The following is a 68,085-nucleotide window of genomic DNA, read 5'->3' as shown; positions in this document are numbered from 1 at the left end:
CTCAAGCTGAAATCAAAGAACAACCAGCTGTTGAGAACATTTCCATGGGAGGTGCCCAAGGTAATTTTTCCACAGTTTTCAGAATAACTCAAAATCTCTGCAGAACTGTCTGGAAAATGTTGTGTCCACGACACTCCCTTTCCGGTTTTAGCCTCCATGGGTGGAGTGATGGAAGGGGTTAACTGGGTGAGAGAAGCATGAATTCTGGAGACATTTTCAGATACCTGGGGTACCTTCGGCTCCACAGTGTTGACCTCTGACTCTCGAAGTTTATCAGCACATTCACTAATCAGGGGTGTTTAATGGAACAGCCACACGGATTCCTGGCATTCTTGAAACGTTACGACCTTGTCAGTTGTATGAAGACTAAAAGTCTCTTGCTTTTGAACTCACTAGAGTTTGCACTGTCTTAGAAGCCTTTAATAAATACTTGCTGGATTTCTTACCTTAGCTGCTCTAACCTGCCCAAAGTCATCATTCCAGAGAAAAGGTTGTATTTTGTGGGCATTCATCACTTAAATGGATCAAATCAATATTTTCTCAAATTGTGGAGTGGAAAAAAGCATTGTGTGCCATGTTTATGAAAGCCATCAGACAAAATATTTATTTTCATGTTACAGGTGAGGTTTTTTGTGTTCATTGTCAGTCTCTAAAGACCAGTACAAAATAAATGTCAATTATGTTTTTCCACAAAAAACCCTAACATTACTTAGTCTGTCACAAGTACCCAAAGGTTTTATCAACAGAGTCCACATGGGTGTTCTTCCTTCACAATCCACACTAGAGAGTTTAGGCACAGAGGTCGAGATTCAGATACAATCAAAGATCCAAGCCTGGCCGGAGGACTGTAATCCAAACCTTGTCCAGAATTTAAATGGACACAAATTCAAATGGGTTGAATTTCCCGTGAGTGAGGTGTCCAAGTCACTTTTAAAAATTAAACTAGAATTTAACAGTCATTTTGAACATGTTTAAAAATTTCCTTCAAGTTCAGGGTACAAACATAGGACATCAATGTCCCAGTAAAATAGCTTGAATTTTGAGCAGGAAATATTTTTGTTGACTTTCTTGTGAATAAGCTCTACACAGAGCAAACCTTGCTGACACCAAAAAGACTGGATAACTCATCAGTGTAAGAAAGCTTTGTAATCAGGGTACTGGCAACAGGCAAAGAAAAGAGGCTGGAAATATTAGGAGTTAACAGGTGACTTGATATGGATGGCTGTCTCTGCCACAAGTCTTTTAAAAGCAAACAGTTCACATAATTTATGAATGGTTTCATAGGAAGGCTCACATTTATCCTAAGAGGCCATGCCTTGGCATAGCAGACCTCCCAGGAGACTTTTCAGGTGACTCTTCTTTTATCAACCTCATTTTATTACTCCTAGTTCTATTCTTTTGCTGTTTCTCAAGATATCTCTTGATATTTTTAAACCCATCATCTACTGGCAGATTCTCATTAGATTACATTGTTCAGCCGAGCTACACACCCTTATTTCAAGATGGACAACAGCAAGAGCCTGACCCTTCACAGGGCAGGCGAAAAGCATTTAAAAAGAACTGAGGAGGTCAGATTCTGCACACGGTGGGAGCTGAGCTGCTGCTGCAAAGCCAAGCATTGAGTAAAAGCATCTCACTTGCAGGCTAACATAATGCTCACCTGTTGCTCCACACGCAGCATCCTCCAACTCTTGGCTTTTAACCGACGTTGTGAGGAGTTGAGGAATAGGGACACACAGTGAACAAGATGATTTCCCCTGCACTCGACCTCACCAGCACCCGAGCAGACACCAGCTCGCACCCGGTGTGGCACAGCTGCCTTGTGTTTCCTGCTGAGTCTACTTCTGTGGGCTCAAAACCTAGGAGGAATTTCATAGCAATCCTTGGGATGTCTTACTCTCCTCATTACCTCTCCCGACCTAGCAAATGGGGGGCAGGATGCGAGTGATCTTTGTATCTAGGTCAGATCTTGATCTTTTTTTCCTTTACTACAGAATCGCTCCCTTGTATTTCCTCTCAGCTCTTTTCCAGGTTTGCCTTTCAACTGCTGGTTGAGCAGTTGTCTGTCATTCTCTCCTTCTGCCCTCTTCAGCCCAGGGCAGAATCATTTGTACTGCACAGGATGGCACTTTTCTTCATTTTCTGTCCCACACTTTTCATTTTCATCACATCTATCATACCCCCGCATCTGACTGATGTAATACAACGAGATTTTTAAAATCACAGAAATTGGGCAAACCAGATTTTTTTTTTTTTTAAACACCACAATGGCAGAGCAGAAGCCAGCTGGGGAGCCACTGATGTAAAACTCACTTTACCAATGAGACCCACTTATCAGTCTCCAGCCTCATGTTCCCCAGGTCAATGAGGCCATGGAGCAGGCGCAACAACTGTATCTGCAGTCCAGCGATGGCTTCACCCAGCGCTCAAGGCCACGGAAGGGCACTGGGCACCCAGCAGTGCCCTGGGCTCAGAGGCCAAGGCGCCTGCTGACTGCCACTCCGCACAGTCCTGACGTTGGGCACATCCCTGCTGCCTGACCCCTCACCCTGCTCTGAACTGCCTTACCATGAACACGACATTCACCGTTGCTCTTTCAAGGTGCCTTGGTCCTGCGCTGGCCCACAGCCGCGCTGGGGCTTGCCCCACACCCCGTATGCAAAGCCCAGCGCAAACCTCCTCCTGGCAGCCCCCATTTTCCCTTGGGTAAGTGGCAGCCCAATGCAGAGGCTATTGCTGATAAAACCCTGGCACACACCACATAAAACTTTGCATAGAGCAAAATATAATCACCAGTTTAGCAAGTATCAAAATAAAACTCAAAAGCATTACAACGATACAGGAAATGGCAAAGCAATGTCAACCACAAGAGGAAAACAGGAGCACCGCAAAGGCCTTCAAGGGCTGCAGCGCCGGGCAGAGACACGGCTCTTCCTGACCCCTCTCTCCTTGCAGAGCGAGGAAAACTTGCCTCCTCCGCTCGGCCAGGGGCCCAACCTGCAGTTAGTCACCCATTCTGGATGACAACAAATCCATTAATTTTGTCAACTAGCTAGAAGTAAAGCTTTTGAAAGAAGTATCAAATAAATCATGGAAGCCCCATGCATAAGAGCAGGCAGGACGTGAAACCTTGGCGCAGGCCGGCTGTGACCTGCGTTAACCCACCCAGGCTCTGGCACTTGAGAAATGCCAGAGAGAAAAATTTTAGAGATGATTGCTAACTTTTACAAGAACTGCTGCTGCAATCATCCTCTTCTATCTACCCCTCATCAGGGAGGAAGGGGCTGGAAGAATCTGCTTTGCTTCTTCTTTTCTTCTTCCCTTGTGCTTGTGGACTCTGATCCACAACACACAGCCGAGCCAGGCTGCGAGCACACATCCTCTTCCAGCTGCTGGTGTTTCAGCTGAGAGGTAGCTTTCCTAGTTTGCCCTCATTTCCTCATCTCTACAGCCTCCTCCTGCCTTTTAGAGATCATTGCTATTTAAGAGCTGAGTATCTTGTGTGGTGTTCAAGAGGAGATGAGTTAGTTTAAAGCAGCAGAGCTTTGCCAAGCTGACCTGGCTCTTCTAATTCAGACTACACCATGAAGGGAGCAATCAGCTCCAGCGAAAGGAAGGACAACAACTGGATCAGAGCTGAGGAAGGCTTGAAGAGGAATCAGAATGGGGATGAATCTGCAGACTCCACAGCTAACACTGCCTGGACTGCCAGACTCAGACTCTTCAATCAACAGAGACAAGTAGGTCCCATATTTTGACCACGCACTTGTTTGCTGTTGCAGTTTCTTTCGTGTGCGCTTACAGGGATGTGCCAGTGCCTAGCAGCAGGCATGCTAGATGGTCAGCTTGGACTTCAGCCCATCACTCAAGAAATGCATGGCAGAGCAGAAAACCTGCAGGGCAGCCAGGTCCTGGCTGGCATCTACCCCCCCATCTCAGCCCTCTCTGAGTTCTGCTCTCCTGGCACAGGCTGTCTACGGGATGCTCAGTAATGCTAGGAAAGCACGAGGTTCATTATTCCTTCACATTTGCTCTTTCCTTCTCTGTTTTAAGGAAGGGGTAGAAAAGAAAACTCTAGAAAGTATCTGAAACCTGCCATCTCTTGGAGGCTGAAACATTTTCCACTCACGCGAGTGTGACTGGTTTAAGACTATAGGGCAAATTGCTCATTAATGGCAAAGCTAGCAAAGTGTTATTGTGTCTGTACTCCTGCTAAGACTGCAGGACACTTTTGCTACTGGTGAAAGTTTAATCACCAAGCTCAAGTGAACAATTTAGCTGAAGTGAACGATTGGTTTCATGCTTCACTCACTGAAATGCTCTGAGCTGCGAGGCTCCCCACTTGCTGCAGTTTGCTGTGCACTGGGTGCAGCTTGCTCTCCATGTGTGCCTCTTGTGACTGCTGCTCTGGTTCTTGTGGGCACTGTTAAATTGGAGCAGTGAGAGACCTTAAGGTAGACAAAGTGGTAGCTGGGAACTTCAGTCACTGCCTCAACAGCTGGCACTCATGGAAAGAGCCACAATCTCTGTGGGTTCCCAGCAGGGAGGAGGCTCAGCCACAGGACGGCTGGCTGGGTCCAGCTGTGCACCTGAAGGCAGAAGCCGCTTCCACAGCTCCTCTGCTTCAGCACCTGCAGAGATCTCCCTCTTTTGCTCCTTGGATGAGAAGTTATTTTTGGCTCTGTTTTGCTATATTAAATATTAGCTCTAGGCTTTCCCCTACGTACTGTGTAATCCTGTTCTGTGTAGGTTTTATATATTGTTCTTTTGACATTATCACGACTGCATATTAATAAATTAAACTTTCAATTCATGTTACTCTCTTGGGCCAATGTATATTGCTAGGGGGTGAAAAGAAGGAATTAAACTGGCTTAAGGTATTCTGCTCTTGTACCATGTTACAGCAGATGCATAAGAAGGATCAGGGAGTTTTCTTGGCTCTGAATTGCTATATTAATAGCAGAATTGTAGGGTCATAATTTTTATTACACTCTTTTAATAAGATACTGATGCAGACACATTTTACACTGATGGGGAAATATAATTATGCTGGAACTGTAACACTGGATGTTCTTAGCAGAATATCACAAGGTATTAGGAGGAGAACAAGCCTTCATGTTATGTGGAACGAAGTTTTAGCAAGCCTGGGGGGAGCAAAGGTTCAAGACAGAGGAAGAGGAACAAAACCAACCTAAATGTCTCTAAGTTTGGGCTTTGTGTTTCTAATTAACATAGCAACTGGGGAGCTGGCAGCATAGACCAAACTTCTCAGTAGAAGCATACACAATTTATGATGTGATGTTGCATATAGCCCAGAGGGCCAACTGTGTCCTGGGCTGCATCAAGAGAAGCGTGGCCAGCAGGTCGAGGGAGGTGATTCTGCCCCTCTACTCTGCTCTGGTGAGACCTCACCTGGAGTACTGCGTTCAGCTCTGGAGCCCTCAGCACAAGAAGGACATGGAACTGTTGGAGCGGGTCCAAAGGAGGGCTACAAAAATGATGCGAGGGCTGGAGCACCTCTCCTATGAGGACAGGCTGAGAGAGTTGGGCTTGTTCAGCCTGGAGAAGAGAAGGCTGCGGGGAGACCTGATTGCAGCCTTTCAGTACTTAAAGGGAGCTGATAGGAAAGATGGGGACAATCTTTTTAGTAGAGACAGCAGTGACAGGACGAGGGGTAATGGTTTTAAACTAAAACAGGGTAGGTTTAGGCTAGATATAAGGAAGAAATTCTTTATAATGAGGGTGGTGAAACACTGGAACGGGTTGCCCAGAGAGGTAGTGGAGGCCCCATCCCTGGAAACATTCAAGACCAGGTTGGACAGGGCTCTGAGCAACCTGATCTCGTTAGTGGTGTCCCTGCTCGCTGCGGGGGGGTTGGACTAGATGACCTCTAGGGGTCCCTTCCGACCCAAAACTTTTTATGATTCTATAGTCAACAAGCTCAAATAATAAGAATGCACTGGAGAAAAGCCCCCTGGTAGGGTACAGCTTATGCTGGGGCTTCAAGATGTATGTCGCATCTCTATCTTACCAAATGCGGTGTCGAGTTGTGGAAAGGTGAATCAGAAAATGAACCAATGTCAGATGCAAGTGCCCCATCAGCCAGCTCCAAAACAAGGAAACAGCCAAAGCTGACAGAAAGATTGTCTTTGAGATCAGGTTTGATGAGGTAAAAGAGATTACATACTTTATGAAACCCCTAATAAAAAGCAGAATGACAGGGTTGAAAGCCACAGACTAGGAGAGGCAGCAAGCTCTGAGGTGGGCAGCTACTCTGTGTCAACTCCTGGCACCAGAGGAGCCAGCATACATCCAGCCACTCTGCAAACGCAGCCTCTGCCCAGCCACCTCCACTTCTTCACTCCAAACAAACAAACGGAGCTGAAGCCACATACTTCCCCTAGAAACCCCAGGCCCTGCTAGTCTATAGCAGGGTGTCTTCTAGAAAAGGGGTCTTGCTTTGGACATATTTGATCGCTCTTGAAGCCATTCTTACTCCAGTTTGCTTCATGCTCAGTCAACCAACACCACAAGGCTCGGTGCCTCTGAACTGTCAAATATATTCTGTCTGTGGCTTAAAGACGGTCTCCCTAGAAGATCAGATGTTCCCGTAGCCTGATAATCGTACAGTGTCTGAAATAAGTACATTGCCAAGAGTAGACAAATATGACTTATTTTTACTACGACTATTTTTATTATTTTATATCCTGTAGCACTACAGATGTGACAGGCTTTTTACAAACATTAAAGGAAGTCAATTCCTCGCTCCGAAAATGTCACCAAAACCAGAGAACTATTGCCTTAACTCTTCTGTTTTGTGGTTTAGCACTTGCCACCACAGAACAGCTGAGATAAATGCAAAGTTTTCTGTAGAAATAGCCTGTGTGTCTCAAACAGTGACTCCTGGGTTATGATTCCTGCTCGAAGCCCTGTCAAATGTATCTGAATTTGTTAATAGTTTTGCTCCATTAGGCTGACTCTGCTAAAAGGCTATAAAAAGTAATAGTCCATTTGTGAGTTTACTGCTATTAGCTGCAAGTGTTAATTCATGTGCAAAAAACTATATAGCTACGTACATTCAGCCAGTAATGAAGCAGAGGAGATTACACAGGGCGTGAGAAAATTATTCCCATTGTAGATTTGGTGCATATTCATCTGTAAACAGTCAGACCTCCTGCCTCAAGAAAAAAAGCAATAACTTCTTGATTTTAATCACACTCTGTCAGTTCTAATTGCTTCACAAACAACATCACGGGGTGGGTAATTGGGCCCTTCAGCTTCTCCATCATAACAGTGTGACTGCTCAGGAGAGGAAAACGAAACCTCACCCATTTCCAAAAGCTAAAACAAAGCAGGTGACAGAAAGGGAGCCTGCTAACTTCTGTGCAAGTCCTGACCTACCTGTACAAGGTAATTCTTACATGTAATGCTTGATTAACCAAGTGAGAACAGGGATCTCCCCAATGAGCTAGTTGCTGGTGGGTGATGCATAGACAAAACTATTGCGTTTGGAAAAGTCCAGACTCAAGCCTGCCACCTGCTTTCACAGCCATGCAAAGGAAGATGAGTTCCTTGCCACCTTTCACCACCCTGTTTGTCAGTGCTTCTCCTTTCCCCCGAACATAAAAAGAGGAAAATATGCATGGCAGGTGCTGGGCAGTAAATTTTTCTACAGAAGTGCCCATTGCCTCCTCAAGCACCAACACAGCAGCCACCGCTCTCCCGCCCTGGCACTGCCTGCCAGAACTGGGCAGAGCCTCGACAAGGGCCACCGAAGTGCCCTTGCAGCAGATCTGCAGCAGCATCAGGTCCTTCAGCAATATCCCCAGGCAGCCTGACTACCTAGCACTACTTCTCTCAAGTAAGGCCCTAACTGAGCCCTAAATATTGCGGATAATTTTTTTTACCAGTAAGAAAAAAAGTCTGCAAATCTAAAATCCATCAAGGATACCAGCTGAGCTCAGTGTTCCCTAGTCTTGAAGAGCAAAGAACTGTAGTTTTCCAAGATGTTTCCTAATCATATGCCTTGTCAGGAGACCACAGAACAAGGAAAGCCTGACAGTTCAGCACACTCTTGCTGAAGCAACATAATTGCTCAAACACATTTCAAAACTGCATCAAGGTAAAGCCCCAATCCAGCAAACTGCGTGCTCTGTGTGCACGCAACTTCACTTGTACATATAAGCCACGCTCGTTGAGTATTTTCTGGCTTTCTGGGTACCACCACAGCAGCACTGTAACACTAAGAAATTTTTGCCTGGCTTTAAGTAAGAAAAATAAATGTGGCTGTGAAGATAAAAAGAATAGGAAAATAAAAGAACTTATAGTTAAAGCAAGACTCAAGTGAGACCACATGGAATGAGACAACAGTGAAGCTGAGCAAAGGAAAATATTAGAAAAATTCAGGTTATATTTGGTGGAACGAGATCTTGAAAATCTGACGACATTTGCAAAGCAGCACTAGTTCCTGTGGGACATCAAGTACTGAAAAACCTGCCAGAATTTGTTATCCTGAGTTCAAATTAAAAAAAAGTAGCAGCAATGTTTCCAATTATTTTATTTTTAAAAAGTGGCAGCTCCCTGTACAAATGTCTGCAGAAGAAGAAAATAAACCAGGTTGTGACCATGGGTGCCAGGAAAACACAAACAAAGCATTATGCATTCAAGAATGTGATGCTACCTCACACAGAGCAGAGAAAGCCCAAGGGAGCTTAACATTACTTTGTCCAATATATAGAAGCAGGAGACACTATATCCCATTTTAGCACATATCTGGAGAAATGTTTATAAGCCCTGGGGAAATTATTCTCACCACACCCTACAACAGAGGTGAAAACAGGACTAGTTTTGTGACACAATGGACTGCAGTGGCACAGAGATATACTTATTTTCTGTGCACTAGAGCCGATTTCCTAGTCATATGCATATAAACATTATGGTACCTTCTCCCTTGTCAAATCTGTCCTAACTGAAACTGTTCTGGGAATATTTCGTTCAATGGTTAGTCCCTGAAAAACAGCATTTGCTTGGTCCAAACTTCTTGCTCGTTCTCATTTGAATGAATTTTAAGAGAGTAACTTTTAATGACGTTTTCACTGAGTTCCACTTTGTTTGCATTACATCACACAAAAGTGCACTGCAGCAAGGTTCTTCATAGTGCCATTATGCTATTAGTGATAGTGGGAGAAATTGTGATATTTTGATATCAACAGAAATAGCTTCATTGCCTTTCAGAAGAGATGGGAAAGGAAAGAGAAAAGGGACAATCAGCTGCTATGTCAAACATCCATATACAAATGATAATTCAGAGATGGGTTATAATGGTACCAAGGCTAATGAGACACTACAGATAATAAGAGACACAAAATCGAGTTGGCTTTAAAATCTGACTGTATTATAGAGCTAATCAAGAGGAAGAACGAAAACAAATCATTGCTTGTAGAAGTGGAGAGGGGGGAAAAAAAGTCAGCAGATGACTCAGTGCTCCTGGGTCATTCCAGTTTCAACTGTTCATTGACCTGCCTGGAGAAGTCTGAAGAGCACTTTTTAAAATGTTTTAAGGGTGCACTGTACTTTCTTGACTGAAAAGGCAAAATCAGGACAAGGAAGGGGGATATGTTTCTAGATCTGCCATTTGCAGCTAGGGAAGAGACAGAGCAGGAGAGGGAGTCTTGACAGTAGTAGATTAGAGAAATAGTTGTTCCTGCTGCAGGGAAGCATGCATCCACATCAGCTAATACTGCTCTGTTCATCAGTCTTTTTTTTTTGTTAATAAAAATTTCTTTTGGATGTACTAGTCTTTTAATAACACAAGGTATTTTGTTTTAAATTTCAGGTTTACATCTCTTTCATCACCCTGCTTTCCCTATATGGGAAGGAACATTTGATGCTTTTACACTCTCTAACATGATCCTCTGCTAGCCAGACCTGTGAAAGCAGCAAGCATGCAGCAGTCAGTTGAAAGATTTGAGAAACATCCATCCAGGATTCACATGTGAATACTGGAAATGAAAATGAGCCAGACTTGGGGTGCATCAAACTGACTGTACCTCTGGGAACAGAGCCCAGTACAGTAAAAACCTGACATTTCTTATTGCCTGCCTGGGTCCTGTGCTTTCCTGAAAACTTGTTCTTAAGTGCCGAAGGTTAGAAACTCTTCTGATGCTTTGCCACCCAAATTTCACAGATGCAGAGACCATTTTGCAAGTTCTGTAACAAAGTATCTGCTACTGTCTGATTACATTGGGTATTAGCACTGGGTTTAGGTTCTTCAGAGAAAACTATTCAAAAGCTTCTGTAACTGGAACTAATTCATCCTCTATTCAGTTAAAGAGAAATTCACTAATATATTGTAGCCTTTTGTAGGCAATGCATTATATTAGCCTGTGTGTCTTGCCATAATATATTCCAAGTGATATGTGATGACGGCAAATCTGTTATCGATTAAAAAGGTGCTGAAGACTAGCTTGTCGGAAGACTGTTTTTTCCCAGTTTTACTCCTCATTAGTTTTTGAAGCCTGGAAGTTACAGAACAAAGTTCATGTTAAAGGCTACCACTAATATTATCATGCTGCTTTAATGCTGAAGTAATCAAATATGTGAAAATTATATTCCCAATTCATAGCACCACATTTTTATTCTAAACGTTAGAAGAGCACACACATCCTGGAGAGAAAAATGTTTGCAGCTGACTGGTATTTATCTGAGAAGTGTGATTTCCTCAAAAGCAGCTTGATGCAGCTTCCTGCCTGCGCGTCTCACACTGCTGGGGCTCCGATTCAACACTTGCATACTCTGCAAGTGGACACTAAGGGGTGTAAATTCATCAGCTTCTACTGAACTTCATATTCATACGCTGTTGTAAAGTGAGGTCGGAATAAGACTCCAGGCTTCACTTAGCATTACAATTCTCTTTTCATGAACTTGGAAAGGTTCTTTTGTAATAAAAATGCAGGGAGGCACAATTAGTTTTACTCTCTAAAAAAATTTTAATGGATGTTACTTTTTTTTTTGTAGGAGAAGGAATTTATTTATATTTAGCTATCAGATGTTTTCCTCTGAAGAGTCAGGTACTTTCCACCCCACACTTCACACACAAAAGTTTTGGAACTGATTTTTAGAGCTTTCTTCTTACATCAGCTAGCAAGACATCTTGAACCTATCCACTTAGTCCTTCCTCAGGGAGTTCAAGATTTATAACAAAACATTCTGCACATCATTGTTTGCAAAAAAAATCTCCATGCCAGAGCTTTCAATTCATCTTCACATGTTGCTTCTATGCCTTAACACATCTGATGAAAAGTCTACAATAGACTGTTGTAGGAGCTATTTGGAGAGATAGTTCAATGTTATATATCAAAATTTGTGGTGATGATTTAGAACTATTTTATAAATCAAATGAAGAATGACAAAGAAATGAACATGTCTCAGTATGATCTTGTTCCGAATGATGCTATTGAGAAACATCACATTGGAGCTTAGCAACATGGAAGCAGAAACTTGTGGAGTTCGGAGTTCCCTGGCAGAGCCACAGTCCCAGCCTGCACAGATGGCAGAACGGAGGTACTGTATATCTGATATGGTGAAACTCATCTGGTAGGACTGAGTGGTGTCTGCCAAGTACTTGGACAATAAGTTTCTTCATCAAGGAATACACAGAGTTTACAGGCTTTGCTTGGTGCAGGTAACATTTCCCCCAATGCGAGAGCATATGGCAGCTTTCCAGTATTAACATTCTTTTACTAAAGGTAAAACAATGAACTTTATCAAGCAGTTGGGCTTTCCTGATCCCTTAAATGATCACTTGCAAATCCCTCCATATATTTGTAAAAGCTTTTAAAGGGGTCTCTTTTAAAGAGGAAAGCAAAATGGTAGAAGACTTCACTGTGGCAGGGCTCCCAGAAAGAAAGAGTCACACTTCTGTTCCCCAGTAGTCACCTTCAGCCTTGCCCTTGCCTAGAAAGTGTTGAAGAACTTTGCTCACCTCTCTGAGTACGAGGAAGTTTTAGCATCATTTTAAAGGGTGGGAGCTGACAGCAGGCACCACCTACAGATAGGACTGTTTATGCTAATGCAGGATAAATGGATGGAGATCTCTTAATTGTAACCACTGGAGTAAACATGGAAGTGTTTTCTTGTGCAGAGAGATAGCAGTGCAGACAAGGAGCGCAATGGGAGCCACACTATAGTGGCAATTGTTTCTTTGCAAGGAAGGTTCCTGCTATTAATATCACTGCTATCATACCAGATAATACAGTAAAAGGCAGCAGCTTGCAGAAAGGCTTAGGCTAGAGTAAACTGAGGAGTCCTCTTTCAATTAGTGTGGGGTAAAGTCCGCAGGGTGTTCTCATATCTCTGCAAGCTAAACATTCACCTACACCAGGACAGTCCCGCTATTTGCTTTGCAGTAACACCTAACAGGCTGACCAGGAGCGGGGCTGACTCTTCTAGAGGTTGTGTAAAACAGCAAGAGTCAGGCCCGTGCCTGCTTCAAAGAACAGAGGCAAGAAGTCTGGGAAGTTGAACAAAACTGCTGTCCATCACAGTGTGCTGGGACAGATCCTGATCCCTCCAGGGAAGGCGGGTGTCCTGCGATCTACCACGAAAGGCAGATGAGCAACCCCTGAGAAGATAGTGATGCTGCTTGCGGCCAGTCCCCTCCATCCCCTGTCAGGACTCACTGTTGCAGAGGGATGTTGCTTCTCTCCACAAAGCTTTGAAGCCCTGGCAGAGGTTCATCACCTCGCTTCGCACACCAAAGTCTTTCCTGGTCTACTTTCAGGCCCTTCCTGCAAAGGCCCTGTGCAGCCTGCAAGTCCAGAATGGAGAATTTCCACCCCCTGCTCGAGCCCTTTGGAAATGGCTGATTTACCACAACGCAGGGAAAGAAAGAGAGAAGGCTACTGAAACACTGCCCAGCCGGGGCCCTCACAGCCAGCTCAGGTTCAGGAGGGAAGGAAAGCACAAAGAGCCCAGAGACCCCCCAGCCTGGCTTTCTGCAGGACCTCAACATATCAAATTGAAATGGGCCTCTTTTTGCCTGTGGCTCTTCCTATAGTTTAAATGCTTTAACCTTTAAAGGTAGCATTCAGGAACCATAGTACTTAAGCGTTAAAGCTAACTTGGAGGGTATTTTTGCAAGGGGGAAGGAGTTTTACAGGGGCTGTTACCTCACAGACCTGAATTTCGTTTCAGCATAGGACATGTGCGGTGCTGGCTCTGTGTATAACCTGCCCATGGTCCCTTGTCTCACCAATTTCCTCAGTCTTGTCCTGAGAGGATCAACAGATTAGGAGCAAAGAGGATTTAAGGCTTCTTTCATAGTGGTGCTGAGTGCCTGCTGCTTCTAGTAGTTTTGATAGGAAGAGCGCTCAGCATTTCTGCAGGAGGCAGCAATTCATCTCTATCAGTGCTGCTCTTTGTCCTGGTCTTTAAAGATTATTTGAAACACTGGACAAGAAATGAAGAGCAGCTTTTCCCTATCAAAAAACATCAAACCTCTCTTCAATTTTGTTGATACCAGTATCTCTAATGACAGCCTGTGTTCGTCCTCAGAGCAGGCCCTGTACATTCTTTCTTCCTTTTAAAGATTTTGCTTGTGCTGCCATTAAGTAAGCCTTACCCGTATGTCAGAAGCATCACTTTCTCTCTGCTCACGTAGTTGCTCATCCAATCCTCTAATTCCTATTTTTTATCTCCCTGTCTTTTTCTCTCATTTCATCTCCACTGTTACTTTCTGTTTCCTTTGTTTACTCCTACGTCTACAGATCTTCGAAAACACTCTCCTGACATGATCATCCTTCTGCCTCCTCCGCCTGTTGTTCGCTAAGCTTTGCTGTTCCTCCGTGTTGAGTCCTTTCTTCTTTCCTCCCACGTGGCTTCAAATGTTTCCTTTCCACAAGCACTCTCAGGGGTACCAGTGGCTCTTTAATGAGGGCCCAGCCAAAAGGGACCTCTCTCCATACACCTGAAGATCACATCCTCCTTGGACATAGGTCAGTGTTCCTTCTTTCCAGACCTCCTCAACTACTAATTTCCCATTTCTCTGTCTGATGCTCAGACTTCTGTAATTTCTCTTCTGTCCTGCCAGTATCCCGACACTCCACAAGGTTCTGTCCATCTGCCATGCTCTATTATACAATTTTCTCTGCATATTTTAACTACCAACAACTATCTCCACAGGTGACCCTCCGTTCCTCTGCCAGTGAGAAAGCAGCTTGATTTCTGGAACAATTCACCCCTTAGAGTCTCTTTGCTGACATCACCTACAACAGTATTGAGAGGATACATTTTGTTGTAAGGATACCTCTACAGTAAGAACAAGAAGCAATCAGTTCTTTTCATACTCTGGTTGCCATTCAAATAGTTAGGGTTGGGGTTTGCAAGTAATTACCTGCATTCCTTTTATAACACGAATATAGCAAAATTTCAGCAGCAATCTCCCTAGGACAGAGTAGTCACTGGACAATGGACGGCTGCCTCTCAGCCTGCCTTGCATTTCAGAGCAGGGCAGAAAGCTGAACGTCTCTATGCACCATTACAAAACCAGGCTTCCAGTACAGCATAGCAGCCAACAGCGTCTCAGTGTTTCCATGATGGTATATCACAAACTGTGTAACTGAGCAGGCATGCTATGCAACCAGTCCCACCTGCCAGGCACCCAATTTCAACAAAGCCTCCAAGCACAAACATATTTCAGGTTTCTAGCTAACTCTTCTCTAAAATTGGAAAACAACATGTGATACCTCCACTTAACCAGTTAAAACAGGTCAAAGCTACTGCCACCAACACTTTAGCAAAGCCCTCTTACTCCTGCCATACCCCCATGATTTTATTATTTTATTTATCACTTCTCTGGACAGAGGAAGCCAAAGCAAGAGATTAACTTTATTAGAAGCCAAAGCAAGAATTATTTTGGGGGTTTAGTGGCACGTAGACAAAGCTTGCAGCCAGGTCCATCAAAAACACAAGACATTCCCCCCATTAGTATGGTGGTGAAGCAGAGCCTACAGATCTACCTCTCCCTCTAACCGAGAAACACAGCCATTAGTTTCACAAGCAAAATACAGGAGGTAAGACATATGCAGATTACTTTTGAAATACAAACAAATGTGCACAAAATATCCTTATAAAAGAGTAGCCTTAGCCTCAGTTGAGTTCCAGGTTAACCAGCCCCCAGTGCTCACCAGATGCCTCCAAACAGTCTTTAAGCAGCTGGGCTGCCAGAAAAGAGCAGAGGCTGTATGAACTCCACACTGCTGAATCACTCCGGTGCTTGAGACGAAAACAAGCCCCACAGCCTTGGGCTTCCAAGAAGATGCAGCTGCTGGCCAGAAAGCAGAGCAACCTTAAAAATACTTTTACTGGCTTCAGATCTGCACTAGATCACTATTAACAAGCTTAAACAGGTTTTCAAATCAAAGGTGGTTAATTACGATTTTCCTCGGTTTTCCTTTTCCTTTTTTTTTCTTCCCTTTAAAGTAGCTTTTTACAAAATAATCTTGATCTTTCCTAAACTGTTGTTCTCCCTTTTTCTCTCTTGTTGGTTAAATCTGGGCTGAAGTTTGATTGTTGTAGGACAGAGGTATACTAGGAAATTTGATGCAAAGGACAAGAAAACAAAAATCAGAGGTATTTGGTCTGAAAAGAGGCTTTGTCCAAGGTATAATTCTTGTGTGTTTAAGTACAGAGTAATAGATTTGGAAGGATAAGTCATATATCTTAGGATTTTCTTCCCTGCCCCCTTTGATTGATTAATTCCAGTCTCTTCAGATCTTTGCCTGTTCCCACAAACCTGGAATCTCAGGATTGTTTGATTAAGTCATGGTTACCATGACAATAAAAGTGCCTCTGGCCAGTTTGACCTTTGACTGGATTCAATTCACTGAGAGGAATGGACAGAGACTATAGAAAAAGCTTCAGCTTCATGTCCACTACTGCATAAAACGGGCTCTCCCGCACTTTCAGAGAGCAAGCTCGTCGCCCTTTTTAAGATATAAATTGGGTTGGAATGCTCTGGAAAGCATTTCTAAGGTTTCGGTAACCAATTTCGTGGTGAATATCGCTTCAGATACAAAATGCACACAACCTTATGGTTGGAGACTTATTTTAAAACAGGCTGTTTAGCACAAGAAAAACAAAAGCTGAAATCAAGCTTCACATGTCTGACATATACACACAATTTAAAATCATGTCATATACATATCCATTAGATATTTACAAATATCTATTTCTAAATGTGTAGACATGCATAAAAGCAGATTTCAGACTTAAGACTCATTTCTTCCTGTCACACCCCACCCCCAAGCTGCAGGCATTGTGCTGCTGTTGCTCATGTAGACAATTATTCCTTTTCAAATACTTTCATTGTAAATCCATTTCAGAAAAAATAAGGGGGGGGGGGGAAGAGAGATTTCAAAATTAAACCTGTTATGCGATTTGTAAACGGGCCTGACAGAATGACAGCCGAGTGGCCATTGCAAGGCAATTCATGCATGCAAGATTGCCAGATCCCTGGTGGGAGAGTACGCGGTGCCCGCGCGTGTGGGGGCTCCACTTGTGCTCTTCTCCCGGCTGCTTTGCGCTGCGCAGCCTCCTTTATTTTATTGCTTTTTCTTTGCAAAATAGGGAAATATTTTCTTTAGTCTAGCTCAGAACAATAACAGAAGAGTGCTAAAAAAAAGGACTTGCTTCTGAAGTCATCAATTCCCCAAAACGTGGTGGGTCGACGTGGTGGCATGCAGAATCAATGGCACGAGCCATTGGGGAAGGGTGGGCTTTGCTGGGCACAGCACAGAGTGAGCAATGAACAGCCCTTCTTCAGCATACCCAGCCAAGGTGACTGTTAGCCAACGAAATGGCATGGAGCCAAATAAAGGGAAGAAAAATAAACCCAGGCACTGTAAAAACAGAGCAAAAAATGGTGTCTGGGCTGAGGTAATAGCTGCATTGACCTTACTTGGGTAATAGACAATGCTAGTCTAAAAGACAGACCGGTGTGGGCAAGCTGGAACTTAGAAATTAATTTTCCCAGTTTAAGTCTTTCCCTTTTTTGTTTGATTTGTTGCTTATTTACTGTCAGGAAGCTCTTCCTTCTTCTCACCTAGTTACCATGAATTCTGAAGTCATAGGAAATAACTGCTGGGAATTATTTGCGGTCTTCCACATGGCCTTTCAGACACAGAATCCTCCTGCTTTCCGTGCTGGCTGTCAGGACCATATTCTGTCAAGTGGTACAATTTCAGCAAATTCAGTAGAGAACTGTCATTGTTTTAGGATATTGGTTCCCAGAGCAAGAATTGGAAGAGATATTTGTTTGGGAGGGGATAGGGAATGGAGGGTTTTGTTTGGCACTTTTTTTTTTTCCTCCCTTCTTTGGTGAATAATAGTGGGGAAAATGTCAAGAAGTATATACAGCAGAATGATCCAGCTGAAGAAAATGTCTCCCTACTGGAAAAGCATTCTTGCCTCCAAGAGAAGTCAAAGATAAAATTTTCAAACACACTTACCTGATTTTCAAGGAAAAGTCCTCTGACTTTGTAAAAAACATATCTGAATCCTTCTACTTCCATAGTTCATAAGTGAAACTCATTGATTTGGATGATGACCATTTCACCTCTGAAGAAATATCAGTCACCCACCTCACTGGCTCATTCACCATCCCTCTCTGCAAGATGGGAGAACATTATTAATACAGAATTTGCCTGCTGCATCTCGGCTTTTCCCTCCCTTCATTCTTTTGATGCTGCGTCCTTCCAGTCGTGCCAGTCTGTAAACTCTCAACAGTATTTTGTATTTTCCTTTAGTCTCTCTCTCCCTCTCTGTAAGATTTCACCAGCCTATTAGTGTTAGAAAGTGAGTGTTTATTAAATCCAGATATCTATTTATCTATTGGTCTATCTTTACGCAATTCATATACATGCATGTCTGCTGAAGCACGGTCCTGGGTATAATGTTCCATTAGAGTGAAATGTTTATGTAAAGGAAACTGAGGAGTTTAGCTATTATAAACCTGGACACTGTCAGTTTACTTACAAGAATGTCATATACAGTCTGTAGCCAACCTTAAATTGAGACCCTATCACATCTCTTCTTTCATATCTGTCCCTTTTTGTCTTCACTTGTGGCCCATCGCAGACATATCATGGATTAGTTCACAAGAATCTTAATATTAGTCAGTAGGATGATTATTGGAAAGACATCGTGTCAGTGCAGTGTGAATATCAGACCATTTCTTTTTGTCTGAGAGGATATCTGTTCCTATAACTTCAGAAAATTATCACACAGGCTGTTGCATCTGTCTCTCCCTCAGAAATAAATCTACACAGAGCTACTAATTTTTTTTTCCCTCTTAAATAAAAAAACTACATGACAAGCCCTCAGTCCCCTTCCATCCAAGGTAAGCTGTGATTTGATGAGGGTTAGGGAAGAAGCAAGGGTCACTGGATGAACCAGGGATGCCTACCACAAGGAAAACAATTTCAAAATACCTTCCTTTTTGTACAGGCTAGATTCTCTGCTCTGGGAAAACATGCTTTATTTTTATATCCAGTATATAACAGGATGTTAGGTGATCACCAAGACAGGGACTGTTATGTTTAAAACCCTGCCAGCTAGCTGTACTCATCTCCAGAGTAACCCTTAGCATAATCACAAACTACTGGTGTGATTTTAAACATAAGTGTCTGGCCATGGTTAGCAATGACATTAGCTGAGAGAGTGAAAACCAGCCTCTTTCCCCTCTTGTCCCTGTTGCCAGAGCCTGCTGATCGCACGGTGGCTCTCGCTCCCGGCAGCGTGATGCTGCTGCCCGCGTGTTCCGCAGCCCAGCTCCCTTCTGCCTCACCCCCCAAAAGGCAGCAGAGCTCTAATGACCTCCCATGCACTTACATCTAACAGATACGTTTTTGAAAACGGAATCAGACCTCACACATCTACGAACACTTTAAAAGGCTTCTCACTGCACCTCCTGCTCTCTGTTCTCTACACTCAAGTGAAAGAATTGCGCAAATCCCACACACACTTTCATCTACTCTTCCCGACAGCAAGAAAAACTTAGAAGAACCAAAGGAAAGCTAAAGAAACAACTCTGGATGCTGTCTGCTCAGGGAAAATTTTCCATATCTGGCTTTCACTGCTGCTAGAGGGCTGGGGGAAACTTCACTATCACTGCTTTCCCTCTGTGCCCTCTGCTTTCCATGGCTCCATGTGGGGAAGGATTTTGTTTGCTGAGTCAAGCCAGTCAGTGAGAGAATCTTTCCATCACCACTTCCCAAAGACTGTCCCTCTCTTTTCATCTGATGCTCACCCACTCATAAAAAAGGGAAACAAACAAACAAAAAAATCCCAGAATCAGTCTTGGTTCACCTCTTCTCCCTTTCTTTATTACTCTGTTACTCCCACCCATCAGATTTATGGACTATCTTTTATTGACTGGTGTGGGCTGAGTCATGCGAGGACAAATTGACAGGGATGCATTTAGCCTGCACGTGTCACAAATGGTGTACGAGCAGAGGCGGCAGACAAACACACACTGCCGACAAGTTACTGGGACTTGTTCACAATTGCATTGGGTAGTGTGGATACTCAAAATTGTGCAAGAGCATAACAGGCTTTTTCTCCACACTAAAAGAAACAAATACAACCACTGTGGTAACGAGTCACAATGCCTCACCTTAATTGGGACTCCCTTGTACCATCTTCATGACAGAACTGAGACGATGTGATGTACCTCCAAACACAAATTGACAGCAGAGCCCAAAGGTCTATGCAGTCCTTAGAGAAGTCAGTAATATAGCAGAAACTAGTTAGGAGGTTTTTAGCATCGGTTCAGAAAAGCCACAACCAGATAAAAACCATTGCTTTGATGTAAGTTCAATCTAAGAATTTTGAATTCAAAACAGATCGATAGGGCGGTCTTCTTATTGACAAGTTTTATATCAGATCAGGTATCATCTGCCTGTGCCATTTTCTTTGTGCTGTGCCAGGTGTCACACAGCAAAACCAGCAAAAACTTCCAGGTGCTCCAGGTAATTCAGCAGGCCCATGACCACGTGCTCATGCCGAGTTTGGAGAAAACCTGGTGCACAATGCCACCCAGGCTGCCTTCCTTTACTTGCTCTAATTGTGATTTCTTTAAATAAATAGTTGCAAAAAGTTATTTTGCAAAAGCAGACCAAAATGACGGCTGAAATCCATTTACATTCACCTAGGAGAGCACAGTACAAGTACCCCTTCCTCCATGAGCCTCTCTGCTTTGTTACAGTCACCTCCTTTCCAGCAGCCACCTCTGGGGCTCTCTCCATTCAGTGCCTCTTGAACCCTAACAGGGTCTTGGGAAATAGTTTCCCTTCCCTGAATGAAAAGCTGAGGTGCGGGTTGCTTCTTACAGTACCCCTCTATTCCACTAATTATTCCCCTCCACTTCCATAGTCACGTTGTCTGCCCTTTGCTACTGTTCAGTCATCTCTTCCCTAATGCCTTTGGTGACTAGAAGAAAACAGAAGTAGAGAAGATGATTCACACAAACTAAACTGGGGTTTGAACTTCCTTCAGTTACACATTTTTTTCTGAAACAGAGCTGGGGAAACTGCCAGTCCAAAGCAGAGCCTCCTCAACCAGTGCATTCCCTCACTGCCACCCCAACATTTCCCCTATTCTTTCGGAAGCAAGGAGATTCACTGTTAAGAAACACCCGAGGTGATGATTTTTCTGTTGTTCTGAGGCCAAGCAAAGCCTCTGGCTTGGCTGGCTGCAAGGTGACAGATTTCACTCTCTTAACTGCATCTTCACGAAATCTACGCTGCCTGCTAATCTCCCGCATCCCTGTAGAAAAGTCACGACTGAAGACTCAAGTTGTCAAAACATCACTTGTCTTTTCCACCAACGCTGGTGGAAGCATGGCTGTGCTCAGCCGGAGCGGAGTTGAGCTAGCTTTTAGAAGGTCCCTGTTTCCAATTTAGCACAGCTCCCAGGAGGTATTACATTTCCTGGTGCAGAGCAGAAAACGCTTTGAGATCCTCAAGCACAAAGCCTTGTTGTTTTATTCATTTGTACCGCTGAGCAAATTCTCTTTTCAAGGCTTCCAGTGGGGAAATTTCCTTCAGTTTCTCCATAGCAGAATCCAGATTAAAGCTACCTTTATCCTTTTAGCGTCTAGAAAGCACGATTCCTTCAAAGACTGGCTTTACTTCCTGTATTCCTGGAAGATCTTTTTAATTGCAAGAAACACTCTGTTCCTAATTACAAAAGCATTTGAGCTCCTCCTGTATTCTGTTGTGTTGTTGGCAAAGCCCCTGGAAGAGCTCTCCAACCTGAAACTTCCAAGGAATCCACTAGGAAACCCTCTGCAGCTTCCAGATAACGTGCTGCCAGCTTTATTAAAAGAGCAATGCAGGAGCAGGCTCACACTCGCATTGCAGTCATTCTTGGCACTCCTGCAGCCGCCTCCATCCAAGTATTCTGCACGGCTCATTCCACTAGCTGCCTCTTCCTACCATCCCCACAGCTAACGTGTGCAAGCACCTTCCAGGATCACCTGAAGCACGTCTAATTTATCGCACTTCATGAATTATACCTTATAAAGGCTCTCTGATGTCATGCCCGCTTTTCCCAAGAGAGAACCCGAGGCAGGGAGCCGAGCAGAGCAGCAGCAGCCTGAGAGGTCTTTGTGCCAGCGGACGAGGGCAGGCTGGCTGTCTCATGAACCCGGGACAGTCTCTCAGATGTTCAGCATGTTTAACACAATTCTGTCCACAAGCGCTGTGCTACTGCTAACCGACCAGATCCCAGTGCTTTTCTCGAATTTTCCCCAGATTACAACCAGGGCAAGTTTGCTGCTGCTTCATAACAATGTTTCTCTGATTACAACCTAGGCTGACAATTACAGTGATTTAAAACCAAAGTAATTGTGAAGTACTTTGATCATGCTTAGCACAACTTGTGGTTTGTAGGCTGCAAATAGTTGAAAGGAACTCTTGGGTTCACAATTTCCTTGAATATAAATTTTATTTTGATACATAAGGCATGATTTTAATATTAAAATTAACCTTGTGTTTGTTTGGTTTTCCCCCTCATCCCATTTCTTCTTTGGATATTATTGCTGGTAGAATTATCTCTCCCTAAGCTTAATATTTACCACACAATTTGTTTTAGCTTAAACTTTACTCTCCATATTAATTTGCTTTTATTAAGAAATTTCTAAAGTATTTTTTAATTTTGCTCTCAGTCATGAAAGTTTTTCTTTGGGTTTTTGTTGTTGTTCAAAGCACAGGATCTGGCAACGCAAATCACGTTCTTGCAGGGTAGAGAGAGAAGGCATCTGAGCAGCATCTCAAGTGAGTCCAGACCTGGGTTACTGTGAGGGTCTCTGGTGACATTACAGAAGTCCTAGCAGCAATTTGCACTGCATTAATCCAGCCCATGCACCGTTTTTGTTAACATAATATGAGCAATAAATCCTTCCATTTCTCTCTCCATTCTTTGCATTGTTAAGAGTACTGGACATTTGCTTTTGCAACAGTGACCAGCTGCAACAGTTGGCTGCAGCTAAAGCTCCTCCAAGTTATATTTGCCAAGCACTGTACATGGATCTGTATTTCAGATCACATTTGTCTGCAGCGTTCCTTGACTACAACTAACGAGGTAGCACAGATGCTGACCCTCTCTAGTGAAATTATGTGTTGGCCTCCATTACGTTCTGCTGCTCCTGCCCATTCCTGGAAGAAGGCTCCGTCCTGGGCTGCTCTGGGCTTCCCCTGTCTCCAGCCCAGCGCGTGCTCACTCACGGTGTGATTTCAGGTACGAGTGGCTGGTTCAAAGGGAGGTGCACATGTTGGCCCCATCCCCGAACTGGCGCCTCTCTGCCTGGGAAACCTGAGAGTTTCTGTCCTTGCTTATGAACCGTGACATCTGCGCATTCCTCGGGCGCTGACCCCCGGGGGCCAGAGGTCACCCCAAGGTCAAGCAGTTTCCTCTTTCACCACCAATAGAGACCTTGACTAGAGGTAAATTATGTTGCAGTTTAAGGAAATAATTTGAAACACTCTTGTAATTATAATAAATTTTGCTGTTTACATTTTAATCTTCAACCCTTTCACCCTCTGATTCTCTTGTTTAAGAAAAAAAGTAGGGAATTATATATTTAACAGAAAAACTCCTGTCATGGTGGACAGTTGAATAAATAACTGGAGTTCCAATAACACAACAGCTCCAACATCTTTGTCTGCCTTCAGCATGAGCATGCACTTTTGTAAGTGCAAGATCTACTTAATCTTCAGATAAGTATGTTCATGCAGCAAGAATGGAAACATAATATTGTGCTAGGAATGTCACGTGATTCCCAATTCTCCATCCTGAGTAACTGTAAAGTTTCTTGAAGAAAAATCTCAAGCACCTTACTCAGGCAAAATTCCAGTTGACTCCAATGAAATTTTGCAGTAAAACAGACTTTGACTCACGGCTATAGAAAGAGCAGCTGTTTTACTGAGCACACGTTGTCATCTGATCATTTTCTCTTACTGCTCACACGTGCTGATGGGCTTGGAAAACCTTATATTCAAAGGAAAATGCTAAAACAATCACAATAAAGTCCTACTAGTTTTCAGCTGGGTACCATTACTCCATCTCATATTCTAAAAAAAGACCCTGCACATGTACAACCACTCCTCATTTACCCAAGACACACTGTCATCTGAACACTGAATTTGGAGCAGCCATGGAAGAAGCAGAGTGATTACAGCAGTAAGGTCTATGGTGATGTTAAGAGTTGCAAGAACGAACACTTGAGGAAGGCAGAGAAAACCACAAAACTACTTGGTACAAAACATGAATTCTCAGAGCTAAAGCACAGAGCTTTCCTTGCAAACATACCTGAACTTTGTGCCCATCACCACTCTGAATGAGAGTGAAAGAGAGCTCCCATCTGCAGGTGTCAGGGGTTCTGCAGTCCTCCCTCACTCCAAGGACCCTATTTGTGTGCTACTTAGCATGAGCACAACACAGTAAGGCCAGGGGTGCAAACAGAGCAGGCACAGCTGAGACCAGTGCGCTCTAATCTTCATTCTGTCACAGGTGAGATGTGTGTCCTAGGGCAGGCAATTTAACTTCTCTCTGCTTTAGCAATGACACTTGCAAAGCAGATACAACAATCACCTTCATAAAACGCTGTGAGATTTACTACTGCAAGCGGCTGCTCTCAGCAAGATCGTGTCTGCAATCGTGTCTGCAAGAGGTATTATTACAGAGTGCCACGTGTTTTGAGAGCATTGGATAACAACGGGTTATGAAGAGATCAACATTGCCTTCAAAAAAGAAAAAAGGAAATAGAGAAAAATAACACGGGCTAAAGGTACTCACTCAGTAGCAGAGAGGAACCTGTGGCAAGGAGCACTCACTCCCAGAGTAAAGTGCCCTAGACCTGCCGAACTTACAACCTAACCCCGAGTGCAGCAGGGTGTTCTGGGGAGCGAGCTCCTACAGCGGCAGGCTCAGGGCAGCTGGCTGAGTGCTAAGGGGGTTTGCCTGCTGTGATGAATAGCTCACTAACACCAGGTGATCCCAAAGCACGGGCAAGATAAGGCACAATACTGCTTACTGGAAAGCGACAAGGGAATATAAGGAATCACTGACCAACCAGGTTTTTTTTATCTTTATGTACTTGTTCCTAGGATGGCCTGTACGAACAGTCTCTGTCCCAGGAAGCTCCTGCCTGCCTGTCGATGCAGCTCTCTGTGGGGGCAGAGCCAAGGGGCAACTTCAGTTCCTCCCTTCCCAGAGTGCAGCCTTGTTTGGGACAGCCTTGTAGCTCTGGCTACCCCACTGCTGACCCCACCCCATGCTTAATTCTGTGAGTTATGCATTTGATGGATGCACAGGCAGCTGCCCTGCTGTCCTTGACTGAAATTATCCTGTTCTTATCTAAAGGGGTAACAGTGCCAGGGAGTAAGACTGGACCTCTTCCTCTGCAGGAGGAATGGGAGGAAGGTGAAGGTGTCTCTTCTCTGCTTGAGAGCACAGGGATCAGCAAGACACCACTCTGAAATGTGGCAAAAGTCTGTAGCTGGCGAGTGCCGTCTTCCTGTTGGCAGCACATGATCTAAGTCTCTTTATCTTTTTTTTCCTTCCTGGGGACCCTTTCCCCGGCCAGCTGGATTAGGGTACCAATATCTCAGTCTCCTGTCTCAGCACAAAAAAGAATCCTCTTGTAGCAAGCACTGCGGACAGTGTCCTGTGCCTTTGAACAGATACTCTCGCTTGAGACACATACAGAGCCTCCAGCGGAGCCAATGAAAGCCGTACGCTTGCGTCCAGTAGCAGAGTCTCAGTCCCCGCACTGATCCACATCAATGATTTCAACAGAAGATGCTCTTGGCTGGATAGGAACTGGAAGCTCTCCAGACCTCAGTTCTGGGCTTTAGTGAAAATCTGTTTCTTTAGCACTCTGGTGCACTGGTCGGACTGCACCAACACAGCCTAATAGTGTAATTTTACCTGTATTCAAAGTAAGCAGCAGAAGTCCCACTGCTTTCAGATGGGAACTGTTCCAAGCTCTTAATCTTAATTGATTGACCAAATTAGAAATGAATCAGCCTTCCATGTTCAAAGAGTTGAAAACAGTGATAGTCTATGCCTTCCAGAAACATGACAAATGAACCATTTCTGAACACAGCGTATAAACCAATACCGTACAGAAAAGCATTGAGGTGGTACACAGATGGTAAAATAGAAACTCCTCTACATTGGATGTTACTGCTAAATTTGGCCAGTTCCCAAATCTGACCTTACTGACAGTCCATACAGAGTATGGGAAATGAAACTTGGCTTCTGCAGTGCTTGCTTTTCGTTCTTAATGCCCAAGTGTTGCTGAGAGATTCCTAAAAGCAATTCCCATCTCTCAGTGAACGGGACTCCCAGCAATAGCTGGAGTTTGACTACAGGGAGTAAGAGAGGTTTCCCCATCCCCAGTTTCTACGCGTACATTAAATTAGATCAGTATCTTGTTTCGGGACAAACCTAGGTAGATTACTCTTTTGATGTACTGTGTCTGTGCCTATGTTCCTCTGATGACAGGATACCACAGAAATAATGTAGGAGTTTCCATGGATCCTCCCAAGGAGTAGCAAGATCTGTCATTCCTATCAGTAGTACTCAGACACTCAGCAGCAGTGCTGATCCAGAGTCCCACCGCACAGATGCACATCAGTGGAGACAGTGTCAGACTCTACATCGCAATGAAACTTTTCAGTGTTTAACTTGCATGAGGTTTTAGGAACCGATGTAAAGCAAGGGAAGGCATTTGAAAACCTGTGATTAAATAGGCTGGACCAGAATCCCTGAGTTACTTTCCCCACAGGATCCAGTGTCTCAGTCAATCTTTAGAGATAGCTTTCTCTGGGAATGCAGCCACAGGACTCCTGACCTGCATTAGCTTCAAACATGAAACAAAAGGATTTAACTGAAATTCAAGAAGCCTGGACTAAGGACACTCCAGATTATGAAAGCATCAAGGTACTGTGATCATTAGCAATCTCAGTGCTATGTGCTAAGAATACGTATTTAAGCAGATCCATGTTCTGAGCATCCTCTCAGTTATTTTCCTGTTGACCAAGAGACAACTTACAGCATTCATGCTCAAAACTTCAGCTCCCTCTCCCATTTTCTTTCCAGAGTGGAGAGCTGTATGCCCCCCACACAGCTAACCAGATGGCATGGATCTGAGGAGTAGAGATCAAGATGTTTGCTTTGCCCAGCAGTACGTCAGTACAGGACAGATCAGGGTAAGACTTGTCTGTGACTTTCTCCTCCGAGAAGCAAGCAAATGTCCTAGTGACAAACTCACAGGAATCCAGTATTACTCAGAGCATTTTCTCTTCTTGCATCCATGCATGGATGATCATGTGTGACCAGGTTGTAGTCATCTCGCAAGAGAAATGTTCTGCCACGGGGAGATGGATAGAGGGACAGGAGAGGAGATGGGGAAACATTCCCCTGCAGAACCTCTCTACCCAGCTGAGCTAGGTCCAAGGTGCCAATGCTGGCTGTCCAGCACAGAAAAGGGCAAACCGAGATTCTCTCTAAGGAGTACCCAAGTTCTTGCCCTTTTAGAAACCTTCTCCTTTCTTCCGTGGAGACATTTGAAGTCTTTATTCTCCATGTAGTTGTGTGAAAGTTTTTAGGCTGGTCTGGAAGAAACGCTTCCATCCCTCCTTCCTGAGCATTTGTTTTCTTCTCTTATCCACCCTAGTTTTCATTGTTTTCTTACAATTGATTACTATAACTCTGACTTTCATTTTACTTCAGTGATTAGAAGCCTAACAGAGAGGTTTTTGCACCACAGGGTTAAAGACTTAATCCAATTTATTGTAGCTACTTTCTTGGAATACCAAAGTTAGCTATTGAAATATTTTGGTAGATATTCAAGCAAACCCAAAACTCAGCTGGTGCTTGGGTAACCCCGTGGACCACAGGAGAGTACTGTGGGGAAGCGAATGGAGAGGGTAGCTGACTCATCTTTCTCACCTCCACATTTCTATACGTGTCTGGTACTCAGATGAGAAGCAAAACATGCTGCCTGCTATCAATGTGCTATCTCGATTGCCTGTAAAGCAAAAACTGATTGGGTTGGCATAAATTCCTTGCCTGAGCTTTAAAGCAGCCTCAGGAGTAGGAATGGTTGGTCCCAGCCAACAATCGAAGGAAAAGCAGAGAGCAGAGTACGCTGCCTGGCACACAGGAGCAGAACCGACATACCTCATGTTCTCTTCTGTCTGACTCCAAATGGACACTTAGCTATGTAGCCGAGGCTGCTTGCAAGAATAAAAGGGCTTTAACCCCTGTGGTGCTTGTACAGTATAAACTTTGCCCACTCTCTCCTTTATCAAAACAGCTATTCTTCTCTTGAACCAGTCCAAGCTATTTGGGCTCTGACATTTCTCTCACTCTTACTGCAAGCCACGCAGTTCAAGAACCCACTTCTGCTCCTGTTCAGGCAGCACAGATTACTCCTGTCTCTGCTGCCTGACTTCACTCTTTTTAGCTCATGTAGAGCTTCTGTTCTGTTGTGTACGACAGCCCTGTCAGGAACCAATGTGTCCTGCTGCACTTGACATCTGAAGAAGGAGGGAACCACAAATTTTCATAGGAACTGAAGAAACCACAGTAGAGAAAGGAAGGATTTCCGTCACAGCTCATAGACAAAAGTTGCCTCATAACAAGCTTGTAACGCACCTGGCACCAGAAGCGCCCGTCTCGTCCGCTGCTGGGAGGCATGATGGCAATGCAGGAATAGTGGAAATCTCACCAGGACAGATATTTATGCAAGTGACTTGTTCAGCCAGTGAAATAATTTTGAACAACAAGACAGCTTCTTTCAGTCTGAAGAAATCGGTACGTTCACCCCAGCCACTATTTATTTTGTAAGTGTCCTGCATATAATGAAAGGAACAATCTTTCTTACCATCTGCCTGACTGAAAGGCACATTTTGTGTGTCGAACAGTTTCAGAGAGCTAATGGCAAAGTGCACATTACTAGTCCAGCAGTGAAAGCATTTGTAAACATCATCATCATCAAAGAGGCTTAGAGCTGCAAAGGCTGTTTTTTGCCTTGTGAGTTTACGTCTGTAAATGACTAATTGGTAAAGTTTTATCTGCAGAAGGTGGTTGGTGGTAGAAGATATTTACAAGGAAGAAAAGCAGGAAATAATTCATCTTGAGAAGCTGAATCTAATCTGAGATGTTCGTGAATTAAAATGGGCTTTAAAAATGTGTCTATTTTCTTTCAAAAAATGTATGAAAGTACAATTTTACTTTTCATGAAATGGAGAAATGGAAATGTGTAGCCAGAGGATGTAAAAAACTGGAAAACAGGTGAGTGTGAGACCATACGTCTCTGGCTGTTAGACCATGCAGGAGACACCACGCGGGAGTGCTTTGGGGTGGAGGAGCCGAGCACTTGCACCCACTTGCTGCACTTGCCATTAATTTATTAAAACCAGACAAGATACCGGACTTTGAATGAAACAATAGCTCGACTGTGGAAAATAACCACTTGCATTTTATTGCTTTGTTTAGTATAACCCTCAAAAAATTCTTCTTCTTTGAAACAAAATCAAAAAGGAAAAAAATGGTCTCGTAGGCTGGAGAGCAGTATTTTCCTTTAGGCCATGAAGTTGTTAAAATCATTTCAAATGAGCTTGGTGTTTAGTCTTCACTGCAGGAAACATTGCTCTACCTGTCTGAAATAGCTCTTATCAGGAAAATAATGCTCGCTACCTCTGCTGAAAAATCAAGGGGTGACTCTTTAAAACAGTTATATGACCTTTAAAAAGTACACAAAATAAAGGAACAACAAAGATGTTGGAATCCCCATTAGTTAAATGGCCTCCTAGGCTTTCATTGGGTTATGGATGTATTTAACTAATAGAAAACATCGCCCAGTCTGATTCCTGTCTTAGAAGCAAAATAGGGATAATTTAGTATCAGGAGTGATTAATGTCATTTACTTACCCATTTTGTTATAGCTGTTACTGAATTTAAAATGCTACTCACAAATTAAATATTTTACAACCATTTTGCTCCTAATTGGTTGCAGATCACAGATTTCCTTTAAACATAATGGCTGTTTAGGTGGTGGGGCTTGCAATGGGCATTGTTTTTTCACAATCGCTTTTGACATTTTGAGAATTTGTTTAATTTTTATTAATTTCAGTTAAATTAGATGAGAGAGTATGATCTCTTTGGAATGGTCTGTTGTTTCAAAGCGTGGTTTAAGTGTGCAATATCCTCCAGCATATGAATTTGCACACTTTGCCATAAACATGCTGGCCTTTAAGAGTCTGAATTAATGTAGTTTAGAGAGATGTTATCTCAACTGTTATTTGGATCAGGATAGTTTAATACACCCTTAATAAAAGTGAATATGTTGTCGCATAACGAGCTTAAACTTTTTAGGGATTTCTTTTGATGGTATCTTTTAATGAAATGTTGAATTCAGACGAGAAATAGTGAAGTAGAGGGTGCAGATCCTCTACATAAGCAGCAGAGAAAAGCTGGTTAGTTTTTTCCAGCAGACTAACGAATAAAAACTTTTAGGATGCCAGTGACTTCTGAAAGTTGTGCTGAAACCAAGATAGGTCTGCCAAGAGCCAGATAAGAGCAGCAGACAAATTTGATAATGTATTTGAGTCTACCCCTGTTAGACAAAGCTTATACGCGTACTTGGAAGAAACCTTAATAGTTTGTTTTAAATCTTACCAAGGTGTTCTTACACTGTGGGTTGTTGGTTTTTTCAATCACAGCTGATCTACACCTTTCTTCTCTTAAATTTTAACATGAGAAGGAGAAAAACTGTCTGAGCTGAAACATAATGATGCCTGAAGTTTCCACTGACAAGTCTTACCAGGTCAATTTTTCTCTTAAATTCTTGACTTCTTAAAGGATTTTGGTGGTGTTCACAGCATCAAAGTAGTTTCCTCCTAAGCTTAGGTCAAAAAGAGGTGCTCTCTCTGGTTTCTGCCACAAGTGCCAGTCTTCCTCTGCATTGGCAATACTAAATCAAATATTTGGAACAACTGGTGAGCTGATTCTGCCCTGCAGTCACTTGCTCTTTTCTCTAGTTCCCTGCTAATATAGTCCACGCAAAAACCAACCCTTCCTTGATGGCACTGTTAATTCCTCCGATTTTTCTCTGCCCAGGGGAATCGCCCAGTCCTGAAATCCTTCAGACATCCTCCGACCATTTGAATAGCAGTCCTCCTCTTGCCTTCCTACAGCAGCTTTGCCATGTGACAACGTTTGCCCACCTTGAAACGTGTGCGATGTGCTACAGCAACTATGCACGGGCTACGTTTGCCCCTTCCTTTCCAAATTCAAACATTTGCTCCCTGATCATCCAAATATTGGTTTAAACAGTCTTTGATGTCATTTGGGGAAACATATTCGAATGTTTGAAATGTGGACTCAGTCCACTACGAGGAATACTCAGAGGATTGAGACAAACAGGGACCCTTTGCACTGTGTTAGCGAATGTCACATTCCCTACAGCATTTACTAAAATCATTTAATCACAAAGATAACATTGTGGATAAGGAATATTTTTAAATGTTTTGAAAAGACACTGTTATCTGCTTGATCTTAACAGATGACTTCTACAATCTAAATTCCATCTTCAAAGACAGAAAAAGCTCCTGTTCTGTAAGAGAGTATTTTAGTGAACCATGTCTGAATTTGTCCTGGGTTTGGTCACAGCCTTCTAACAGGTTTGAGCTTTCACTGAAAAAATTGTTCTTCCTCTGGGTTGCTATTTTCCAGGTACAGATTTCAATTAGCACGAAGAAGCTCTCCCTCTCACATAAATGTTCCCAGCTACAGATTGGTATATTTAACCAGGACTTCCCAGCTTCTAGGTGTATAAACACCAAAATGTCTTTGCTGTTTTTCCCCCATTGACATGAAAGGCATATATAAACATGCTCAAGAGCTAGCAGTGTTGACTGAAATATTTCTAAAGAGTCTTTTACACCTTAAGCACCCGCCACTTTCCTGTGGGTAAATGCACAATGTGCGTGAGATATTAACTAAAGAAATTCTGTAATTGCAAAGATTATTTCTCAGGGCTTGTTAATTCATTTATTTTCATTTTCCTCTTGTGCCAACAAAGTCTTGCTTAACTACTTCAGTATCTTTCATTATAAGTGATGAGGAATGCTGGATTGTAATTAAAGATAGGTGCTCTGCTCAGTTAACCAGAGGTGCCTGGAAACTGGATGTGAACTTACAAGTGATATTTTAAATATAATTGAACCCCTAATCCTTGATGGACTTGAATAATTGGCATACATCTTGAGAGAAAATATTTTACCAAAATGCCAGTATTAATTGTTTTGGATTTGTGAGGCCAGCAAAGCATAGAAGTTTTAAGGTAAGGGGAAATTAATCTTGAAACAAAGTTTTTAAGAAATGTTGTTTAAATTTAAGCCTCACTGGTGCTAGTGAGCAATACAAAGATTAAATTTAACTTTGGGAGCATTCGCTAAGGCTGCAAGCTTAAAACAAAGTTATATTGGTTAACAGCTAAAAGCAATGGAAATGAGTTTTCAATTCATTTCTAGTATGCAATTCAGTAGCCATGCCAAGCAAAACTGCAAACACTTCTTTCTGCAGTTTTCTATTTCGTTTTGAAAAGACAGTTTATGAGACAGCCAAACTAAGAGCACAGCCACATGTTCTCCCCTCCAAAACCCTCAAATTTAAGCTGAAACTTCACAAGATTTTTAAACTAAACCGTTTGTTTGATAATTAAACTGTAATTTTATAATTCCATTTGTATAGATCAGCTCCTTCAAAATATACCAACTGCATCTGCACCAGTGTTTACTGGTGGGATTTTAGAGTTTAAAAAGAAAAGGCTGTTTTCAACAGCAGAGAAACAAATGGCTCTGCTGACCCTGCCCAGAGACTGCGCTCACACCTCAGCAAACCCACAACCATCTTCACGTTTAGCACAGATTTTACAGATTCCATAAGAAAGCGAAAACCTTTATAATGATTTATTTTCATATTAAATTGTGAACTCAGAAGTGAGATGTGACCCTTAGATAAATCTCCCATAATACCCTGCTGATTCCTCCCGTTTGGTCAGGGCAAACAGAATCATATTAATTGGCAACTCTGCTGTGGGGTAGAGAGGTGGGGTTTTTCTGCAGTTACTTTTCTTGGATGTCAAACGGATTAGTGCACTAAAATGTCTGGAAGATCAACATGCTGCAGATTTAAAACAAATGAAATTCTAAAATTGTTTGTTAAGGTGAATGCAGTGCGTAAAGGAAATAACTATCCTTTTTTCTTGCTCTCTGCACTGCAGGTCATGCACTTTATTTTGGTTTAGGTTGAGGGTTTTTTTAATTATTTGGAAAAAAACTAAGAAACAGATTTGGAAAGAAGGAAAGAACTGAATCCCAGGTTTTGCTTCGGATTAAGTTTTGTGGATTGTCTGTCTTTAAAAAGGAATAACCTAAATGTTCTTCTTGACATTAAAATGAAGAGTGAGATCCTGAAATACTTTGAAGCGTGGGTTTTGTGTTGCTGTAGTGGCTCCTATAAACCGCTTCAAATCTTTCACAGCACAACCCTCTGCTCTCCTTGCCTGTCTGAAAGCACATTTTAATTGTTTGGTACAGCAAAAAGACCCTTTTAGTTTTGTTCAAAAAAATGTTCAAAGTACAAATCCACAGAATTTTGGAGAGGAGCACATCCTAGATCTTTTAGGAAGGCATTTTATTTTGTAAATATTTTTCTTTAAAATGTACTTACAAAAGCTTGTACAACGATGAAAGGATGAACTTCCTGAAACGAACAAATTCTGAAAAAGATTTGTTCTGCTTAAAATTTTGTTTGCTACTAAGAAACCTGGGGTTCTCTAAATAGAAAATACCCTGGAAACCTTCCTGTTGCATATTCTGGACAAGATAAAAATAAATGTTGTATATTAGTATGAATTAATACAAAAGGTTCGGGCAGTTTGCTATAAAAAAATCATTAAATAAAATTAGGAAGCATTTGAACTATGATTTAAATAAAATTTTACACTAAACTATCTGTAAATACATGCTCTTTAATAGTGAGTATTAGATGGAAAAAAAAATAATTTAAAATACTCTTTGGGAGTTTTTATCCCGTGTGCAGCTCCACTTAAATTATCTCATTCAAAGTAGTGCACTTTTGAACCAGTAAACTCATTCTTAAGTTAGTGTTACACTGATAAACTAATTTCAAACAAATGTAACTCAGTGCCAACACACAATTTCAACAAGAAGCGGAATTACAACAACAAGTATCAAACAAACTATCTGACTGTTTGAGCCTGTGTGAAATCTGAGAAAGGTGGATTTCTCAAACAATTATTATAGGAACTTTGGGTTTCTTGTTGGTTTGGAGCTTTTTTCTGTTTGATGCAGTGACACTACATTTTACTGATGGAACACTTTCAAGTTGGGGTTTCTTTTTAACTTTTAGATCGAAATGAAGCTTCAAGGCACAGCTATGAATTTTCTTTTAAATGATGACTAAGAATTACTTGCTTTCTAAGGAGGGAACATAGCTATTTGCTTTTCTACCCATGCCAAACCTCTGCAGTATTTCTTTGAGCTAACCTTTATCCCCTTTCTGGACTTGTATTGGTCTCTGCTAGAAAGCAAGTCAGCTGTAATTACTTACAGGTGAGTTATTCCATACTAATGAAATAGCTTTATGAAAACGATGTTATTGAATTGAAACGTAGACAGCAGAAACACATTGATTTATTTTGCATGGATTTTTAAACGCTTAACAATCGCTCCCTTTCCCCTCAGTGCTAAAGGAATTAAGGTCCAGCAGAAAGAGAAGTGAACATGAAGTTCACTTGTAAGTTAGACTGGTATCATTTTTGCACGATTAGGGGGCAGAATGAAAAATAAACTTGCGTTAATAGTTTCCTAGTAAAATATATCCTTTTTTTTTTTTTTTACTTCCAAATGCCCGGTACTGGACACAGCAAGGCACAGCACCCTTGCTCTCTCACCTTCCTCCTGACACTAACTGGAAGATGAATTTGTTTATTCTGTTGTGCTTTTTTTAAAAGTGTGGGTAACTCCACCCATAACTCTGCAACTTCCCACTCACCCAGTTCTTTTTTAACCTTTTAAGCACTGCTCCTGACCCTCCATTCTCCCTGCCACTGGAGCAGGCATTTTCAAGCCACATCCATTTTTATTGACCTGAAACAGACTGAAGCCTCCAGCACCCAACAGCAGCCCCCTTCAAAAATGCCCCCAGCAGCTGTAAAAACAGGGGCTCTTTCCACACCAGCCCGAAACTGCCTCGGCCCTGGGCTGGCAAAGAGGAGCCAACTGCCCCTCACATTTGCCTGCGGGGAGAGGGTTGCTCTTGCAGGGCTCTTTTTTCCCCTCTCCCTCCCTATATATATATATAAAATTATTATTTTTTTGGCGGGGGAGGGACGGGATTTTGTTTTGTTTTTACAGCAGCCATCCAGAGCCCTGGGTATTGATTTTCGGGCACATGAAAGGGATTTTTTACAGGCCTTCCCTGTGGAAGGGAGCAGCAGTAAAAGGTGATACCACCCACTCCGAAGGAATGCTGTGCATGCAATTAGGAGCGAGCTCCCAGCCGGGGGGTTAGAATTCAAAGCAAGGCAAAAGCTCCCCACCTCCCACAAACAACAAATCCATTAAAACTACCAAAGCCATCAATACTAATCAATGCGTCCAGGGGCCATTAACTATTTCGCTGTTCGGGGTGTTCCCCCCTCCCCGCCCTCCTCCCTCCGCCGCTTCCCCGGGACCGAACCCCCCCCCGGCCCCCGTTCCGCCGCTCCGCCCGGAGCCGGGAGCCGGCCCGGCGCTCCCGCAGCCGGCTCCGGTAAAGACCGTGAAGTGCGACCGACTTCAAAGCGCTGGCCGGGAGCGGCGGGGCCGGCTGCGGGCGCTGGGGAGCCTCCCCGGGGCAGCCCGGCCGCGTGTCCCCCCCCCCCCATCCCCGCCCGCCGGCCCCGGGGCAGCCCCGGCCGTGTGTCCCTCCCCGGGCTCGGTGCGGGGCCGGCGGGGGAGGCAGCGGCTGCGGCGAGGCGGGACGGAGGGGTAGCAGCGAAGTGGTTAATCAATAGCAGGGCTGCAGGCGAGGGAGGGGCGGGGTGGAAGGGGGATAAAAAATGCAGAAAGGAAGGAAATGGAGGGAGTGAGAATTAGACTCACTATAAAACCTCCTCATTCTGATTTACAAAAGAGGGAGGGGGGAGAGATGGGGGACGAGTTAAGGAGGGGGGAGAAAATGCGAGCCAAGGAGCACAATGCCCCTCTTTCCTGCAGCGAGGATGTTGGCTGGGGTTTGGGCTGGAGATCTGTTTAACTGCGAGTCCGCAGACACGGTGGGATCCGAGGGAAAAATCACATCCATGTAAAACCTCTGGAATTAAACTGATTTTTGCATTAACTGTGTCTCTCTGCTTTCTTTTTCTTTTTTTTTTTTTCCTTCATTTTTTCCCCTCCCATCCAATCCCTCATTCATAACTTGCATTTAGTGACTGGTTTTCTCATTCATGTTCCCCTCCCTCTCGGACACTGTCAAACCGAGCACAAGAGCCTGCTTTGTAGCGGTTTGATCGGCAGAGATTTCAGCTCTTCGGGCTGCCTCCGTTTTGGTCGCATTCAATCACTTTTGAAGCTATCGATTGGATATGTTTATGGAAACACGTAAGGTATTTTTGGCCATCTGCTAGCTACGAAATGATTAAGATTATTTATTTTTAGCAAAAGGAACAAGGACATTTCTCTGCCTTTCTTGTTTTCAATCCTGCAGATAGGAAAATGTCCTTAAGAAAATATTGCACTTTTATCACATCAAAACGATTGTTTCATCTAAATAAAGACATGGGAGGGGGGGTGAGTTTGGGTGCTTTTTAGACTTTTAGAAATCGTTTCTGACATCTTTTGAATTACTAAAACGTTTCAGAGGGTGCCTTTTTGTTGTGAAGTGGTTTTGTTTGTATTTTTATTTTTAAAAAAACATTTAACTAGCTGCATTTGTTGAAAAAACTAATAATCAGGGAAAAAATTAAGAATAATTTGAATTTCAGTGATATGAAGACACAAGTATGTGGATAGAGATACTCATGTATAGAGTAATTTTAGACTGTTTGATTCTCATGTGTGTAAACTAAAGCCCACTCAAAATTTTTTTTGTAAACTACTTGGGTAAAAATATGGGGATGGTGAAATATCACATATTATAGGGACAACTTCTAGGATAATTCAAATCAGTGTTTCAATAAAGGGTCTATTTAATTTTTCAAGTTTATGTGTTAAAAAAGAAAAGTCAAGGTAGTTGTGCTAAATGAGAAGAGAATTACGATTTTAGATGAGCCCAGAGGTGACTTTGATTTCTAGCCTCTCTGAAGGAGTAGCAGTGATTTTTCTGAAATTAAGGCAAACCAAAAGTCCAATCTGTTTAAGTTTAAACATTACTACTCTACACTGCCCTGTGAACATTCTATTAACCTATTTGTTCCTGTCTCCCATGGAGTTTTATCAATTCATTTTGAATCCAGCCTTATAGTTTTGTCCACAGCACAAAATGTTTGCAGCTAGGGAGCCGAGAATAAAAGACAAAACACAAAAAATGAATCTGTCCTTCCTAAATGTAGCCATCTTCCACAAGGATGGATTTTAAAGTTAATTTATAACAGCCTCTGTAAATATCATTGGAAATGTCTGTGAAATTTTTCTTGCCCTCCTCTCTTCTCTTTGTTCCTGTCTGTCACCCACATTCACAAAGCGTATGTACGTTCAGGACCTAATTAAGCAGGTTTTATGTGAGTTTGTACATGTGTTTTCACACAGACGATAACGGTGAAGCGTGTTACTGTGCTGTTCATGCAGGACTACGTTAACCTTGCAGATGGGAAGACTGTTATTAAAGAAATCGTAATTAATAGCATTAAGAGGCTGATTAAAATAAAAAACGCGTTATTGCAGCAGGGGTCTCATTAAGGAATAGTCATGCCTGTCTGCCACAGATTTAAGAACTTTCAGCCACAAGGCCTTGAACTGAGGCAGCTCCAGTTTAAGCAAACGCAGTGGAGACTCCGCCCCCAATGACATCAGATTGAGTTACACTGCAAAAACACCCCAAGATCTGGAGGCAAAAAAAAAAATCAGCTTTTCTCCCTCCCCTCCTAGATGTTTAAAAATGATAAAAATGCCGTCCTTCTCCGGCATTGGGTGCCTGCAAGGAGCCCATCTTTAAAGCAAACGAACAGCAGAACAAATGTCTTTTCTCAGCCAAAGGGAGGGGACACCACAACTGCAGATTTGCAGCAAAACAACACCAAAAAGAAATCCAAAGAATTCCCCAACGTCTCCCAGCCCTGAAACACAAAATTAAATCGATCCATCCAGCATTACAGCAGAGCAATCCTCCTTTCGCAGGGCTGGAAGGAGCCCCACGGAAAGGGCTGCAGTACGCAGCGACAGATCTGGGGCTGGGGACCACGGGCTGGCGATGGGGAACTTTCATCAACTTTATTTGCAGTTTGGCCAAAATTAAACTGACAAACCCGTACGGAGCTTGCTGTAAAGTTACCCATTTTTCACATAAACATCCGAGGCAGTTGCCTTTCTCTAGGATGTGTCATTTCCTGTGTAGCTGTAATAATATATTAAGTAAAGGGATAGCAATGAATTTGCATATTTACATACATATGGCCGCTGTGCATAGGAAAGAGAGCAGGCTGCTGTGTGTGTACAACAGCAGAAATCATCAGAAAGCATTTCGTTGAAAAGTTTGGGAAATGACCGCACCGAAATAAGAAACATGCTTCAAATATTCTTGGCATTCAAGACAAGGCTGGCAAGGAAAGATTTACAGACAAGGCAGTGTGGGACAGGAAAGCTTCTGTGTTTAAAGGTTCAGGGAGGTGGATGTCATACTCAGGACACAGGTCACCAAAAAGAGCTACAAAACCAATGTAGTTCTTACCTGCTCCCCACGGGCTTTATTTTACTCTGAATCGTGCAATGCTAAACGTTTAGCAAGGCAGTCACAAGGAGACTCTCTGGCGACTGATGGCAAGCTGAAGGAATTAACTGCAGGGATACAGGGGCTCACCTTTGCTCCAGGAAGGACATCTTTCTTTCTGCTGCAAGAGATCTACATTTTTTTTTCCCAGCAGTAAAGTGTCAAACCCACAAAGGAAGCGATATAATTAGTGCTGGTACCTACTACAAACTCGGATCTCTGAAGAGAGACCAGCGCAGCTTTTCAAATGTCTACCATTTTGAAATCAGAAAAACATTTTCCAACAGACAGCAGAATCCCTCTTGAATCCCCCCTGGCCCTTTTGAATTCACGCCCTGCCTTACATCAAACGCTTTTTTGCTGATTAACTGCACAATCAGGTCCCTGCAGATCAGGGGAAGAATGGAGAAGAGAAAAGCAACCCCTTTTCCAGAGAACAATACCATTATATCAGCTCCATTGGACAGGAATGTGTGATTTCACAGCCCACTGCCCTTCTCTCCCATCTCCAAAAACACTGCCAGAGATCCACTGCTTCAGGTCCCCACCCATTATTACCCAGACCCAGCATTTACAACTTGGGTTCAATATTTGTGCGTCAGGGCTAGCGCATGTGTACATACATATATGGAGAAAATATCCAAACCAGAACCAGCTCCCATCCCAAGTATAGATACAAAGGAAGTTTAGTTTATTTTTTTTTAAATAGCTAATGTTCTTTTTCTTGTATAATGTAAAACTCTAGTTCACACGCACACGAGTTATATTTCAGGGTTGGATTTGGTATGAAGGTAGATAACACATGAAAGGAAAAGAGACTTTTAAACTAAAATCATTCAACAATTTACAGAGAAATACAGTTTTTCAAAGACAGGTTGCTTAATAAAATGCTAGTACACAGAGTTTAAAGAAAAAGAAAACAGCCTTTTTACCCACCAAAGTGTATTGCTTTCTCACAGCTTACCCGGTGCCTTTGCTGTAAGTTTGTCTCATTGGAGCACGAAAACATTTTCATTTTACAAACACCTGTTGAAATCAGTTGTTAAAGAGCTGATTCTGCAGGAGGAACTCTGTGTTTTAAAGGTGGAAGCGACCGCACAGTTGTGAGTTTGTCAGTTAACAATATGGCAGAAATCTTTTAAAACAAACCAAACTCACCAAGACATTTCTCTGAGAGAGAGACTGTCTCCCAGTGACCCTCTCCGTCTTTGTTCACTCATTTCCCAACGATTCCCGTGTTTTACAACTTGCAGAGAGCCTGCAGAGCTTCCCTCCCCAGCCCCGAAGCTTTGCTGTCGCCCCGGTTCGGCTCGGCCGCGTGCCCAAGCGGAGCAGCTCTCGCTGTCGCCAGCGTGCACCGAAGTGACCCGGTGTGCTGCAGCGGGCACAGCCAGATCCCCCGCCCGGCTGGGCCGGCGGCAGCGCGGCTGCGGGCGGCGGGGAGCGGAGCGGAGCGGGGCCGTCCACGCCGCTGCCCGCCGCGCCGGGAGGGAGAGCAGCACCCAGCGACCGCCCCCCCCGCCAACGCTCCCCAACTACACCACTAATCCCTAGGCTGCGTTCGACAAGTTTAGCGGTTTGCTGTGCCCGGGCGAAGCTCGCTTTTCTACTCGCGGGAAAGAGGGTCGAGCTTTGAAACCGAAATTGAGGCAAGACAGCTGCACCCTCTCGGGCAGAGCAGCCCCCCCGACCACACCTCTCCGATCCGGGACGGCCGGGGATCGGGTTTGTTCCCCCAACACCGGCACCGCCGAACAAAAGAGAGAAAGAGAGGGAAAACAGTATTTGCTCGGGTCCCCCCTCTGCTCGCCTTTGATTTATCTGTTTACAACCGGGACCCCCTCAGCTGAAACAAAAAAATCAATGAAAATGTAGTTGGAGAAAAGGCGGGCAAACTACTGGAAGAAAAAAAAAAAATTTGTGAATGGAAGAATGTGTTTGTGCATTCATTGTTAAAATAAAGAGCGTGCCGTGACGTAGGCATCCAGGAGCCAATGGGCGAGGGCATAATATTTTTAAATATCCTCCCCGGGAGCCAATGGGAGAGGCGGTGGCAAAGACTAGCGCAGGGGCGAGCCAATGGCGAGGGAGGTATGCTAATGAGGAGTTGGTCAGGCAGGAGCTGAATGTCAACTAGTCAAAGATGGAGGCTGGAGCGGGGAGGCCATGAGGTTGGTACCGGAGGGTTCGCCCACCTTCCCATCGATCGGCGCCCAGGCGCGCCCGGCGCGGCGGCGGCCGGCGGCGCGGGGCGGCGGCGGGGGGGAGAGGGGGGGCGGGGGGGGGCAGAGCCGCGCCGCTCCCGCCGCCGCTTTTGCGCCTCTTTTGGCAACTTTCCCCCCCGCGGCGCGGGGATCCGTCCCTCCCGCCGCCAGGTACCGCGCGCCGAGTGGGGCCCGCCGGCCCTGCCGCCGCCCGCATCCGCCCGCCCGGGCGGAAATGGCGGGAGCTGCGGGCGCCGGGGGGGCGCGGGGTGCCGGCGGGGCGCGCCGCCGCGGCGCTGACAATGGCCCGGGAGGAGAGCGGCGGCGGTACGAGGGGCGGCGGGAGGGGGGGGGCTCCGCGGCGGGGCCGGGCGCTTCCCGGAGAGGTTTCGGCGCGGAGCGGGGGGTGCGGAGCCCCGCGCCCCGCTCCGGTGGCGGCCGTGGCGCTTGCCCGAGTGAAGTTCTCGCCGGTCGGTGCGCGTTGCGGCGGGCGGTCCGTACCCGGTGTCGAGACGAGCCGCCCCGGACGGCAGCGGGGCTCGGGGTAGATGCCGGGAGCGGCAGATCGCTGTCTGTCCGCCGAAAATCGAGGGGGCCGAGGGGCCGGGGGTGCGCGCCGCGGGGCGCTGGAGGGGTGCGGGCTGGGCTGAGCGCCTCTGGGTAGCGGGGAGCTCCCCTCCATCCCCGGGACATCTCCCCTCTGCAGACCCCTCGGCGGAGCGGGGCGTGCTCCCGCCGATCGGGGCGGGTCGGGTCCCGGCGCGGCCCCGCGGGCGCTCGGTTCCGAGCCGCGGAGCTCCGGTGGAAATGCGCTTCCCATTCCTACACACCGCGAAGCTCCTGGCTCTCTCGATACCACCTAGAATTGGTTTGCTAAGAGCCTGTTTTAGAACACCGTCTTTTTTTTTTTCTTTTTTTGTTTAAAACCCCCAAAGAGCGAGGCAAGAAGTCACATGCTATCTCCAGCCAGTATTTATATTGGCTTAATATTTAAATCTCGTAAAACTAATGCTTTGCTTAAATAGTCCAGAGTTTTTGCAATAAACCAGGGTGCACAGCCCAAAGTGTTTCTTTGGCATTCTTGCACTTTGCCCCAATTCCGCTTCGTTTCCCTCCAGTGTGTGGTCTTCGAGCTGTGTGAGGAAAGCTCGTACCCTCGAACACAGACCTGGGGCTCGGGAATTAAAAAAACACAACACACTTACTAAAGTTTAAAGCACATTCTTTCTTCTAGTTTTCTTTTTCTTTTCTTTTTCTTTCCTTCCTTCTTTCTCTCTTCTTTTTTTTTTTTTTTTTTTAAATCTCTAAACTAGACTAGGTTTCTGGATTAGGGATAAATTGTACAAAAAAAAGGAGGAAAAATTAAAATTAAATCAGAAAATAAGAATGATACAGTTTAAGTTTCTAATTGGGTTGGGACATTTCCAAATCAATTGGCTTTTTCTTAATACTGCTCTGAAAAATTGACAACTAGAATCCATTTAGTGCATTTTCTCACTGAGCCCAAACTCCCCCAGACTTGAGTCAGTTTAATTCATTTTAGCATTTGGTATGATTCTTACTTGTCTATACAGTTTATGGAAAGTTGTTTTCAAATTTGGATTTCTTTGCATAGCATTTCTTTGCATTGTTTGAAGTTTTAATTCAATCAAAAGTATAATTTCTCAAGTGATCCTTATTTAACAAATAGTTACTTTGTCCAGCTTTAAGTGTGAAATTGTTTAAAGAAACAAATGGTAGGCAGTTTGAAACCTAAGGACTAAAAAGTTGACTTTTAAATGTTACTTATTGCTAAAATTATTTGTAATGTCTGATTTGTAATGATTAACTGATGTTTTCTCCTTACTACCCATATATTTTGAAAAAGGAAAATATTACAATAGTAATCTTTCCATGATGCAAGTAGATGATTTTTAAAGGTCTCTCACTCCTGGATGGCAGTTGTTTTGAAGGCTTGTTCAGATGCTTGTGCAAAATAGCAAGACTTCCTTAGCAATTAAAAATAAATACAAATAATTTAAGCTACTAGCAAGCATGTATGTAACGAATACCAAATATTTTAGCAGATGATTCAGATGAAAGCAATAGAAAGGATATGAACCTCTCCTCCACTGTGTCTGTAAGATAATGTTTAATCTCATTCATTACACCTACATTTGTAAAATGCTGCGGTGCTGAACTGCAAGAAGGACAAGCCCAGTTCTAGTCTCTTCACATGCTCTAATGCAAGACAGTTACCATTGAGAAGGGGGGGTGGAAAGTCCCTAAAATAAGCTTATCTAAATTCTTGCTGAAGTGAATTCAAGATGCAGCTGTGAAATATTAAAATCTAACCAATGTGGTTGTTGAAGAAACTCCTTTTTTTTTGACTGTAACAGATCTGTTTTAGAGTATATCACGCACAGAAGGCCATCACTTGGAGAAGTTTCTAACTGATTTATCACTTATTTTGGAAAGTCTCTGAAGTATGCTGTTGTCCAGAGCCCTTTTTCTGTTGTACTACTGGCAATTATGATGAGCAGTGCAATATTAAAAGGGCATTGGCTGGCAGAAACATGACCCCCTTTAGCAGCCCACCCTCTTCAGAGTGGGCAAACAACCCTAAAATAGATGCCTCCTCCAGTGTATTTATGCACGTGTGTGAAATAAGGTTTTATACATGTGGGAGTGGTTTTAAAAAAGGAGAGAGATTCTGGGTTATACATTTTTATGTGTCTTTCTGTAGAAATGGGCTGGAATAATTTAAACACATCCTATTTAAAACATAAGCTCCAAACATTTCTGTGAGCTTTCAAGGTATCTCATTACCTGCTTTGTTTACCAATAACTTGTGAGTAATTGATTCTTAATTTCTACACACTTCCGTACAATATCTACATTGAAATTTGATAATTATTTCCTCATAGTTTTTTCCCCTTGCAGAAACTTTCCCCTCTATGTTTAAGGTGGTCCCTATCAATGTCTATAGGGATTTAATGCTGCTGATTTGTTTCTAAGAATCTATGGTGTTTATACTGTGATTTTTGAGTGGTGACACACACAGATATGCGTGAGATTGAAGCACAGACGCTAGGTATTTCTGTACACAAGTCTCATCATTTCTGTAACATTTTCCATAGCAAATTAAAGCCCTGTGTATTTATACCATTCTATATATATACACACACACATCAGGCTTTTTCATCTGTGCTGGTCAGCCACCACAGAATACACAGCACAATTAAGAGAACTTCTGAAGGCACAGGAAAGGGCTGGCACTTCAGTGATTTACTTAAATTGTGTAGTTCAGATTCATTGACCGACCAATTTGGTTTTTATGGAAGCACATACATACATTTGGGGATGTTGAATTATGTCCCTTGTTCTTTTATTCTCCATTACTGTAGCAAAACATTTTATTGTATAAAACCTTTATAACATACCGTGCCTAGATATACTGGGCATGTAGCAAAAGACTTGAATGGTTTGTTTAACCAGCCATACTAACAGTGGTCTTTCTCTATCCCTCTCTCTTTTTTTCTCTCTTTTTGACATTTTTGTTTTACTAACTTTTTGTTGCTGTTGGTTTTTTTACCTTGTCTAATTACGATTGCAAATAAACTTTGTCATGCAGAATTTTATTGGGACTAAACATAAAAACGTTATTGTGGTTAGCACTGTAATGTAACAGTCCCTTACAAAAGGATGCAGGGACAGCTGTGCAGAACGTGACAGTGGCTGCTGGTATCGCTGGCTCTGACAATGTTGCACTACTGTCTGCACAAATAAAGCAGTGCAATAATATTGTCAAAGCATTTGGTTCCAGTCCTAATACATCCTTTATGATCAGTTACTGTTGCACACCCAGCCCCTGACATGATGGGATTCCGTAGTTATTTAATGCATTTTAGTAGGGAACCAGCCCCCTACTCTGATTTCTTCCCCTCGCCACAAAGGCTCGAGCAAACGTTAGAATGGCAAGATCACGTAGAAATTGCCTAAAAAATCCCTACCCTGGTGTTTGTTTGTTTATTTTGTGTTTAGGTTGAGTGGTCTGTATGGAGATTCCTTGGGTTTTGTTCCCTATTTTGACTGCTTCACTGTACAAAATGGATTGCCCTTTCCGCCACTAGCGTGGGTTTGTGTGTCCAAGTTGTAAAATAAAAAGCTGGCCTATTCACATTTTAAAGCCCTCTTGTCCTCCTTTAGAGCCATCACCACCTTTAAAAATATCCTGACCAGGTTTGAATATTTGCTTGCCTACTACTTTAAAAATTAGAGTTTTACGAACCTGAGGATGTTATTGTTGTGTATGGAATTCAGTGGCTTTAATATATACACATGTATTCACAGGCAATTTAATTTTTGCTTCCTATTGATGTATTTTTCAAGTTCCATCATATTTCACTTCTAGAGGAATTACTGTTAAGATTAAGGCAATATTGATACCTTCATTTAAAAAAAAAAAAGCAGAAGGCACCTAAAGAATAATCAATAGGTTTTGAAAGACCGTCTTTCCCTGTGCTTCCCAATAGCAGAGGTGGAGCAAGTTTGAGAGATGCAGGGATGATGTAGGCCTAGGAACAGGAATATTGCATTCAGAATTGATCTTTAAATAACAATATGTTGGTGACTGTCACTCGCGGTGTAGTTGGAGGCAGATGTGGTATTTTTGCTTGCAGCTGCTAAGAAAGGGGCTTGGAGGGCTGGGGGATGGGACCTTCCTCTCTTCTCTCTCTCTTTTTTTTTTCCCCCCTTCTCCTGAAGCCTTGAGCTGTTACCTTGGGAGCAAAGGGTGGGGGTGGGGTGAGCCGTCATATTGGAAATCAAATCTAGGTAAAGGAGCGTTTTCAGATTGCACTGCACATCCCAAGCCAGGCCGGGGAGTGCTAGCGAGCGAGCCATGGGGAGGCAGAAAATGGAGGACCACATCCTGAGGGGGGGTGCGTATCCCATGTTAGAGGGACGAGGGGAAGCCGAATCCTCAATAACGCGCTCCAGTTCTTCAACGAACGAGCAAGCAAACAAAAGACACCTTTTCGGTCCCTCTGCTTCTGGTGAGGAGCTGGAGCCCGTCTCCCACTCACGCCCAGAGGAGAAGGCTAAGCCTCCGCGCCGAGCCGGAGGCGCAGTGCTGGTGGCGGATGCGGTACGGCTCCCAGGCCTCAGTGGAGGTAACCTGAGCCGCCATGGCTCCCTTTCTCCAGAGCTTTTCTTTTCATCCATCTCTCCGCCTTGTAGCACGGTTGCCATTTTTATGTGCGTTAAGGAACGGGGAGGCCTGTTTAGCTTTGGCACTTTCTCCTCCTCCTGATTTTTGATTAATTAAAAAGTAGGAGAGAGTGAAATCGGTGAGGGCTCTGCTGGGGGGTTGCGTCTTCCCCCCTGCCATCAGCAGCAGCGCAAGGGTGACTGGCGTGGAAGCGTGAGGCCCTCCGCTGCCCCGGGCCCGGGGGACGGGCAAGGGGCTGGGGGCAGCCCTCTGCTCTGCCGGGGGTGCTCGGGGAGCCCCTCGCGAGCGGCAGCCTCGGCGGGGCTGATGCCGGGCTGTAAGATGGCCTCTCAGACGCGTGAGCCTGCCTTGTTTGGAGGTGGAGAAATCACGAAGGGGAATGGACGCATACTTGTTTTCCTGTATAAAGTTATGTCTTTAAAAATATAGTCGCTACACTTGAAAACCTCCCCTGGGCGCGGGGGGGATTAGCGGCGTGTGACAGAGGGCGAGGCCTGTGCGGTGACAAGGGCCGCGTCCGGTGGCAGAGGGCGAGGGGACACGTCCCGAGGCCCCGCACCTCGGGGGGGGTCCCGCTCTCTCGAAGGCAGGCGCGGGGGGGCGAGCAGGGGGTTCCCTGCAGATTTGGGCCTGGGATGGAGGTTACACATTCCAAACCCTCCCTTCCCCGCTCTTTTTTTTTAACCCTGCCTGGCTGAGGAATGTAACAGGGAAAGAAAAAAAAAAAAGGCAGTGGAGGGAAGCAGGAAAAAAAAAAAAGCGGGGGGATTCGGAAGCAAAGGCCCCTTCAGGAGTCTGTATTTGTGCAAGGGAAACCATTTGCATGTGTGTGGAGATGGCAGAGCGCGTCTCCAGTCGGGCCGGAGGGGGAGGGCGCGGGAGGAATGCGGGGAATCAGGTCGGGCTGCGGGGGGAAGGGCTCCGGCGGAGCCTCCATCCTGTTGTTGCATAAACTTGTTAAAAGAACCCCTCCTCTGTGGAGGCAGCGCGCGGGGCAGCGGTGCGGCGGGGAGGCCAGACCCGCGCCCCGGCCGCGCAGCCAATTGGAGCGGAAAGTGAAATCAGATGGTTTAAGTTTTCAGAGGGATTTTTTTTTTTTTTTTTTTTTTCTTCTTCAGAGGGACTTTTTGAGTCATTGCATTGCGGGCTCGGTCTGTGTTAAGGTCGCTCCTGCTCCCGCCGCTCCCGGGTGGTTTGGGGAAGGGGAGGCGGCCGGACAGGGCGGGGGGGGGGGGCAGGCCGTGCCCCCGGCGCTTGGGGCCCTGCGGAGGGACCGCGCCCGCTGCCCCGCGGCGGGGGGCGGGCAGGGGGGTGTCCGGCGGGGGAAGCCTGTCCCCTGCCTGGGGGAGTCACCTGGGGGACCCCGAGAGCAGCCCCCCCCCGTCTGCTCCCTCCGCAGCCGAGGCAGCTGCTAGCCCTCTCGCTCACCGTGCCACACACAGGCCCAGAAGCGGGGTCGGTGCTACCAAGGTGATGGGCTTTAGCCCTATTTTGCTCCTGCGTTTAGGACCACAAGTCCTTTTTTTTTTTTTTTTTCCATCAGACAGCAGAGCGCTGGTAAACACCATGCAGAAAAGCCGTATTGTGGGGTTACAAAGTCTAGGCTGTTTAAGGAGCTCTGTCATTCCATTTAATGGAGCTCACTGACGCAGATCTGGCTTCTGCCAGCCGAGGAAATGTTGCTGCTGAGAAAAGGGTTATTGAAACCCACAAACTAAATATTATAAGCAAGAATCAAATGGCAGGACATTCTGGAGTGTAATCCCTCCTGATTTCAGGAGAAGGGGAAGGTATTGGTAAGTGGCTGAAAGTGACAGAATCCACAAGCTCGGTGGGTGAAATGCGCTTGGGAAGATGGTGTTTTGAGAGAGGATGATCAACCCTTACTCTCCAGAGTCTTTCACACCTGGACAGGTTGACTCTTGCATGGAAGCAAGAATCCCCTTTTTCTCTGGAAGGATTTGTACAAACTTGCTAGATAGACTTAAAGAGCCAGGACTGGAATGCTAAGAATTTTCTCTCAAAAAAAAAAAAAAATTAAAAAGGCAACACTTCCAAGTTTTAAAACAATGATAAAATTATTAAATAGGATGGAAAACTCTAAATCAACTCTCAGCCTACAGCTGTTTCCAAAGTGTTTGCTCTGACCTTTAGTAATAGTGTCAATTCCGCTGCAGAAAATATATTGTGGACTATATAATGTGTTTAATTGCAAGATGGCTTTTAAATGGTCTGCTTTCCTCAGGCTAGCGAAATGGTTGTGGCCAAGGAAACAAGGCTGGACTGAAGCTTTGTTGCCCTGCCACGTTTTGTGAGGTTGCAACTGAGAAGAAAATGTAAAAAACCCACTTGCTTGCCCAAAGTGGCACCTTTAACCACAAGAGAAACAAACAAACAGCAACAAAGGGAAGGGGAAATGGCTCCCTAAACTAAACCAGGGAAGGCAAGGTCTGGTCTCACAGGGAGCGGAGCCCTCTGAGCTCCAGAAAGTCAACTCACTAATTTATCCCAAAGCTTCATCGTAAGGGCACTTCAGTCTAGTTGTCTGCTAACATCAGAAAAGGGGGGCCTAAACATACAGCAATGACTCCACTACAGTGAAAGATTCCCCCACACACACTGCCTAAAAAAAAAAAAGGCTTCCATTATTGAGCAACATAGAAAGCGTTATTTCCATACTAGTCTGGGTGACGTTTCCATTTAGTTTCTATAACTGCGATTAAAGGCGAGAGAGGTTTCTAAACATATCTAGAGATGCTGAGCCTCCTGGTATATAAATAGCATGCATTTCATAATCTCGTGTTTAAACGTTTATTTTAAAATAACCCCCATATACATTCCAGAGAGTCTCCCTGCTATAGGGCATGGCACAACCCAGGCTTTGCATATTGTTTGCAAACTGGGGGAATATTACTGAAGATTGATTCAGTCTCTATTTTTCTTGTCTTGTAAAACAGAAAAAAAAAAAAGGAGGGGCGAAGGTGTGGGGAGTCCTGTGCCAATACACCACTTGGAGATAAGGAGATTTTTGAGACGCATCTAGGCTCTCAGCACAGATCCAGAAACAAAATAACTTAATTCTCTTTGCTTGGAACTTAACTTCTGGCTGATGTTTCTAATTACATCCCTTACCCTCTCCTGCCAGTTGTAGCTTTTGCAACTGAAATTCTTAAGTTGCACAGAAATTGTCGAATCGTGCTTCCCCCCCCACTATTTACGCATTGGTAACATCACTTGATGTGCAAATTGTACAGTTCCACTGTAAACTTGCCAGTGGGTTTGTCTCTTGCGCCATTGGAGAAGTTAAATTGTGTGTGTTAAGTGTAAGTCTTGTTTGAGATAACATAGAGGCTGAAGAGTGGAAAAGACATGGTAAACAATAAACAAAATAGACACTGGACGGGAATAGATGGAAAGGTAAGGCCAAGCCTAGTTGCGTCTTTTTTTCTGTTGTCAGTCCAGCTGGATGTCTAGGTTGCAGGGATTGTCAAGAAGCAGAGTGGCAGGATTAAACCTGAGGTTTTGCCAAGGTAACGAGAATACAGAAGTTTGATGAAACTCCTTCTGAGCCACTTACAGCAGTGTCTGTGAGCATGGCCTTTTAATTAGTGTGAGCGAAGGTTCATACAAATAATGTGGAAAAAAGATCCCTGTTTGCTTCCAACAAGCATCACAAAGGATGGGGAGAGGGAAGGGTTGGGGCAGATCGGAGATTTTGTTTATCAGTCCATTAGGAAAAACAAACTATTAATGGAGCTTCCCCTGTTCCCTTTTCTTTGGCATGTCCTTGGGATTCTGCTGCTTTGGGCAAGTCAGGCAACATCAAAGGGGAGGTAGGGCTGCCTCACGCCAGCGTGCCAAACAGCATGCCAAATGCCAGGGATCTCTAATGGCAAAGACCAGATCAATGTGGCATGCATAAATTAGCCAGGAATCCATGAATTAGGGGATTGTCTCTCCTTTACGCTGCTATTTAATCCACTGGAAAGCAGGCTGGGGAAAGAGAAGCTTAAAGTGTCAAAATCATGACCTGGTTTGGGATGGCCTGGGAATGAAGTTTCCTTCCTCTTCCTCTGGACTCCCGAGTGTTCATACAAGACGAATACCCCGGGGCAGGTTAACTGGGAGCCAGATCGAAGAGGAAGAGTCTAATTAGCAAAGCACCCTGGAGCTGGAGGTGTCTTGGCCCCTCCCTGGGAATCATTTCTGTGGCCGTTGGTGTGTTCAACACTAAGCCAGCCCCAGTTGAAGGTTGCCTTCCAGCCTAGGACAGAAAAGATGCTGGGGAGAGAAGAAAAAGCCAAACAAACCGAGCTAGAGCAAAACATGCGTGCGTCTCCAAACAGTGTTTAATCTGTGTGCATTAATGTGAAGTCAGTGCTGGAGAGCCAGCGCTGGAGATCCTGTTTCGCTTTCTCATTTTTGGTGTGTACTTAATCCCGTGATTTCCAGTGAAGGGAGGGATATTTCAAAACACTGGGCTCTCCAAGTAGGACAGCCCTAGAAAGGAGGTTCTCTGAGGGCTTGATGCCTGTTACCGAGGGGTTCAAAATACAACTATCAGTTAGTCAAATAAATGGCACTGCCCAGCCTCTAACAGCTAGGCAGCTAATTAATGGAGGTTATTAATAAAAGAGAGAAATTTACACAGAAGAACGTGAGAACTGGGGATGGGGGTACAGAAACCTGGATAAAATCCACACTGGAGTGAAACATGTCCTGGGAGAAAGGGGCAGCGCCCCTGCACAGATTCTGTAGGGTCAGAGGTTTACTCCACTCCTGCATCCCCCCCGTCCCGGAAGCACACGGTGCTGTGATCCGTAGGGCAGCGCACTGCTTTCTAACTTTGTACCCCTTCCCCATTTGCAGGCATGGAATGAAGCTCTCTCCAGTCACCTGCCGCAAGACACATTGTCCAGCCTCCTGACCTTAAGGATGAGACCCTATCAATATTGCCTCTGCTTTTGTGATCAGGGTAGTAGTGCAATATTGCTTATAGGGTCTTTTCTTTTGAGGGTTATTCTTCACGGAGAGAAGAAAGCCACAGCAGGAAAAAATAATCTTATGTGCCCATCGAGTTAAGGGAAAAGTTGTGAAATGCCGAGCGTTGTTAGATAGGCAAGTAATTGTGCAGAGATGTTATTTGTGACAAATAATGGTGCTGTTGTGGTGACTCAGGTTGTGAGTAACGGGCATATTTTTGATGCTATCACACAGGATTCAAAACGGCCTCATGTTTAAAACGCACAAGCAGTGATTGAAACCGGAGAAACCCATCATGGCTCCATTTTAAAACAGTGCGAGTCCCGAGACGGTTGAAGGGTGCCTGTTTTACATGGCAATGTAAACACCCACCAAGGGATGGGAGGAGATACATAGCCACGCTTGGTGTTTCTGTGCCTGATCCCAGCCCAAAACCCGGTGCGGTGCGAAGCAGAGCGTAGCACAAAGAGGCCGAGGCTCTAATCCCGATAACCTCCTCGAAACAAAGCTCACGGCTCTGCCTGGCGAGCGCGTTCCGCCAGCTCCAGCGCCGGCCCCGGCGGCTGCTCCCGGCTCGGGCGGCGGAGCGGGGCTGGCCGCGGCCCCCGGCCCTTCCCGGGAGCCCTTGGCCGAGGTACGTGGGAACGGGGCATGGACGGGGGCATGAAATCTCCTCTCCGCGTTGCGAGGCATCAGCTGGGGGCTGACGGTAGCCGGGATGGCCGAGTGGGTGGCCCTGCCTTCCATTTCAGGTGGTCCCCGCGGGACCTCAGGGGCCCAGGGAAGGGGGCGGTGGGAGGGGACTGGGGGCCGGATCAGGGCGCGGCGCAGCGGGGCTTGGTCCCGGGGCCGCTGCAGCGCGTCTGCCCGCGGCCGGGCTCGCCTGGCCTGGCCGGCCCGGGGCAGCCCCCGGAGCCCCCCGGCGGGGCCGTGCCCGCTGCCTCCCCGCTGTGCGGCTCACGCTGCCGCTGCGCTCGGTCCAGCCCCCGCTCCGGCACCGTTCCGGGGTGAGGCGGCCAGCTCGGGTACAAAGCCGGGACCCCCGCCCCACGCTGGGCTCTCTCCGTGCCCCCAGCCGGGCTGCGGGCCGAGGGGCGGCCGCGGCTGCTGGGCCAGCGCTGGGACCACCGGGCGGGCTGCCCCTCTTTCCCTGTTGCACTACTGTCACTGTCGCAGCGAGCAGTGCAATAATGAAAGGGCGTCAGTGCGCCGGGGAGCAGCGAGAGCCGGGGACGAGCTGGTGACAGCGTGTGGGGCCGGACGTCCCGCTGCCCCCCGAGAGCCAGCTTAATGGGGGGGGGGGGGGGGGGGGGGGGGAAGGTTGGTTGTGCAACTTTCTTTGTTTAAACACACAGCGGCGGAGCGTGTGCGCGCAGGGCAGGACGAGGTGAGCGGCTCCATGCATCACCGGGCCCACGGCCACTGGGCCCGCTCCCCTGGCTGCCGCAGAGCATGAGGCACTGGACCCAGCCGGCGCCCAATAAATAAAGTGACTCCCACCTCCCCTGTTGCCGCCTTTTCTTCCCAGTGGGTTTTCTTGCAGGTCACCAGCCCTTCCCGCCTCCCCAGCAGCCGTACACAAATAAAAATCCCCTCATGGGTTTTTGTCCAGCAGTCCAGTGTGCTCAGCCCCTGTTTGGTCTTTGTGGGGAGAGGCTGAAAACCCCGATATGAAAATGAGCGTCTTCCTTCGCTCTGGAGCCCAAAAAACAGGCTGGAGGCATGCCCTAGGGCTGGGTTCAGTGATGGAGGAAAGCGAGTAGGGAAGCAAATGCATGGGGCGGGAGTGAAAGGGTTTGCAATAATGGAGATGGGAACAGCGCTCTGCATCTGGGAGCTGTGCTGGGAAGGCCAGGAAATAGCCCTTTGATTATTAGTGGCCATGGTGAAATGGATACTTCTATAAAAGAGGGCTGGGGAGGGGTATTTCCTTTAGCAAAGGACCTTTCCACTCTGGCCTTTTGAACCTGCGCTTCTCCCTGGCACTGTTTCTGCTTCATCATGACTTTTTGCAGAGGAAGGTGAGTGCAGAAAGCAGGCTGACTGTAGGAGAGGGATGCAATCTAATACTGATGAAAAGGCTTTTACAGTCTATGCTTCATTTCCTATTTCTTTTGGATTCTGTCTGTCTTCTGTCTCTCACGTGCACAAGGAGATATAAAAGCTGAATCCTTCCCTGCAGTCTCTCTCCCAGGGAAAAGTCAGCCCCCTCCCCAGCTTCACCTTCAGGCTTTGCGCACACAAAATGGCTGCAGCAGCCTGTGGGTGGGCATGGAGAGCTCAGGAAGCTGCTTTTCTTTTTCCCACCCTGCCTGCCCAGGAAGCCCTTCTGCTTTTATTTTCTGTGGCATTTTGCTCTTGCATAGCTCTGTGCAAATCCAAGGGGGTCTCCTATGTGTAAGCTATGCATGGAATGGGAGCTGGGGAGGGAAATGGCCAGTTTGCATGAGAAGGGAACCTGTCGGGCCCCAGTGTTTATTTTTTTGCTGACCTTCTGGGGATATGGTCAGTGAGAGCTGTGACAGCTGCTGGAAGCGGCAGGGGCTTTGAAGATTGCGAAGGTTGTGACCTCGAGGCCCCTTTCCTCTCTCTGTCCCAGGAGCTGCTGAGTCAATCAGGGAAAAGGGGAGGTGAAACGGGGGCTGCTCTTTAGCCATTTTTCAATCGGTGAATGAAATAGGAAAGGACAAATGCAAAAAGAAAAAAAGAGCGATTACTTCCACTTTGGTGCATTACTGAGAAGGGGGAATCTCTCTTTGGCAAAAGATTATAACAATAATGGGAAACCACTGTGCTCTTAAGATCCAGCACCTTGGATAAAGGATTTAACTGGGCAAGGAGCTGATGGCAGATCAATAACAGTAAATTGGGGGAAAGCTTACAAACTCCTCTTGGTTCAAAGCAAGAGGAAATCTACCTCTCATTTCCACCTGATACCAGCTCTAGGTACAGCAGTGGGAACGTGTTCCTGGTTGGCCCACTAGCTCCCGCCATCTCCTTGACCCTGCACTAACACATCTTCATCTTTGCTGAGCTCAGCTGAACCCTGTGACTGAGGCTGCAGGGGCCACCAGGAACGGCTGCGCCACACAAGCCAAAATAAAGGGACAAAGTACATTGTGCGGGTCTGTATCCCTGACGTGCGTGCACTTTCAAATGGCACAAGCTCCCTTAGCAATCCACAGCCCTGGGCAGCCCACGAGAGCCCTCTCTGAGCCCAGTGAGTGGGGTTTAAGTCTTTTTCACTTTCTGGATAACATGATCCTATGGATCTTTCCTTTTAAAATAGTAATCAGAACGGCAAACAGAGCGCCCGGCTTTGGTTGACCAATACAAAACAGAGGCAAAGAAGGCAAACAGCAGGCTTTTCAGTTAGTTTACACAGGGGGCACTTAAATACTGTATTTGTTGCATAATACCATTTGGGGGTTGGAGTTTTACACATTCTTCTACTAAATATTATGTGAGATCTGTTTAAAAGTGATCAACATAAATCCAGCCACGGCTTTGAGGGGAAAACTCCTATGATTAGACCTAACACCACTAGGTAGCATATTTACTAAAAGCAAGGGCACAACAGAATTTTTTTCCTAGACCTGCTGGTCAGCACTGTGCTTGGTTCGCTGCAGTGGAGAGTGTACGCTGCCTCTGGAAGGGCTGCCACAGACAGCCACTTCCCTGCACGAAGCACAGCCTGCTGGTTCTAGGGCCATATCCTGTCACTGCTCCACAACCAGTCCTCAGGATTCATCCCAGTACAGGCTGAAGACAGGATATGTTACGGCAATTTTTACAAACTAAGTGCTAGGGAAGAGGGCGAGACATACAAAAAAAATCTAGTCCTAGCTGCGGTTGATTAGGACAAAAAAAAGAGTTTTCACCATTAACACCTCTTGAGAACCCCATTCACATGGGATACCTGAAAGTATATTCATAAGCCCTCCAGTAAGCATCCCGATGCCATCCAAAGGGAGTAGCACGTGGCCAAACTGCTCCACTGGAGGCTTGACAATGGCATTATCCACCCAGCTTTTCAGCTGAAGCCTGGCTCAATCTGTACACAACTTCTGAGACTCCAGCTAAACCCTTCCTGGGAACGGCAAGCTTCCCCAGGCAAGGCCTGGATCTGGCAGCCCTACGTCCTTGCAAAGGACCCGTCCGTCCCTCTGCTCAGAAGTGAACAGATGGGAAGAGTCATCTTAAAGCACCAGAGCTTTAAAACTGTGCTCTTGTCTTTAGTGTGTTGTCACCAGAAGCACTGCGGGCAGAGATCTCTGCCATAAGGAGCTAGCAGAACAGCGGGTGGGCAGCTAGTTGAGAATGGAGGTTCCCTGGGGCAAACCAAAGTAGTCTTTGCGGCACGGCACAGAACTAGGTACGCTGCCTGGGCTCAGCATCAAACACCAACTCCGTAAAAACCCTGCTTACTCACCTGGGAGGTGGGCAAGCCCTTGTCTTGTAAACCTCCTTAGGTCTTGTAAACCTCCTTCGACACACAGAGTAATTGGGTGACAGTGATAAGCCATTTTGCATGGGTGTAATAAGTCAAATATTTTAAAGAATCACCCTGCTACTACTACAAGAGACAGCAGACCCCTGCCTCCTTCAAACACTGATCTGCGGAGAAGCAACACCTTTGCCAGGAGTCGCCACATCTTGGCGAGCAATTTGCCCAATTAAAATCAATAGGGAGTTACCTGCATATGAAAGCCAGCTAGTGCTAGAAGACAAACTGGTTTGTTCCTCCACTGTGAATCCCCATCATATTTGAGAACAAGTTCAGGGTGACAGCAATCTGCTTTTACACAGCCCACCAGCAGAAAATTCTATTGCTTGGTTTTCCTTTTACAGTGGTTACACCTTTAACACGCCTCTACATTAGTTTGAAAAATTCAAACAAAAGGGAGGCTCTGCTCCGAGAGAAGCAGAAAATAAAAGACTTCCCGATCTGAAGAAAAAGGGGATCTCTCAACAGCCCTGGAGAAGTATGGAGGCCACCTTCACGTGCAAGCTGTTACAGACACCAAGCACCAGCAAAGCTAAGAATTTCTCATTGCCCACCCCCAAACACAAAGTGATTCATTTAAGACATTTATAGCAGTGTTCAGAATAAGTCAAAGGGTAGTTTTGGTGTTCCCCTATTGAATCTCTGGCCAAATTCTCTCATGAGAATTGATTCCTTCTTCTCCTTCTTTCCGTCTTCACGCACAGACATCCCTACTGAAAGGTAAATGTTTACAAGAAACAAACAAACAAACAAACAACCACCCCCACCCCCCAAAACACCATCTCACACACAAAAAGGCGAGAGAGAGTTTAAATGGACGGGGGGGTGTGAATTCAGGACAAGGTTTTAATCTGGAGAAGCGAAGCCGGATTGTTTCCCGTTCGCACCCTGGAGCAGGGAGCCGGCGGGATAAGGGCTCTGCTGCAGCCCTGCGCGGGGGGGTAAAGCCAGCGGCCCGCCTGCTCCCCCGCACCAGAGCCGGGCCGGGCCAGCCCAGGCGGCCGCGGGGAGCGGGGCTGGCCCGACGGCACGGCGAGCACCCGGGACGGGCAGCGCCCAGCCGCGCTGCCGCCGGCGACCACAGCGGTTCGGTGCCGGCGGCCGATCGTCAGTGCAGCGGCGGCTGCCGCCGGGCGGGACCGACCTCGGCGAAGGCTCCGCACGGGGGTGGGGGAGGACCCCGCCGCTCCGCCCGCCCGGCTCTGTGCGGGGGGAAGGCGGCCGAGCCCGCCGAGCTTGCCCCGCCGAGCCGAGGGATGCGGAGCATGGCCGCAACCCCGCCGAGCCGAGGGATGCGGAGCATGGCCGCCCTCCCGTCGGGGGAGGGGGGCTCGACGCCACCGCCTGCCCCTCCGCGGGAGGCTGACGCAAAAAATCACCTCCACCGACGCTGGCAGAGGCGGGGAGGGGAGGCTCAGGGCGGTGCGAAGGGGACATCGACTAAAGCCACTTATTTTCGTTAACCTGGGGGCATAAAATAAAATAGATTGGGGGGGGTGGGGGGAGAAGAGACACGCACCAGGAGAGACTGTTCAGTAAGTATTGCTCAGGCTGTTCACTCGCACATTTCCGATATTTCTGCCTAAAATAGCCCTGAAACCCAAGCACATCGTTCCCTGGCTCCTCTCAACCGAACTACAAACCCCCCGCACGCCCCGAGAGCCCAGCCCGGGGGGACCCCGCTGCTGCTCGGAGCGTGCCGCCGGGAGGGCCCGGCCCGGGGCCGCGGGCTGTCCCCGCCGCGCTTCCCGCGAAGAAGCGAGGTCCGCGGGTCTCCAGCTCGCAGCCGGCTGGTCCCGGAGGCGGGAGGCACCGGGCGGAGAGGGGCTGCGAGGAGCGGGGACCCCCCGCCACCCCGCAGTGCCGGGCAGGGGCTGGCTCCCGGCTGAGCACCCGGCCTGGCTGCGGGCCTGCCCCGGCTCCTTCCCGCACCCCGCCCCCGCGGCGGCCAGGCAGCAGCTTCTGCCCTCGAGGGACAGGGTGGCCGTCGCCATTTTAACCTGCTCCGAGCGGGCCCGCGGGACAGGGAGCGGGTGATCTCCCTCCGCTCTGTGGAGCTGCGGGGGGGGGGGGCACTGGGGAGGGCAGGGTCCGTCTGGACAGCCTGGGGCATGTCACCCAGCCTTCCCTACGGCTGCCTGGACACCAGCGCCGCGTCCGCTCGCAGACCAGGCGAAGAAAACCTCTAATTTTCTCTTCCACGTGGGATGAAGAGGTACCGACACGTTGTCTGGGGTCAGTGGGTTCTGCAGCTGCGAACCGAGTGCTGGTCATCAGTCCAGTGCCTCAAGCACAGCTCCACTATTCCCGCCAGTCCTACCTCGACTTCAGCTAGTGCTTTATTAGGATAGATCTTTTTTTAGGTTAAGTATGAAGCCATTCTTTCAGTATGAACCATAGTGTCTCAGAGTGAACAACAGAGAACCTTTTTCCTTCAGTTTTTTAAGACACCAGATATAAGAAAGTATGATCTAGCGTCAAGGTAGTTTTCAGGCAAGAACGAGCTGGACGGGGCAACTTTCCTATGAAGGGCAGCACAGAAAACAGCCCGGAAAGAGAGCAGCCGTTCTGAGTGATCCCTTTCCCTTCGAAAGCCCCTTTTGACGCAGCGTCCCGCACCCCACCAGCCTCCCCGGCGAGGCCAGCGCGGCGGCACGCAGGCGGCGGCAGCTCCGGGGCCGGTGCCCCGCCGCGGGGTCCGGCCGGGGCCGTGCTGCGGGGCGGGGCGGGGGCTGCGGGCCTCCGGCCAGCTGCCCTTGCGCGTCTCCCCCCCGCAGCCCCCCGGCCCCTTCCCACCGCCGCTCGCCTCCGGGTCCGCGCCCCCGCCCTGGCTGGGAGCGCCGGGCTCGGAGACCCTCCTGCCCCGAGGGAGCCTTAGGAACCCTCCTTCCCAGCCACTTCCCACGTTCGCGACCCCCCTCCCGTCCCCGCAGAACACGAGGTGCGGGGAAACACCGCCCGGGCGGGGCTCGCTCCCGGGCAGGGCTTTAGGGTGCGGCAGGGGAGGGAGCGCGGGAGGCTGCGCTGGGAAGCTTCCAGTCTCGGCAGGGCTGGCACGGCTTCTCTCCGCTGCCCACCGCAGCTCTCCCGGGGGAGCGTGTCCCTTCCACTCCGGCTGCCACTTCAAACAAACAAACAAACAAAATAAATCACAATGACCTCTTCCTTTTTGGGTAGGGAGGAAGGAAGCTGTGCTCTCCCAGCTGAGAATTCACACCCTCAGGAGCAAATGCATCTTTGCTGGCGGGTCCGGTCACCCCGCTCCCTGCCGAGCAGCGTCCCTCCTGCCCCCCAGCGCCCGCTTTAGGCCCGAGAAAGGCGGCTTTCCCGGGGGCCACACGAAACGCTGCTACCCCCAGCGCCGAGACCGGGGGCGTCCGAAGCTGCTGTCGAGTCACTGCTGGGACTAGTTAGCAAGTTAATCGCTCACAGTAAACAGCCTCCCATCTCATCAGGGAAAACCAGCGGCCACGTAGGGAGACAGACAAAGATTTTAACATTTTAACATTTTAAGCTATTTTGCCCGGGAGACTGAAGTCTCTAAGCTCGACTGAGAGCCACCCTCTCCACCGTGCGTTTGAATTGCTGAGGAAATACGGCACAACATAAACGTGTTTTGCTGTGCAGCTTCACAGAAAATTGCCTCCAGCTCGACAGTCATCATCTCCACACCCGCACCCAGCGAAGGCAGAGGTAATGCATTCAGAAGTATGATATTTGCAAGAGAGACAGCAGGTGGTGCTCCCTTGGGTGCGATTTCAGGAGAAGCCTCGCATTCTGCACTTTCCGATGTCTGTTTTAGCCACACAGGTTTAATGCTAAATAGCCTTTTTTTGGCGATGGAGTTACAAGCACACACGACGCAAGCCCGGTGTAAGATCTTGCTGGCGCGAATCATGAGCGTTTCGAACAGGCGGGGAGGATACGAGTGGAGTAGGCGGGCGGTTAAACAAGTGCCTATAGAATCACTGTATCCCACCGCGTTCCCTGTGCCCATCGCAGCCAGCTACCGAGCTAGATCAGGCTGTGGTAGGACGGGAACTGCCGGAGGTGCGCTAAGGCGTGTTCCCTCGCAGTGTCCGCAGCCGGGCGGGGCTCGCAGCCCCCTCAAGCCCTACAGAGCACGGTCTCTGAAGCGCGGAGCCCCCCAGCAGTGCCCGTGTGCCGCTCAGCTCCCTCTCCCGGGCAGGCACCGGCGCGCTGCTGCGGTTTCTCGGCGCAGGGAGGCACCGCTCTCCTGGCATTCCCCAGCCCGACGCTTCTGTCCGCAGTCTGTCGGGCTCCCGAGCTACCGGGCTTCCCGCTCGCCACCTGGCCGGAGGGAGGGAGGCAGCGGAGGAACCGGGAAGGGACCCCGCCCCCGGCAACCTACTGGGCACCGGCCGGCGCAGCCCGGTCCCCGGGGTTCGGCCCCGTGTCAGGGCAGCTCTGCCCAGGGCGCCGTGCCCAGGGCTCCTGCCGGGGCCGAGCCGGGCACACGCGTGGCCGGGGGCTGCGCACACGGGGCGGGACCTCCCCGCTCCCCCCGCCGCGGGCCCGGCGGAATCGAGCGACGGCGGCCGTGCCCGGCGCAGCGGGGAGGGACGGGGCAGAGCGCGGCGACGGGAAAGCGGGCGCTGGGGGAGCCTCCCGCCACCGCCCAGCGCTGCCGGCAGCGGGGGCCGGCCCGCAAACGCTGGTACCCGGCCCGCAAACGCTGGTACCCGGGGTGGCGGCCGGCTCGGGACCGCCTTCCCGCTAGGCAGCAGGAAGGTCGGCAGGCGGCTGGTGCGGAGGAACCACAGTCGCACGGCCCGGGCGGCTTCGCAGAAACATCTGCCTCCACCCGGCAAAGGCACGACGCCCTGGGCGCTACCGGCGCCGGCAGGGAGGGAGCCGGGGCCGCTAGCCCGCCGTCCGCACCCAGGGCGGCTAGCGGGGCGCCACCGGGGCGACCCACGCAGCCCGCGGGAGCTGCAGCCCCGCAGCGCGGCGGGGAGCAGCCGCAAACCGACGCTTCCCGCAGGAGCCGGCCGCTCGGCTTTCGTGCTAACGCCGGAGCGAGTCCGCGGCGGCCGGCGCGGGGTCGCTCCGCGGAAGGGGTCCCGGCCAGAGCCGCGTTAGTTACGCCAGGGACGAGACGCCTTCGTGTAAGCATTGCCTCTCGCATGCGACGCATCTCACACCGGCTAGAAACCGATCGTTCGATTTTAGCTTTTGCTTTCGAGATCGCGCAAAATGCAGCGGGAGTGTTGTAGGTGATGGGGGGAGAAAATTGCTCCCTGTTCAGCGATTCTCCTGTGCTCTTCCTCCCCCCGCTGAGCGGAAACCGGCATTTAATTCTCTGATACAGGTAATTGCCTTACATGTCTACTGTAAACAAACAGGCTTCAGCCTTGGCCGCGCTTCACCGATCCCATCGAAAGACAGCGAACAGCAACGCCCAGCGCACCGCTGTGCAGCCGGCGCTGACGCCTTAAGCCGCCCTGTCGACCCACCGAGCGGCACCCGGCTTGGCGGACCGCACGCCACGCGCTACGCGGGCGCGCAGGCGGTCTGGCAGCGGGGGCTCGCCGGGCACAGACCCCCTCGGGGCCGAGCGGACCGGGCCGCGCTGCGGCGGGCGGAGGAGCAGCGCTCGCTAGCGGCCGCTCCACGGGCCGCCCCCCCCGCCGCGCCTCGGGCTCGGGACAGAGAGCAGGAGAAAGATCACAGGATCATTAAGGTTGGAAACGAACTCCAAGATCATCAAGTCCAACCATCAGCCCAACACCACCATGCCTGCTAAACCATGTCCTGAAGTGCCACATCTACACGTTCTTTGAACACCTCCAGGGATGGGGACTCCACCACTGCCCTGGGCAGCCTGCTCCAATGCCTGACCACTCCTCCAGTAAAGAAATTTTTCTTTATATCCAATCTAAACCTCCCCTGATGCAACTTGAGGCCATTGCCTCTCGTCCTACCACTAGTTACTTGGGAGAAGAGACCAACACCCACCTCACTGCAACCTCCTTTCAGATAGCTGTAGAGAGCAATGAGGTGCCCCCTCAGCCTCCTCTTCTCCAGACTGAACAGCCTCAGTGCCCTCAGCCACTCCTTGTAACACTTGTTCTCCAGACCCTTCACCAGCCTCGCTGCTCTTCTCTGGACACGCTCCAGCAACTCAATGTCCTGCTTGTTGCCCAAAACTGAACACAGCACTTGAGGTGTGACCTCACCAGTGCTAAGTACAGGGGCACGATCACCTCCCTACTCCTGCTGGCCACACTATTCCTGATACAAGCCAGGATGCTGTTGGCCTTCTTGGCCACCTGGGCACACTGCTGGCTCATGTTCAGCTGGCTGTCAAACAACACCTTCAGCTGCTTGTATGCCAGGCAGCTTTCCAGCCACTCCTCCCCAAGCCTGTATCATTGCATGGGGTGGTTGTGACAAAAGTGCAGGACCCGGCACTTGGCCTTGTTGAACCTCATACGGTTGGCCTCGGCGCATCGATCCAGCCTGTCCAGATCACTCTGCAGAGCCTTCCTACCCTCAAGCAGATCAACACTCCCACCCAACTTGGTGTCATCTGTAAACTTACTGAGGGACCACTCGATCCCCTCGTCCAGATCATTGATAAAGATGTTAAACAAGACTGGACCCAAAACTGAGCCTTTGGGGACACCACTTGTGACTGGCCACCAGCTGGAATGCACCCATCCCTTCTTCCTCTGACCAGCCTGGCTTGTACCCATGGCACCCAGGTTTTCACCCGGATCATCCAAGGGGCTTTTGCCAGCTGGCCTCAGGCGAGCAGCCAACGAACTCCAGTGAGCAGGGCTTGCTGCAGGGCCCTGCAGACTCCAAGAGCAGCGGGAGGAGGGTCTGCAGCCAGCCTGACCCCTCCAGTCACCAGCGCAAGCAGAGTGGGGACTCAGAAGGTAGCAGTGGAAGAAAAAAAACATCATCAGGTACCTGTTCTGTTTGATGTTTAGCTGTGGTTTGAGTTACACTAGATTCACTCCAGATGCTTCCATTTACAGCACAGTACACACCTCCACCACTAATCAATGCTCTCAGAAAGTGAAGCCTAAATACATGACCATCACAAAGATCAAGCAAAGAGCCTTAGATCCGAGCCCAAGATCAGCAGTCCTCCAGCCATGCAATGCCAGCACCTGCACATTATTTTTTATAGTTAAAAAAGCACATAGGAACTCATTAGCCAGCTTTACAGCTCGCACACTGTCTGATTAATTTGTAATGTGTTTCATGAGGGTTTGGTACCCTTGAGATGTCCTACAGCTTCTAACCCCAATGAAGCAGGACACCGTTTTCCCAAAGGATTGAAGACAGCTGAATCCCTCCCAAAACAGCAGCTGTCATAGGAGGATTCCACTGTGAACTTTATAATAATTTAGAATTAATACAATGCCAAATATAGTAAAAGCTTTTTATAATCAGTTTAATTTGCTGCAATGTAAAGAGAAAGAAGCATTGAACTGTGTGACTGCTGAAGTCTACTTTCAGGGTGCTCACTATATTCCCTCCTTGTCCCCTACACACCTGAAGTAATCCCAGACTGTCCTCAGCGGAACTGGTTGACCATCTCTCTCAATCAATCCCCATACATTGCTGAAATTATTGCAAATTTGATTAAGGAAACAGATTAGAAGGAGCTAACCCTGGTGTTCACCTTTTGCATAGAGTAAAAATAAGTTATTAGATATAAATACTCAAGGTCTTGCTAAAGCATTTATAAACTTGGGAACACTAAGACCCTTAGAATGTCGGTGGGAGGAGGGGAGAAAGTATAAAATACTAATTCCTCTAAGTATTTAAAATAACTTTAGCACCCTAAAGTTTATTACTATTTGTGACTTGTATGCATCATAAACGCTACCTACCCTAAGGTAAGTTTGAATTGCTCTGTGTTTCCAGCGCAACTCCAGGTTGGTAAGGTTGAACATTTTATTCCTTCTTGAGTTAGTGAACCATCCTCTGCGCTTCCTACCCCGCAGGATAGAATCTAGGAGACTCTAGGAAGAAAGCACCTCCTTAGCTCTGAGTATTCCTGTTTAAGGGTAACTGTTTTTTTTTTTCTAAAAAAAAAAAAAAAAAAACCAAAACCACAAAAAAACCAAAACAACAAAACTGTTTCCTTAAAAAGCTTAGTGACACAGCCATGGGTGCTGTCTTGCAAACTCAAACACATGGGTTTCTGAAAGGCAGCTGATGAAACAGCCATGTTACGAAGCAATTAATTATCACAAATACTTGAATGGTGGCCCAGAGCTGGATTACAGGAAGATGTGTTTTAAGAGAGAACAGCAAAACTGGAAGGGCACAGATGAGAACTCTAGACTAGGAATGAAGGGGAGGCAGCATGATGGCACACTGCACACACAAATCTCTCATCGGCTCTCAGCCGGTTTCCCAGCTGCCAGCAGGGAACCTAACCAAAAAGCCAGCAAGCACACCAACCAGGGGTCAGAGACGTAGCAAGGTGCTCCTGCTAGAAGGAGATGTTTCTAAGCTTCAGCTTCTGTCTAGCTCAGGTGTGAAACATGGTGCATCTACAGTGACAGCTAGTGATGCAGTGCTGGAGAACAGAGGCGGAAGAGAGAAGAGATTCAGGAAAACTAACAGGCTTTAAAATACCGCTGAATAAGCATCACTTAAGAGTTGGTTTGATTGCAATGGGTTTTTTTGTTTTGATTTAAAAAAATACATGCTAATTTAACTTAATAAGAACAGATATACCCAATTAGTAGTCCCAAACATAATACATGAAATTAAAACATTGGTTTATCTTCAGCCTCGACATTCAGAATGAAGACTCAATGAGCAGTACATCCCTTCTAGCGCTTTGGAAGAACTAAAACCAGTTCTCATTCGTACTGACTGAGAAGTCAAAACACACGGCAAGCGTTCATATGCTGAGCAGTTGTACAGAGCTTGAAAAAGCTACAGCAAATAAAGAGTAAAAATGTTTGTAGACATACACACTTGCCTCTGAAATTAACATGTCCAAAGAACTGTCATTTTACATTGAACTAGATACATACACAGGTGTAAAATCATAGAATCATAGAAAGTTTTGGGTTGGAAGGGACCCCTAGAGGTCATTTAGTCCAACCCCCTTTTTTTTTTTTTTTTTTTGCAATATTTGACAGACTTTTTCTTCAAAGTATGAGTTTAAAGTAGGTTGATTGTCTTTAGCATTTATTCTCACCGAGAACAACTATAAATAAGGAGATCTCTAATTCTTTTCCCAAAAGGCTTTCTAGTTTATTAAAGGAAGAGTAACATTGGTGCACCTTTTCAGAGCTCTTATAGTAGTAGTAAGCAAGAAATTGGAAAGCACCTGTCAGTTATTTGAACAAATTATTTTCTGCTAGTATCAGAAGCCAAAATAAATAGATTTCACTTAACCTTGAAGTCTATAGAGAATTCTAATGAGGTATTATAAAATTTAGTTTATCACCTTAAAGAAAGAAGCAGAACAGTGTTCCCAACTTTCATATCTACATCTCTCAGTATTATGTGTTTTATGCAAGAGTCACAACATCTTTAGGCAGATGACAAAAGTCTTATGGAAAACAAACAACAACAAAACCCAACAATGGAAAAAACATGTTTCTCCAAGTCTCTGTAGTCCTCAGCTGTGGGGGAAGGACTGAAAAGTTGAATTTTAAGCAGCCAAAGTAAACAAACACACTTTGATCAGATTCTGAAGTCTCAGTACTTCAGTTTAAAGCATCAAATATGACATTAAACAGACACTAATACAAGTATTGTAAATCTAGAAATTCTATAAAAAGCACATCAGCACAAGCCATGATTTTTCACAGCTATAAGCTTTTGTACTTCCTACGTTAATATGACTTTCGTAGCCTGCATTTAGCATGCTATGAGTACCAGTAGTTATTTTAGTACTATATTAGACCTTTCCAAAGTACAATGTATTTCTGCTGGCTTTATTTAAGTGTCCTTCAGCACAACTTTTATAGTGATAAGAATTGAAAAAAAGAAAAAAAGAACTGTTACGGATGTGCAAGTGAAATATTAAGGCCAAGTGACTTTCGCACTTCGGTCAGAATCAAGTGTAAAGGAAACTCAGTTGAAGGGAATATTGTTGAATGTGTCCTTAAATAAGGTGTTCATGGACACATGTGTGTGTGTAAGCTTGGTTCTTTACGAACAGAAGGTACAAATGTTTTCAAAACTGAGACCATATTAGAAAGTAAGCAATAAGAGCTACAAGTCAGTTCTCAGCCTCACCAAACTTGGCTCAAATCCAGAAGAGAAAGAGGAAGGCCCAGTGCGATCCCACTCAAGCACAACAAACAAGACTAATACTAATTGCTAGGGACAGAAACAACCAGGCAGAGACAGACATTGGGTAAGGATAGTACCTGGCACACAGACCAAGACGAACCACATGGCTCCACCCCTTCTCAGCCAATTCAACGGGTCCACAAACACTAAGACCGTATAGTTTAGGCGTAAAGCATTTAGCTCTTCGTGACAGAGAACTCATTGCCAAGCTTATTTCCTCCTCCTGCCAAATTCTACCACTCTTTTTGTGTTTACTTATATACCAACTTCAAAAGAAAAGCCCTTCATTTTAATAAAGGAAAGGAAAAGTCAGCTTGTTTATGCAGAAAATTTGGTTTGTTTTTAAAATAGTTATCCTTTATAGCTACAACTTCAATACCAATTAGCCAGAAACATCAGTGAACCTGAAACATACATCACATAAAAGTTTACTTCTAATACAAACCAGCAAAAGCCAGTCTACTTACTCTCCAAAATGCCCCATAATCTTTAAATACCCACATGAAACTAAGATTCATAAAGAAACAGTCTTACCTTTTTCTTCTAAGAAAAATAATTGGGCACGCAAAACAACTGTTACAGAGGTTCCTTGTTCCATACCGTATGAAGGATCTTCATTAGTAGCAAACCCATAAATAAAACCTGAAGCTAGCCTGTACAGCACACACAACCACATAAGGCATCACAGAGTATGAAGCACATACCAATAGGTATATTTATAAAGCTTAACTGCAATTGCCTGTTGCGCCTTCTCAACACAACGCTAACACTGCAGCACGTGACTGGAGCTGTAAAAGCAGTAAATCAGTTTCCTGCTTCTTTAACTGACTGACTAATTAAGACCATAATCAGTAAACTATTTACACATGCAGTCAAGAACATCTGAATTTTCTGGCTTTTCACTCTTTCTTTTTAGCTTTTCTGTTTAAAGCAAATAGAAAATGTATGGTACTTTGAATTTTAATCAGTATTTCCAGTAACACCGTATAACAAACACATTCAAGAATTGGGTTTTTTTTCTCTTTTCATAGATGGAGAGGAACACAGAAATTCATTAACTTGTTCAATGAAGATTCCTTGCTAGCACTCCAGAGAATACCGCTCTGTCAAAAATCCAGGACCAGACCATTGTTTAAGGTTCTTTTTTCTCTTCTTCTGGATTCACACAAAAAACCCCCACATGGGTATATGCCCCACTATTTATTCATCTGGATTCTCACACTGATCTTGCAGAGTGACCTGCAAAGTACATTAGTCAAATTCAACTGTTCCTTTGCACCGCACATAATTTTATAAAGTTCTAATATTAATTAAACAAACAGTAGCTCTCTGCACCAGTTCACAGAGCAGAGCAGTCTTACCATTTGATAACTGGCAGTATCACAATTACCAGAAAATCTGAACTTCTTGGAGAAAATGAATAAATTAAAGCTTTGTCTTCTTGCTCCAACATACAGAATATTTCCAACTCTTCCAATATAGTACACAATGAAACGCATGAAAGGCATTAGAAGCAATTTTCAAATGCACCACATTTTTTTTCTGGAAGGCTGAATAGCTGACTTCAAGCCACTCAAAATACACCATATTTCAGAACTGTTTTTCCCTTTCTAGACTTACTCCATCTCCTCATCAATAACATTCTCTAAGAAGCAGAAATCAGTTTCCAAATATTTAATTATAATTGGAAAAAGATTACAAAATACAAAGTTTTATTATACTTGGGACTACAGAAATGTTTTACTTCAGTTTTTGCATTTCCTTCGAATTTGAGAAAAAAGTAACAAGCAAAACAAATGACAACAAAAACAGCTGTATGAACTAGTTTCACCAATTAAACTTGAAAACTCAGAAAGGATTTCGCCAAATAAGTTTCAATGGCTGAATCTAGCAGACGCCATTCCCCACAGAAGTGCTGCGTTCCTAGAACGAACTAATGCCCTTCAGTAACACAGGAAGTCAGTCACTTGGGCAAGGCGGGGCTTACAAGGGACCAAGGATTAGCATCTCCAAACACTGGAGTAAGCTGAAGCTCTGTGGATCCTCTGTCAATTCAGAGCTCATCGTGTTTTGCAGGGTCCACACTGGGTTTGACGAAGACTCCTTCCATCGCTTTCCAGTAGTTGTGATGATTAGCAGTAGGCATGCCATGAACTTCCCGTTGGCCTCTAATGGGATGGCCATACTGCTCCCCTGTTATTGAAAGGAACACCTCAGTTCCTACGTGCTTGAAGCGCACCGCATCCTCCCGCTCCCAATAAGTTCCACTGCATTGCACAATCCATATATCGAGGTCATCTCCTTCGCCA

The 68,085-nt window shown here is 46.2% G+C and overlaps 1 protein-coding gene and 1 long non-coding RNA gene across 2 annotated transcripts in view; one reads left to right on the top strand and one right to left on the bottom strand.

The window, feature by feature from the left end:
- Positions 1 to 40,686: 40,686 nt before the first annotated feature.
- On the top strand, positions 40,687 to 52,569 carry LOC142363007 (uncharacterized). Its single transcript, XR_012765429.1, has 4 exons — positions 40,687 to 40,736; positions 50,851 to 51,099; positions 51,199 to 51,598; positions 52,320 to 52,569. It is a non-coding gene; the product is annotated as an uncharacterized LOC142363007 (long non-coding RNA).
- Positions 52,570 to 64,178: 11,609 nt separating this feature from the next.
- Positions 64,179 to 68,085, bottom strand: part of SDF2L1 (stromal cell derived factor 2 like 1) — a 7,128-nt gene continuing 3,221 nt past the window's right edge. Inside the window, exon 3 of the mRNA XM_075434868.1 lies at positions 64,179 to 68,085. This exon is cut by the window's right edge and continues 23 nt beyond it. Within this exon, the coding sequence (XP_075290983.1) occupies positions 67,830 to 68,085 (256 nt within the window). The 3' untranslated portion in view covers positions 64,179 to 67,829.

Source organism: Opisthocomus hoazin, chromosome 13 (genome assembly GCF_030867145.1).
Source record: "Opisthocomus hoazin isolate bOpiHoa1 chromosome 13, bOpiHoa1.hap1, whole genome shotgun sequence".
In the NCBI taxonomy this organism is placed as follows: Eukaryota; Metazoa; Chordata; class Aves; order Opisthocomiformes; family Opisthocomidae; genus Opisthocomus; species Opisthocomus hoazin.
Note: the sequence above shows the minus strand (reverse complement) of the source record. Positions and strands in the feature narration are given on the sequence as shown.